This window comes from Phalacrocorax aristotelis, chromosome 9 (genome assembly GCF_949628215.1).
Source record: "Phalacrocorax aristotelis chromosome 9, bGulAri2.1, whole genome shotgun sequence".
Lineage (NCBI taxonomy): Eukaryota > Metazoa > Chordata > Aves > Suliformes > Phalacrocoracidae > Phalacrocorax > Phalacrocorax aristotelis.
Genome location: NC_134284.1, coordinates 18,151,020 through 18,223,108, shown reverse-complemented (window position 1 = coordinate 18,223,108; position 72,089 = coordinate 18,151,020). Strand labels below are relative to the sequence as shown.

Here is a 72,089-nt window from a genome sequence, read left to right as displayed (position 1 = left end):
TTAATGTTTTTAGGCACTGTCTGTGAGGAAACTTGAATTTGAATGCAGGCATTTCTCCTTGCCATTAGACATCTGGATTTTATAAACTTTTCTGTAAGGAATGTCCTTGCTCTCATAAGAGTTCCTGTGAATTTGAGCTTGTTTTTTGTCTGCAGAAGCATCAGGAATTCTAAGTTGAATATTCAATAACAATACACAGCATGGATTGGTGCCTGGATGAAAACATTTACTTTTCACTGTCAATTTTGCATAGTGAAAAATACCTCTCCTGTAACACTGCAATGTTAAAAAGAACATAGATGTTCACTTTCACACCACATACCAATGTAAGCTGGTCCAAGCTATGGCTTTCACGAACATTGGTGGAATATTAAAAAGCGTAAGATCTCAGGGCCAAATTTTGCGGAAATTAAGCTCTTTGCATAGGGTCAGGGCCCTAAGTTTACCAACAGAGTGTGCGGTCTCTTCTGCCTCCTTGGGGTTTGACTGCTTGTGTGGAGGCCAGTGCTGACATGGTGCAGCCGTGCCCAGCCTCGTACCTTGCTGATCCTGACCTTGCCTTCCTGACTTGGCTTCCCAGCTTGCCCTCAGACCAGACTCATTACTAGTGATTTGTCTGGTAATCACAGAGCTGTTGGCCAATGCTGGTTACCATCACTGGACCTGCTCTGTGTGCCTTGCTGGGGTGTCGTGGGACTGCTTGGCTTCTCAGTGAGGATGCTGCCCAGCCTGCCTCGCTGTCACCCTCAGCTCCTGGCTCCTTGTCCCTTGCACAGCAGCCAGCTCTCACTACTCCCTGAAGCACAAGTTAGATTTGACCCAGTTTCATTGCTTAGTTTTAGTTTTCATAATTCTTTATTCAAAATAACTTAAAAACCCCAGGAAAATCAACTTTCCAACATTTCTGGCATGTGAAAGGTCTAGAAATGAACCACTGACTTCTTCCTTCCATGAAGTTACAGTGAAGCTCAGTTCTGCTTTTATTCCAGTGCTGCAGGGAAATTTCACATTCTGTTGCAAAATACATAGGTCAGCACAGGAACAAATCTGTGGTGATGTAACTTGCACTGCTGCTTGCATACTTTTTCCTTCACAACATATAAGAAGGTATTACAGACACCCCCCTCCACCCCCCCCATCAAAACAAAGCAAAATCCAGCAAATGGAAACAAATAAGGGAAAGGAACATACTTTTTAGAGAGAAAGGCAACAGCCAGAATAGTTCATAGGTTCACAGGACAATTCTGGTTAGAAGGGACCTGAGGAAGTTTCTAATCCAACCTTCCGTTCACATGAAGGTCAGCTGTGAGGCCAGACCAGGTTGTTCAGGGCTTTGTTCAGTTGGGTCTTGAAAACCTGTCAAGATGGAGCACGCAGAACATCTTGGTGCAACCTGCTCCACTGCTTGGCAGTCCTCATAGTTCAAAAGTTTTTCCTTATATCAACTCTGACCCTTCTTGCTCCAAGTTACGCACATGATTTCTTGTTCTCCTGCTGTGCACTCTTGTGAAGAGCTTGGCTCCATCTTCTCAATACCCTCTTTGCAGGAATTGCCATTAGGTTCCCCAAAGCCTTCTCTTCTCCAGGTGGAACAAGCCCAGCCTCCTTAGCCTCCCAAGTTCCCCTCTCGGAATGTGAAATTAATGGAAAGTATAAACAGACACAAAGAGGAACTCATGTAAACAATGAAAGTGGATCTTTGTAATGGAGAATTTTGTAATTTACATGCAGAGGGATCTTCTCATAACAATTTCCATATTGCTTGTGACCACTGTATGCTCATCCTCCAAGTATGATGTCAAACCTAGAAGTCTGCTGAAAAAGTGCTGGTCAAAATCTTTCCACTACACAGACTTCATAGAGGGTTTTTTTTTTGATGGGAAAAAAAAAAAGTTTCTCCCTATGAAACTGGACAACCACTATTACCAAACACTCTTCCTGGCAACTGAACAAAAGTAAAAAGGTTGTGAGAAGAGACACAAAAGACTTTCCATGGTGCTTCAACTCTTTTCAGAGGGTCAAGTGCCCCCTGCTACCAGGGAACCACGCAGCTGTTGCAGGGCCCTACACAGGAACAGATCCCTGAATTAACAGCTGTACTTTTGATTTGTGCTAACTTCAACCCTTTCAAAATGTGGGTTCTTTTGCTGCCATTCTTATTGTTTGTTGGTACATTCATGTTCTTTTCTGGTTTGTCAGTATTGCTTGTTGGTTTGTTGTTTGATTTCTTTAAAACTGGCAGACTGAGAACCCTGGAACCTCTAGCTGAGGCCTCCAGGTGCCTCTAGGTTAAGTAAATGAATATAAACCTTCCACTATTGACTCTGTAAATGTAACCACACTCCAGATTTCAGTCATAATAAGCAAGGCTAAAGGTGGAGATATGAAACCTCTCCCTTCAATCCTTCCCTTTCCTCCCTGCATATATCAGGAAAAAGTTCATCTGAGTTAAACCACCGGTAGCTAGAATTTGGTTCTTTATAGGCACCTGAAATAATGATTCTCCAACTATCTGAAACCCAATATTGATATTGTAATGAAACTCCATTACATATGGTTATACATTAGAACATGTATTTCCCAAAGAAAACAAAAGCTGAAAAGCTTAAGAGCAGGTAAGTACCCATCCCCATGAGGTAAACAATTTTAAGTGGCTAATCTCAGGGGTATGGTGAAGGAGAACTCGAGTCATTACTGAAACACAGGAAACATCATAGCAGCATAAATTACACCATGAAATTAGAGAGAGGATTTACCACTGTCCCTCTGTCTGCTTCACTGTCAATCACTTGAATGATCTCCATGTGTGTGCATGCTTTATTCACTTCTATCACAGTACTGATTTTAAAAAAAATCCCTCTTGGGGCTCCTTCCCAGCTAAGCTTTATGTTTCTACTAAAACTGGAAAACAAATGACTAGGTTAAGAGTACTTCAGCCTTCCTCCAGCTGAGTACGTGTATGCCCAGCAGACGGGCTAGCTAGCAAGCTGCGACAGGAGGCAGTTCTGTGGTGATCCTCAGTACTTTTGTCAGCGTGTCATGGTCATCTTTCTTGACTGTGGTTTTGTTGATTGTCTTTGCTGACATTGATTTATGTACCATGCCTGATTTAAAGATATGTGTTGATGTTCCATTGATTTAATTGATGCTCTAACAAGTTCTTATTAGTTCCAGCTACTGGTTTCACTTAGTATCTGTGACTTTTGGGGTATTTCCTAGGTACAGACCGGGGAAGAATTTTTCCCTCTTTCCCCTTTAGGTTATCCAATTTTGCTTTGAATGTGCTTGGTCAGGCATTTTTGACAGTCTCCATTTCACAGGAAGTTCTGCAGGTGATGAGTGCACTGCTCTTTGTAGCACAGCTGCACAGAGCATGGTCTTTCACTTGGTCTCCTTCACTATTTTGTTGGCACAAGCAACACCTGAGCAAATTCAGTATGTCTGTTCGTGCAGTTTCACTCACAAAGCAGTAAAGAATGGGATCAGCAATGCAATTCAAACTTGTTAAGGCCTGTGTGATTCTGTAAACCTTATATATCAACTGCAAAATCTGTGGGTCAGTGGTGTAAGGTTCTTTGATGCTGCGAAAAAGCAATACAACATGATAAGGAGTGAAGCAAACAATGAAAGTAACTGTTATATTCAGAATGAGTTTCCTCACTTTTTTCTTTTCTTCTTCTACTGTAGCTTGATTATGCCTCACTACTTGGTAGATTTTATAGTAGCAAACCACAATGATTATCAAAGGGACCAGGTAACCTGAGCATATCCGGAGTAAATTTATCCGTGCCTGCCACAATTCCAGGGGGTATTTATCATAGCATAATGTATGATTTGTGATATTGCAAGGATCATTGAATACTTCTTTGTACACCAATATGACTGAATTCAAGATGCTTTCCAGAAGCCAAACAATTATGCTGACAATCAATGAAAATCTTCTTGTGCGCAAGTACTGGAGCTTCAAGGGATGAACTAATGCCAGGTACCTGTCAAGAGAGATGCAAGCAAGGAACGCAGTGCTGGTGTAGAAATTCATATACATAAGGAAGGCAGAAATCTGACAAAGCAAGGCAGAGAATCTCCAATTATCTCCATTCCAGGCATAATCAATCCAGAGAGGCAGAATCAGAGAGTACAAAAGGTCAGCCAGGGATAAGCTGAAGAGGTAGACTGCTAACTCATTCTTTTTCCTCACCTGAATGCAAGATGCATAGAGGGATATGCAGTTGATGGGAATACTGATCATCATCACAATACTGTACACAAATGGAAACAAATACTTATCCAGGGTGTGATCGTCATGGCACTTAGCAGTGTTGTTCATTGTCTACTCCAAGTAGTATCTTTGGGCTAATTCCAGCCTGGATGCAATAAAAGCCCCTCTGTAGTGTGATGGGTGGTCATCTGTTAGATCTTCAGGACCTGGATGGTAAGATTCCAGCCTTCTGCTACCAAAAAGGAAAAATGTCAGCTAAAACAACATTTTTGTTTCTTTTCTTTATGGGCTTCTTGGTGGGTGTCTTTTTTAGAATAAAGAAATTGTGTTTGTGGAGATCAAAGATTTTAAAGACTGCTGGAGTTAGGAGTGCCTAGGAAGAGGAATCCAAATGTCTAAGGTGGTCAAAGTCAGTCAGATGCAAGCTTCTACAGCACAAGCATGTTGTCGTGTTTAGTCCCAGTCAGCAACTAAGGACCACACAGCTGCTTACTCACTCCCCCCACCCCAGTGGGATGGGGGAGAGAATCAGAAGAGCACAAGTAAGAAAACTCATGGGTTGAGATAAGAACAGTTTAATAATGAAACTAAAATAGTAATAGTAATAACAGTAATGGTAGTATAATGAAAAGGAAAATAATGAAAGAGAGGTGAAACCCAGGAAACCAAGAGATGCAACCACTCACTACCCGCTGACCAACGCTGACAGTCCCTGAACTGCGTTCGCTGTCTTCCCATGTCAACTCTCCCCAGTTAATACATTGAGCATGACATCATGTGATATGGAATATCCCTTTGGCTCGTTTGGATCAGCTGTCTTGGCTGTGCCCCCTCCCCTCCTGGCTTCTTGTGCACCTGGCAGAGGTGGGAAGGTAGAGAAGTCCTTGACTAGTGTAAGCACTGCTTAGCAACAATGAAAACATCTGATCTAAGCTGGCCAAAGGGAAATTCCATATCATATGACATCATGCTCAGCACTATAAAAGCTGGGGGAAGAAGAAGGAAGGGGGGATGTTCAGAGTTATGGCGTTTGTCTTCCCAAGTAACCATTATGCATGATGGAACCCTGCTGTCCTGGAGATGGCTGAACACCTGCCTGCCCATGGGAAGGAGTGAATAAATTCCTTGTTTTGCTTTGCTTTGCTTGCATGTGTGGCTTTTGCTTTACCTGTTAAACAGTCTTTATCCTAACCCACAGGTTTCTCACTTTTATTCTTCTGATTTGCTCCCCCATCCCACCGGAGGGGAGTGAGCGAGTGGCTGGGTGGTGCTTAGTTGCTGACTGGGCCTAAACCACGACAGTAATTAAGACACTTCCAGAGGGGTAGGGTTCTGCAATCCCAGGTCTCTCTTGTGGGAGAGTCAAAGCAGATCAGAAAGTGCACTACAAATAACAGAAGCGCACTTTCTATTATTCTGGTGAGCAGAATAGGGTTTTGGCCATATGAATATGGCAGATTTCTTATGCCCAATAACCTCCTCCCAAGTCAACAAAGAGACAAAGATAGAAAGACAGGGATTCATGTACCGCTAGATCTTGGGATCTGCTCCAAAGAGGAGAATGTGTGCCTGGTATGTCTCTCTATTGCGAATCACTCTCTTGTTGCATCCTCACACTTCTGTGCTTCCACTCCCCTCCTTTGTATGTGTTCCCCAGCAAAGCTTACTGCACGTACCAGGAACCCTCATGTGAAACCTGGCAGGCTATTGGGTTCCTGCGTGCACAGGAGAATCTGCCAGGGTGTCACTTAGACTCATGTGAAGTGAAGACTCTCTGAGCACAATTTTTTGCTTACATGTCTTTCCTCTAAAAATTGCAATTGCTGTGCATGAATTTATAAAACCATTAGCAATTAAGCTTATCTTAGGCACTACCAAGGCTGTGGGTGTCAACAGCTTCAACATGAAAATACCAGTAAAACGGCAGCATTGACTAAAGCAGTGGGACTGGAGGAGTTGCATGCATGAGCCTTAGAAGCACTTAGAAGACCTGACCTTTAAATAAGAAAGGATGTACAACCGCCGCTATGAGACAGCTAGTACTCACTCACTGATTATATCACAGCTAGGACACTCAGTAGTTCTCTTCTTCAAATATCTAATTTTAAGTTCAGGAAATACGGGAATATTTGTTGTGGTCCAGTTCTACTGCCAAAATACAAACAGCTTCAGAGACTGCCTGTGATAATTCACCTGTGGTTTGAGCCTAGATTGCCAGCAGAGGAGGTAAAGAGGTTGTAGAATGAGTAGGTTGCAAGATAGCACCATCTACAACTGTTTCCACACAGGAAACAACTCAAAGTGAAGACAGCTTGGGTGCAGGTATTTTCCCATGCGATAGGCAAATTCATTCTGCCTTTTATGGGTCTGATGCATGTGTGTGTGTAGATTTGTGGGTTTATCAGAGGAACCCAAGTAGGTTTATTGCCTCTGTTGAGAGGTTATTATATGGATCTCTTTTCCATTTAAAAAAACGCTACCTTTCACGCATATTCAGAAAGAAAAGGCGCAAGGACAAAACTAGTCAGAAAGAACGTATTTAAATTTACCAGCCACTGCTTTATTTGATAAGGCTGGCTAACTTTTCACAGTTAGAGCAAAATTCATTCATAGGCTTGAAAAACAAGGAAAATTCTTGAGAAGGACTTGCCAATTTAGTCCATTGAGCAGCTTTACTTATATGATAACAAGAAACCCGCAGTGTCTATATTTAAGACAAATATAAGATGTCTGCTTTTCAGCATGGTTTCATAAAACCACACAGTAAATAGGGCATTGTAAGCTTACCAGTATAGATAAGTATCAAAAATTAAAAATCTAGCTCTAGAAATTGGAAACCAGGGTTTCGCTGACATACTTCTCGCCACAAGCAAAGCAAACATGCACTGACCAGATGAGTAAAAGATAAAATACCTACCTCTTCTAATTACATTTTAGCATCTTCATGTCTAACAGGGAAACATGCCCTTTCAGAAGCCTGTCTGTAATGTAGTGAGTGTATGAGGCAGTGTTTACTATTCACGTGACTGAGAAACTGGAATTCCTTCTCCCACCCCCACAAACTCTTTCTCCGTTGTTAGTTGACTTACTATATTAGACACATCATCCTTCCAAGCTCTGGACTTTTCTCCATGTTACTCACAACAGCTCCTCTCACTGTTACCTTTATCAGCTCTTTCATATCTACTCAGAGACCAACATGCCGATTTCTTCATGCCACCCACCTTTTTTTTCTTCAGCTTTCTCTTTTTAGCTCATTGTTTCTAAAAGTTTTGCTCTACCGATCTCACTGATCATAAGGTAAAACACTTGTCCTTACATTGCACTTGTCTGAATAAACAGCATGTTCTTTGGGGCAAGACCCTGCTTCGCTCTTCTGCCCTCCGCCTTAAGGAACTAGTATTTTAATATATAACTGGCTAATGGCAGGCTGGGAAACAGAAGATGGGATTGAAAGAAGAGAGTTGAGATCATATGAAATTTGCCAGCTCAGCAATATTTTCTGTCCTTCATGTTCACAGGTCACTGTACCTCATGGTTTCCTTTTATTTTTTAGATTGGATATTATTTATTTAATTTTACTTTTTAGTTGGATATTAGGAAAAATTTCTTTACTGAGGGAGTGGTCAGTCATTGGAACAGGCTGCCCAGAGAGGTGGTGGAGTCACCATCCCTGGAGGTATTTAAAAGATGTGTAGACGTGGCACTTCAGGGCATGATTTAGGAGACATGGTAGCGCTGGGTTGACAGTTGGACTTGATGATTCTAGAGGTTTTTTCCAACCTTAATGATTCTATGACCAGTATCACCAATAGCTTCTATGAATAAAGCCCCAGAGGCTGTCTAAAATTCCCCAGGTAATCCATGTCCCAGCTCTGATGAAACATTGATGCTACTTACACGAGGACATGCTTTCAAAGAGAATAATAACAAAAGGTGTGTCATTCTGGCATGTATCGATGACCTACACTGAAGTGTGTCAAAGAGCCTGCAAATGCACACTGCAGTTTCTTCCACAGAAACATAAAAGCTGAAAGAACTGGTTTGCCCTGATTACAATAGATTTCATTACAGTTACTTGGGGCCTTATCTCAGGGGAAGTGGTCCATACCATACTTCCCTTCCTTATGTTTTTCTGATGATTAGAACTACATAACGTGAAATTATTTGTCTTACCTGAATGCATGATCTGAAGCGTTCCCAGGTTTTCTCTCAGCTACTGAGGGTCCCTGCTGGTTTTGACCAGAAGGATGGTATTGGCTTACAGCTACCCTAAAACACAATGTTTGATCATTTTTCCCACTGATTGTTAACTTTTTTCTAAAAAACTATTGAGGAATTTCAGTTTAATGATCTTGTCTAATGGTTTGACTTCCATGGTCCAAACCCACTGTGTCTAATTCTGTAGACTTATGACTTATTTTATACACTTGTTTTGGTATCAGATGTGTTTCAAATGAAAAAAAAATCTCAACAGGATTTTTTTCTTTTAGTCCCATTATTCAATGATTAGCATTGTCCCTGTCTCTTTGTCATTCCACTACAGAAAACCTGCTGTACAAGAACTCTGAAAAGTCAGTCAGATGTAAAATGTAGAGAAACGGACTAGCACATGCTACGCTTCAAGTAATTTATGCAAACAAGCCTGTAAAGGAACCATGTGAAGATTTCTGGAGAACAGCACTCACTACATATTGTAGTTGTATTGATACATTCCTACAGTATCTTTTTCAGATTCAAAGAGAGCTTTATGCGGTGTCTCCATTTATGACATTTTGAAAGTAGTAAAGTGAGTATAAAGTTATACTTTCATAAACACAAATAATAAATGATATTCCGTACTCTTATCCATCAACAACTTTCTAAGGGAAGAATGGAAGAGTATTTTTTATTTTTCCAAGAAATTAATTCTGATATGGTCTGGGAAATTAGGGAAAATTAAGAAGACTGTAAGGATTTTGTACTATTAACAGAAAAGTTTAGTCAGTAATTAAAAAAAATTGTCTTCCATTAGCTAATAAACACCAGTTTAATTTTGGAAACATCTGCAACTGATACGTTTCACCCTTTATTTCAAATTCAAGTTCATAAAAGGGCAAGTTGCTATAAGTAATATTCATTATAATATGGTAAGTTTTTGCAAGTACTTCGCTTTTTTAGATAAGTTTCAGGGGAAGAAAACAATGTTGTGTGAGCTAGTACAGTAGCTGCTGTACTGGTGCTACTGTATATCAGCCATAAGATGGAAGGACAGATGGTTTTCTTGATTTCTTTTTTCTCTCAAAGCAGTTTCAACAAAGTAGATTGCTTTGTGTTCTCAAAATAACTTATAGTGCCAAGCTGATTTCCTCAAGTACAAGGACCTTCCATAGTTGGATCTTTATTCCTAATGAGCAGATCTCAAAACTTGATTCCGAAAACTTCACAGTTTACGAGGGTTGAAATATGCCTTTTCATAACACGGACATTTTTGTTTAAAATGAACAGCATTTTTCCTCATGCAACGCTAAATTTCATTCACAGGTCTCCATGAGATTCTGTAGAGAATCAAACAGGTCTAAAAAAACTCAGTCTTTTTAACTTGGAGATATACTTTACAGACTGTTTTATAGAGCATAAAAATTTTGTTAACAGGAGCAAACAGAAAAAAGGCATGTTTTTTAGAATGCAGGCCATACAGGGAAGTATTATTTTACTAGATACTTATGTGCATCTTGTTTTTGCATACAGAAGTATGCTGTACAAAATATTTTCATGTACATGGTACTTATTATTCTAAGAAACTACTTTTAGCACAGCTTATTTTTCTGCTAAGTTTTAAGCACTGTGTATAGTCATATAAATAGCGCCGAGTCCCTTGTTCCTGCCATAAAATATTAAAGAACAGTAACAGAAGAGCTACTGGAATCCCCTGTGAGGTCTGAGGCATTTTTTGCCGTGAAGACAGGACAGCTCAGAATCCTGAAAATTCACCCCTAAATACTGTTCTTCTCTATCCTTCCTCCCCCTCTCCTAAGCAACAGGCATTTTGATCATGGCAATACCATTACAACAATAAATCACACTGGTATATCTTTCCTAATCCAATCTTTTGCTGTCATTCGCCCGTTTGTCTCATGTTTCACTTGTGCTGGGAGTGAAATACTCCTTCTCCCAAAGCAACCTTTTCCAGCCCCTTTTGTGTCCCTTCTTCTTGTTGTATGTCAGCATCACCTTAAGGGAGAGCCAGGTGGAACTCTGTACCAGAACATAAGTTCTGTATCTGACTTCTTGGATTTTGAATACTTACCTAGGCAGCCATGTGTCCCAGCATAGCGGTTTCACTGTGATACCATCGCTAGTGTAACCCACGTCTGCTTCTGAGAAGAAAAACTGCTTCACAAGATAATGCAACAGGAAGCTGCTCTTGGATGCACCAATGAGGCAACAGCTCATGTCTCTCAATTTTTTTTGCCTTTTTTTTTTTAATATGTTGTTTATCTAAACTTATCCATGGGGAATAAAGGCAACATAGTTACACAGAAGTATGCACAAAGGATGGTACCAACCTTGGTAAATCTAGGAATACTTTTATTAAGTTTATAAAAGCTTTATGGAAAATATTGCCGAATTCCATGAGTGGAGGATATTATAAACCTCTTACCTAGGACACAATTCATTCTGCAGAGAAACCACTCCACAGAAAAAAAATACTGTGAAGTGTGTATGTATTTGTTTGTGTTTACTTGTATATGTTTGAAACATAGGGTCTTTTTTTGACTTTCCCAATGAATTTATCACAGGATCAAGTAAGAATCCACCCAAGAAGAGCCCATAAAAATATATCACAATGACTTTAGGAGTTTGTGCAAAAAGAATGAATTATTTTCAGAATTTTTATTACTGTTTTTTTCTGTTTGTTTACTGATGGAAGTTTGTGAACAGTTCTAGTTAACAAAGAATAACAGAATGTTATGCACTGCAACAGGTTAGGGTGCATATTTATATATTTTTCTATAAACTGAATCTGAGGTTGGATGCGGCTTTCACAGGAGCGATTCTTTTAACAGATAATTCAGTTGACAGGTGGAAGATTGTTACATGAGCACAGTTTCTTTTTTCCCTCTGTGATCAGAATAATTTATTGTGCACTCTTTTTTTTTCTTAAATTCTGTTTGGAATGTTTCAATCGGCTTCTAAGAAACTGGGTGCAATTTCACTTTAAATGTACATCTGTTTTTAACAGAAAAACTGGCCTCTCTGATGATTCAGACGCTAAGGAGAAATGAAACAGTTGAGCAAATTTAAAAGCTTTAAAATAGGATATACTAGACTTCCTTGAAAACAATACTAGGCAGCTCTATAATACTTAACCACTGGATGCAGAGATTTGGTTTCTCCTTTTTTCCAGCCAGAGCATGACATTTTCATCCCCAGTTTTTCTATTGATGGCTTGTTATATGAAGCCTAAATTATCAAATCATTCTATACTTGTGGTCATTCCTGAACTGGTGTCATAGCCCCCCTTCTGTTTGGTGAAAGGGAGGCTTTCCAGTCACTTGGTTAGATTAATTTCTAAAAGAAATTTCAGTCAAACTTTTATCTTCACTGAGAGAAAAGTCACTAGACAAAAGACCTGTTTTATTACTTTTCACCTGCCTTTTCCTAATATGGTACCTACTAAGAACAATGTCTGGTGAGCTGGTTCTGCTGTTCTGTTGAGGGTTCCTATACTTCACTGAAGAAAAATCAGTTCTTATCATTAGAAATAGAGAAACAGTTGATACACTTCTACAGTTCTTCACTGTAACAATTGATAATGGGACTAAAAGATCAAAGGAAGCAAGAGGGGAGATGATGCATTTTATACATTCCAGAAGTAAAGCTATATGCAAAAAGCAACTCTTGACTGTGTTGATTCCGAACAATTTAATTTCTGATGCAAGCAGCACAGTTTTCCAGTTTTTTTGGGGGATCTGGACATACACGGTGTTTCAAATCAGTCATCCTAGAACAACAGGTGCTCTTTGGGTTGGCTGAGATTAAAGTACTATCAAGAAAGAACTGAAATAGAAAAGCATTAACAGTGGAAAATTATTTTCTTTACAAAAGAAACAAAGAATAAGTCCTCAGTAACTTTATTTTTTATATTTGCCCTTACAAAGGGTCCAGAGCTCATGTCCTCAGGTCATGGGCAAAGGTGTAAAGAAAAAAACAGGTAAAAAGCAAGGTCGAGATTCCTAATGCAGAATAAAAGTCCCCAGACTCTCACCAAAATATCTTCTTCTTTCAACCAAAACAGATTCTAATGTTTTTCTACACCAACTGAAAGGGGAGGCACTCAGCACATCATAGGATGGAAATAGGAGTTTTGAAAGCTGACACTTTTAGGCTCTTGTGAGTGAATAAGAGACTGAATTCCACAGCTGACTCCTTCTACCTGGAATAAATTGAACATTAATTTAATAAATTACCAAAATTACCCAATTAATAATTCATGATGGTTTTGCAAACCTTTCAGGTGTGCAAAGCTGTACAGTCTGCTGGAATGAATGTGAATTAGGACCATGAACGTAATTCTACCTCCGCCACTGACTCACTGCAGCCTTGAGGAAGTCACTCTGTCCTTCTGCATGTAATGATGACATCGTATAGCTCATTTGGGTGTGAGCAGGTTCATTAGTTAATGCTTGATATTGCTGTAAAGTGCAAAATGTTTTGTGAGTGTTTGGTATTGTTATTAAAAAAGAAATAAACAGGAAACGACAGTCAGGTAATGTCATCACTGAGACATTAGATCCCTCGGTGACATGGACAAGAGAGGCAGTAGCTCGAGTAACAGCATTCTTTGCGGACATAAAACGTGCAAAACCAGGCCTTTCCCGCAGCCTCAACGCGCTGCCCGCGTGACGTCAGCCACTGCGCCTCCCGCCGCCGCGGTCGCCTTTCGGCACGCGGAGCGTCGCGGCGGCGCCCAGCAGAGAGGCGCTTCGCCCGAAGGGCTTCTGCAGGACCATCAAGCTGACCGCCGGGCTTCCGGTCGCTGTTCCTCCGGCCCGAATGCTTGCTCGAGCCGGGCTCTGAGGGCACAGCCTGGCTATGCTCACGGAACCTCCTCGCATACGACACAGCACCACCCCGCCTGGTCGTATTTGCACGCAGCTGCCCTGCAGTGTGCCCCGCGGAGGCTGTAAAACAAAAAGCTTGTTCAGCGACGCTGCTGGCGCAGGACAAAGCCCACTTTGGGGTCACTCCGTGGGGTCCTGCAGGCGCGGATCGCACCGGGGCCAGCACCTCCCCGGGGCAGGGCCGCTCCGGGCCTGGCCTGTGCCCCGGGCCGCTCCCAGCCACGAAGCAAAGGTCGTTCTCACGGCGTGCCGGTGTTTCCTCCTCCACGGTGCCGACTTTAGCCGACTTCACGAGGGATTTGCCGGCAGCCTGAGGGTGGGGCGAAGCCGGGAAACGGCTGCTGGGTGCGGGGGGTCGGCCTGCGAACGACAGATCCACTGGGAAACAATTTCTTTCCCAGGAAAGCTGTCGTGCCTTGCCGGAGGCCCCGAAAAAAAGGGTCTTTCTGGGGTAGCTCTCAGAGTCTGGCTGCACTAGACGCAAACCGCTGAGTGTTCCCAGAGAAATCCTGTCCAGCCGTGACGCCAGCACCCCGCCGCGCCTCACAGCCAGTCAGCTTTCCCACACCCAAGGTGGCTCCACAATAGCTTCACTCGCCATTGAGTGCCCAATTACAGCATGGCGGTACGCGTCCCACCAGCTGGAACTTGCCTTGCCCTTTCTCAAAATGGCAACCACTAGCTTCAACCGGAGGGAGGGGCGGGGGTTGCCCGTACGGGCTGAAAGCCTTCCCCTCTCGGCTTTCCCTTCAGCAAAAAGGCGGCGAAGGGGGCTCAAGCCCCGCCCCACTAGGTGATTGGCCGATTGTGGGGTCACGTGACAGACGGAGCCAGGTAGCGGCGAGTTGCTGTAGAGACGGCGGTGCCCAGCGGAGCGGGCGGGATGGGGTGTGCGGCTCTGCTGTGGGGCTGGCTCCTCCTTGGCTGTTGCTGGGGCCCGGGGCCCCCCGCCGTCGGTGCTGCTGCGCTCCGGACGGCCACATACGTGCTCGACGATGCCGGTGGGCTGGGCAGGCAGTTTGACGGGATCGGGGCTGTCAGCGGCGGCGGGGTGAGCGGCGCCGGCGGGCGCGGGGGGCTCCTCCGGGGCTGCCGTGCTAATGCCATCCTCGGAGCGGCGGCTGCAAGGGACGCTTAGGCGAGGGATTCCCTCGGTGGGCGTGTTGGGTGGCTTCGGTGCAGGGCTTGGGGCTCCGGTGGGGCCTGGGCCGGGGGGTGTCGCTGAGGGGGTCCGTAAGGGCCGGGGGAGGGAGGGGCTCTGAGGGGAGCTGTGTGGGGGGTGCGGAGGCGTGAGTGGGTCTCTGAGGGGCCGTCCTGGGGGCGCTGGGCGGGCAGTGGTCCCGGCGGCGAGGGGGGCTGGAGTCTTTGGGCTCTTTGCAATACATGGCAGATAACCGGAGTGCCAGGCAGTGCAGCCTGTGAAACCAGATATGCGCAATTGAAGGGTTAGAAAAGACTTTTTGTAAGGGCTTAGCTGAGTTCCTGGTGCTATAATTATCTTTTGCAGGTTTATTATCTATGTGAAAGCCCTAGACTGACAATCTGGGATGTACTTATATATCTGAAAGTTAGGTTTTCATATTTTCTTCTCTTCTATTTTAGGCCACATCTAGACTCCTGGTGAACTACCAAGAACCTTATCGCTCCCAGATTTTAGATTATCTCTTCAAGGTAAAGTGGGTTTCACTGCTACACTAATGTCTAATTTCATGCAGAGTTTCTTACTGTGTGATGCTGGAGCTCCTATAGTATATTCAATACTACTTGAAATTAGACAAAATTCCATCTTGTAAAGAATCTACTTTAATGTTGATTTTTATCAGAACCTTAAATTTTAGCTGTTGTTTTTGGTAACCAGCATGTTTTTTAGGAGCCTATTTCTTCAAATTATTATGAAAATTCCTTTTATGTTCTCACAGTATGCTTTTAAAAAATGTTTTCAACATATTTTGATCATCTATGCAGGCTTAATGAGGATTAAATCATTTTTGTGGCTGAAATGCAGGAAGTGGGTCTTTGAGACGATTTTGGGTTGTTGGTTTTTTTTGAGAACAGGTAGTTTCACATAATGTGGAAATGACTCTGCAGACTGAATCTTTTCAATAGCATATCTGTTCCAAACTAGTCTGCAGAAGGTGTGTGTGAAAGTTACTGGTTTGTAAACTGCTCTAGTTAGCAAGTGTAACCTGTGGAGTTACCCAACTTAATATATGGTAAGATTACTGCACTGGACAGTAATAATTTATTTTGCTTTTGGCACTGTAAATTACTCTGCGGGAAGAGGACGTCATGTCACTTTCAAGTAGTGTAATCCAGATGACTGGAGGGGTAAAGTCTACAGTGTAGTTTAAAGAATTGGTTTTAAAGAGTAGAATAAGGCATAATGTGTGACGGGGGATCAACACTTATATTTTTTGGAGGCCGAACCTGTGTGTTACAAATATGAGTTTTCTGAAGGAATCAATAGTCATGTGGGAAAAGAAAATCCACCTGAGAGATCGTGATTTTTCAAAGAATTTTTGACATGTTCTGTCACGAAAACCTCTTAGGCTGTCATGAGATACCTGGGAGGGGTATACCTTGCCTCATTCTCTTTGTCTTTAAATGTCAGTCAACTTTCAGAATGGGGATGGGAGAGCAAATGTGTTAGAAGTTTAAAATCAGAAATGTCAGGAAAAGAAATGGTGTATTAGGAATACTTGCTTCTTATTTAAAAACAAATTAAAATATCCAAAACTTGTAAGCCAAGCAAACGATTGTCTGTGCAGCCTATTTTTTTAATCAAACTGCATTCTCACATCTTAAAACTTTTTCTTGAATGCCAAAATTATACTTGGGTAATTCCATGGAGGAGGCCAGCTCATTAATGTTTATTAAAATAATAATTAGTTGTAAATTCTGGATTACACAACTCTTAAACCATTAAGGGCTGGAAGAACATACTAGGAGTAAGATCACTAGTATGAGCTTGAATTTTATGTTCTGCTCCACCAGTCAGATGCCAGTGGGAGAGGACAGTGGACTGGGCAGCCATTTCTTTTCCAGTGTGATGTTTTCTTTTCTCTTTTGTGTTTCTGCCTGTCATTAGCAGATTATTTCTGGCCCATAGGTATGCTCTCTCATAGAAGCAGTGTAATCCATTACACCAAAGAACAGATTATTTACAGAAATATTAACTTCAATAATTTGATTTTAAAAGAAAACAAACTTGGATTCTAATAATGTTAAAGATACTGTTCTGTTTCTCATATAGCCCATGTTCTACTTTTAGAGACCTTCAATATTTGCTTGAGCGTAACCAATTTAAAATCTGCACAGCTGGGGAGAAGTGTCCTTAATGGTGCAAGAGTCAGTGAAACTGACTACAGATAAGCGTGCTACCTATCTTGCTTGATTTCCTTTTGAAGCAGAATTTAGTATAATCTCTCATTGCATCTGTAATGGGTATTAAAAAAAAGTATTGAATTTTTAGCATCCTCAAAAATGTATACTTATTTATTGCATTCTTCTTAACAGCAGGATTGTGTTTGTTTTTCTGTCTATTTTTCTAGCCAAATTTTGGTGCTTCTTTACATATGCTCAAAGTAGAGATTGGAGGTGATGGACAATCAACAGGTATGGATTTTGCATGAACAGGGTTTAACTTCTCATTGCAGTGTTGCTGTAAGTAACATATCCTGCATGTGTCACTTTAGCTGAAGCATGGACATGCATTCTGTAGTTGTACTGAAGTTGCAGAAAAACATAAACCTTGTCTGCTAACTTGTAGAAGAGAAATTACACTAATGTTCTGGAGACAGTTCTCACTGTCATGATTAATAGGTTACACTCTAGAGCAAATGAGTTCTTTTTTACCTCTCCAAAATTAAGGAAGCTCTAATAACTTTCTAAGTTGCAGAGCATTTCTTAAACACCAGTTTTGCAATGCAAACTGTAGAACTTGTGTAGGGCTAGATAGTTTATGTCTTAAAAGCATGAAGATGCGAAGACAGCTGGTCAGAAGCAATTATGTTTCTTTGGTTTAATGAACTGGATTAACATTAATTAACACCACTGGAGTGGTGTTGTCTGACAGTAGGCACTACCTTTTTTTTCCTGGCTACAATTGCAAATGAAAATATCTTGGTGTAATTTCCCTAGCTTATTATATTTACTAGAGGAGAAACTTTAGTACCTGCTTGTGATTGAAAGCTGAGAAGCAGTAACTAGATGACAGTTCATATACATATATTTTTTCTTTTTTCTCTCCCCCTTCCCCCCCACCAAAGTAAATCATAGCCATGTCAAGAATAGTGTTAAAGCAGACTCAGTTAATAAATAGAAAGCATAGCATCTGTCTTTGTGGCATTATAACATATATATATTTAAAATTTTGTACATGTCTGTGTGTAGTTCGATATTATTTTTAAGTCTTTGGTTTATTTTCATTGAGAAAAATTAACATGGTGAAAAGTATTATACTGGGTTTAAGAGGTCGGTATTTGGTCGATAAATTGCTGGTTAGAGGAGCACATACCGTCTGTTCATGCGTGCGCACACCTTCTGTTCAAACGTTCTTGCTGCTGGCTAAGGAGAATGTTCTATACTTGTGTGATGGCTTTCTAGATTTTAGGAGGAGAACAATAAGATGCATATGTTTTAACGCACTAGACTGCAGCTCTTATTCTGACCTCAGAGGTGTGATCAGGAGTCTGAGTTTGGAATCTGATTGTTATTCTGTGTCTTTGACAATAGAACTTCCAAATAGTCAAGTGTTTTAAGATCAGAAAATAGGACTTTTTTTTAATGAAATGTGCTGTTTCAGCAGGCTTTTTTTCTTTAAAAAAAAAAAAAAAATAAGGCAAACCCCAAGCCCACCTCTCATCAGAAGAGATCTCTGGAACAATTAAGCATATAGTTTAGCATAAGTAATTGTTGCAGTTGCATTCACAAGTTAGTAATTGACTTTTGTGTGTAATGACTTCCCATGCAACACTAATTGTTTTGCACCTTTCTAGTTTGTCTACCTTTGCCTGAGGGAATTCAGTGCATAGCCTTCAGTTCCAAAAACTTCCTGCAGTCATAGAACACCTTTTAAATTACAAACTAGATCTTTTACTATAAAATTAAAAAAATCTGTTTCCTGTCACTGAAAAACTTCATGGCAGCTCTTTTCTTTTCTCTCCCTGGACTTGCCTTGCACAGAAGAAACAAACCATAACCTTCTTTTGTTTGCTTTTTGGTTTACCTAGAACCTGCTTCTACAACCTTTTTTTTTGTTTGTTTGTTTTTCCTCCTGATTGTAATGCTGTAACTTTCCCAGTAGTTGTTGCGACCAAGGTAATGATGAATACAGACTTAGTATTATCATAGCTAGGGATAGAAAATGCCCATTAGTTAATCACGTTCTGATGCTAAAAGCAGGCTTAGTCCCTTAAAAATAAAAAATAGTAAATTTATGCTAAGTTAATATGCTAAGAATGAAGGGTGGCAAGTCTTGCGTTTCTCCCACTACTCGTTTTGCTTTGAAATACATACCAAAGAACGTGTGAACCATGTTGGAGATATGTGCTTTCATACTATGGCAGTGAGCAATACAGAAGACTTTATAATGTGTAACAGCTTATGACACAGAAGATAATTGTGAGCTGCCTGCCTCTTTCCTTCCTAGATGGTACTGAACCCTCCCATATGCACTATGAAGATGACGAGAACTACTTCCGGGGCTATGAATGGTGGCTGATGAAAGAGGCTAAAAAGAGGAACCCCAAAATTAAACTAATTGGTAAATTGCTTCAAGCTTTAGGATTTAAATGCTTTTTTCCCCCCCTAACTAAATTACATATCTGACCCTTAATTAGCATATTAATTTTAGTGGGTAGATGTTTTGATGTTGCAGTAGGCAAAGTAGAATCTCTAATATCTGGTAAGCTTGCCTTGATGCTTCACTTAAATTTGCTGTGTTTTGCTTTGTTACAGTAGCACAACATTCTTACTTATCTTATTCTTATGTGGTACTGTAACAAGTAGCATAACAAGAATGTATGTAACAAGTAGCATAGGATAAGAAATGACTTTCCAATCGTTTGCTTGTATCAAGTAACATTAATGCTTAGGCTGTATCACAGCAATGAACATAGTTGATTTATTGTGAGACCTGAATTCCTGAGTAATAGAGTAAAAAAAATTGGGAGGGGTAAAGTAAACTTACACGAGATAAAGATCTGTAAATCTTATATGCACTAGATTCAATTATATGCTCTCATTACAAACCTGTCACCTTCTCCCCACTATAGTGGGTTCTTGTCTTCTGATTTGTCTTACGTATGTAGTTGAGTTGTAACAGGACTTTCCTGTCTCCTTGTTTTGATCGTGAGTTGCGTGTGTGCTGTGACAATACAAATGCGGAACCCTAGATTTTAACTGAAACACTTCACAAAATGTATTTTAAGTGAAATAAGGTAAGAAATCTATCAATTGCAAGGTATCTTATTCCCCCTCTTCCAGGGATCAGGCTTTGCCACATCCAGCCACAAGGCATGACTTGGTGCAGGATTTGCTAGTCAGGTTCTGTCAGACAGGCACTGTAACAAGCAGTAAGCTTACCATCTATGACTAATAGTGATTATTAATAACCTCCCTCTTCCCTCAGATCAAGCTCTCAACAAAGGAAAGAGGGTTTGCCTTTGAATTAGCCTGTGGTGTCTTATACAAAGGCAGTTGAAAACTTAGTAGGATCTGGTTAGGTTAATTTGTTTTTATTTACTACAAGATACAGTAAACAGCTGAGACTTGGAAATGCTTTTTAATGATCCTAATCTTTCTTCTTTCTCTGAAATTCTTATTTAGGAAATTAACAATTTTGGCGTTCAGTATTTATCCTTTGTCTACAACTTTGTAAACTTTTATCCTAAAATCTTTGGAATTTGAAACCTGTAAGAGCTAATACCACACAACTAAAAGATTGTATGTAGTCAGTTGTTCTCTAGAAATGAAGGTTTTCTAGCTTAAAAAAAAAAAAAGCATCTATGAACATGTTTGATCAGGATTTGTATTAGAGCATACTCTCCAGTTAAATAAGTTATGTTTCATTGTCTTCACTGGAACTATGTGAATTTGAAGTGCTTATCTGCTCCTTCATTTTAGGTAGATCAAATTACAGCTTGCTGTTGAAGCTTACTGAGTAATGTAGACCAACCAGTTATCTTATTCATTTGTTTTTCTTCTCTCTTTCCAGGATTACCTTGGACGTTTCCGTCATGGATAGGGAAGGGTGAAAACTGGCCCTATGACTACCCAGATGTCACGGCTTACTATATTGTTTCTTGGATATTAGGAGCTAAACAGTATCATGATTTGGACATCGATTATGTTGGGGTCAGTAAAGCAAAATGTCCTGTATATTTTATCTATTTGCATTTGTAAGATCTTGGTCTTGTCTCTATTTGTTCATTACTGGAGGAGGGGGATGGGAAGAGAAATTGTTTTGTAATTGCAGTTTTTGCTTTTTCTGTTGCAAGGAGAAAGGCAGAAGTTATGTTAGTTTATGGTCTTTCTGCAATAATGGCTGTTAAAGCAGAACCAGTGTAAATTGGCTAGTCTCCTGCCTTCCAGTTCTGGAACAAAGTTTCCAGAGTATCTGAGAATTCTGAAATCTGTTTGAGCCTTGGGCTTGTCATTTTTTGCCTTGCTTGTGCTGCTTGGGTTTCAGCAGTAACCAGCTAACAAAAAGCATTAGTTAAGACAGAGTTTGCGAAAGTCAGCTAACGTGAATTCTTGTCATAAAATATGCTTGCCGTTTTGCGGAATGGCAGTCCTTTACAACTTCTTCCAGATTGCCTGCATTATATATAGTAGGTAAAGGTGCACGTGTTTCTGTAGTTATAACGTACTGTATTGTGTTACAGTGCGATATATGGAAATAGTGAATGAATGTCGGAGAAAAATGTCATAATTTGGAGATGAGAAAGAGAAGCAGACAATCTGGAAAAAACACTTTTGAAGTTCATTATTTGACTGAGATTCAACTTTTTATTTTTTCTTCCAATTAAGAAAATGTGTGGATAGGATTCCTCTAAAATCAGTCCTTTACTTACTAAAACACTTATTTTGGACTTCTAAGTGTTTTGATATGAGGCAGTCATTTAACTGCAGAAAAGCTGAAAATCACTTCACCAGTCCAGATCAAAGCTTCTGAAACTATGGTTCCCATCCCAAAGGAAGTGTGACCTTTCTGCTGTAATGTGGGAAGGTATATCTGATGTATACCTCCTCTGGAATGCATCCCCCTTGATGTTACTGACTTATTTTAGCTGCGTCAGCCTTGCACTTTGGGTAACACGGTGGTGCTTCAGCAATTCAACTGGGGGGGGCAGGGAGGACAACTGCTGTTTAAACTTTCTCCTGGCTATGCTCTTAGAGTAGAAGGTAAGTTCTGTACTTGATGTATTTGAGTAATGTCTGGCTTCTGTGTTGTTACTTCAGTGATTGGCCTTCTGAATTCTGTACTTCTAAGTAAAGGGAATTTCCGCTTCTACAGGCAATGTGGTGACACTGCATATTGTCTGGTTTCTTTGTGGGTATAATCTGAAATACAGGAAAGCAGCGATCTCTGTGAAGGCTCAGAAACTGTCAAAACAATTTTAATCCTGTACTGCTTCTACATTGTTAGCCTTTACTGCTCTTTTCATTTATAGCATGTGTTATATATCATTATTTGCTTTATGATGAAATGAGCCTTTCAATAAGTAACTTTTTGATTGGCTCGTTTCTGAAGTCACATATTAGCACTTATGGAAAGATGTAGAAATACCAAAATCAAATGGGCATATCCCACCTGTAAGAAACCTTCTTGCAGTTGGGTAATCACCTACAGGGGGATACTTTTGCTGTTACTAGTGAATGTGAGTCACAGTGTTCATGTTGTGGTTAGAAAAAAAGAAAGTAAGAAGGTTTCTGACTAGGCATTTTATTGGCCAGGGTGTTTGGTAGAAAGGAAGACCAGCATTTCTGCTTTTGAATTTTGAGCTGTGTTTAGCTTAAACACTCTTTCCATAGAAGATGGAAAATCTAGAGCAACAGAAATGAGATAATTTTGTGTCTGTTTACTTCAACTATGCTGGATTTCTCTTGTGTTCAAGTATGGATATAGTCCTGTGTAAATTAGAAAGAACTGTAAGTGTCATTGAATAACCCCCTGAAACTGTAGGCAACTGTTCGATATGTAACTTACACTGACATAGGAGAGCCAGAGTATGGCAACAAGGCCTATTCGTTAGGACCACACCTTGAAGCCAGACTGTGTGTCTCAATGATTGCTAACAAACCGTAGACCCATTGGTAATAATGTCATGTGCAACATTGCTGCTATCGTAGAGCTCAAGGAGCTCTAGAGTTCTTTTCAGCAAGGCAATCAGCAGACCTTTGAGACAGATAAACAAGGAGCTATTTTGAACTTTCATACAGAATACTCCCCTGAAGAGCTCATAACAAAGCCAACCAGAGCACTTTAGCAAACTGAGACCATGGAGTTCCTTAATGGATTGTATAATCTTACATATACGTAAATAAAATCTTTAATTATGCATTGACATATCCTGACTTTTCTAAATGGCTTTTCGCTTTTCCTTTATAGGTATGGAATGAAAGGGCATTTAGTAGCAAATATATTAAGGTATGTATTTTTTCTTACTTCTCTAAAGTGAAATGTTTGTCTTTGTTATCATGTGTAAACAACGAATTTGCCTAGAAAAGGGACCTTAATCCTGCAACTACTTCACTTACTGAACTTTGTTTCTTGTAGTGGCAGGCATGGAATGCTAACAGGATCAGATTTCTAGATCTTTTTTGAGTGTCTGTCCAAAACTGTTATTCTGAACTTTAAGCGTGTCAGTGTATGCTGGATGTTTAGGACCTCTGCATTTTAATGGAAGCTCCAGTTGATGCTACTGAAATGATACAAATTCATCATCTTTGTCCTGGCTTGGATATAGTTATAAGTCCAAGATCTAGAATTACTTAAAACTCTGTAGCAAAGTTCAGTGGATATAATACCACTAAATTATTGCTATAAAACTCCAGGTTCTTATTTTATGGAAAATGTAATAAAGGCTCTATGTTTTTAGCTGTGCAAGATTCAGCTCCTCCTCTTCTAAAAGAGGTGGAGGAACACAATATTTCACATAACGAACCTTGAGATATTAATAATATCTCTCACTGCTCCCCACCCTTCTTTGACAACACTTCTGTTAGTTTAGTTATGTTGAAGTGGAACCTTAAGTACAAGCCTCTGCTGTTTTAATTTCCTTGTTACTACTTTGAGGCTAAGAAGCAATAGCAATACCTTTTCTTAAAAGCAAATGTGTAGAAAAACTGTTGGTTTTTTTTTTTTTAATTCAGCAGGGATTGATCCCATCTGCTTAAAATTATTCTAGCGACTAGAAATAGGCAAATAATACAAATCAACTCATGGTTACGTGGCTGGTGTCAACGTGAGGGTTTTGGCTTTTATGACAACGGGATGTTCATCAACAGCCGTAGGCTGTTAGGGAGGGATGGACTCCACCTGTCTGGAAGGGGCAAGGTATTTTTTGGTAGAAGACTGGCGAACTTGGTGAGGAGGGCTTTAAACTGAGGAACTTGAGAGGAGGATGACAAAATGGCAATGCTAATGCCATCACACACAATGGAGGAATAAGACAGGACAACCTGAGCAGTGATAAAGGTGCTGTAGTGGCCTCACACAATGGCAACCAGGAGACCAACCACCTCAAGGGTGTGCATGGCTGTAGCGGGTCCTCCTGCACCCCTCCAGGGAAACCTGTGTGCTCAAGCACCTTTCTGAAATGCCTGTACACCAATGCACGCAGCATGGGGAATAAACAGGAGGAACAAGAGATCTGTGTGCGGTCGCAGGGCCATGATCTCATTGCAGTCACAGAGACATGGTGGGATAGCTCACGTGACTGGAATGTGGTCGTGGATGGCTACAGGCTTTTCAGGAAAGACAGACCAGCAAGGCGAGGTGGGGGAGTTGCTCTTCACGTGAGGGAGCAACTGGAATGTATCGAGCTCTGCCTTGGAGTGGAAGGAGAACAGGTTGAGAGCTTGTGGGTAAAAATTAAGGGAGAGCCAAATATGGGCGACACTGTTGTGGGTGTTTACTACAGCCAACCTGATCAAGAAGAGGAAGTTGAGGAGGCCTTCTACAGACAGCTGGAAGTAGCCTTGCAGTTGCAGGCCCTGATCCTCATGGGGGACTTCAACCACCCTGATATTTGCTGGAAAAGCAACACTGCAAGCCATGCATGATCCAGAAGGTTCCTGCAGAGCATCAAGGACAACTTTTTGATGCAAGTGGTGGAGGAGCCAACGAGGGCAGATGTGCTGCTTGACCTTATCCTAACAAACAAGGGAAGGCTGGTTGAGGATGTGAGAGTTGAGGGTAGCCTTGGCTGCAGTGACCATGAGATGGTGGAGTTCAGGATCCTGCATGGTAGAAGCAGGGCTATGAGTCAGGTTATAACCTTGGACTTCAAGAGAGCCAACTTTGGCCTCTTCAGAGACCTGCTTGGAGGAATCCCATGGGCTGCTAGGGCTCTAGAAGGCAGGGGTGTCCAAGAGAGCTGGTCAGTATTCAAGGACCACTGTCCCCGAGCTCAAGATCGGTGCATGCCTAGGAGGAGGAAGTCAGGCAGAGGGGGCAGGAGACCTGCATGGATGATCAAAGAGCTTCTAGAGAAACTCAAATGGAAGAGGGGGGTTCACAGTATGTGGAAAAAGTGACTGGCCACTTGGGAGGAATCTAGGAATGTTGTCAGCTTATGCAGAGATGGGACAAGGGAGGCCAAGACCCACTTGTAACAGAATCTGGCAAGGGATGTGAAAGATAAAAAGAAGGGCTTCTTTAATTACATCAGTAGTAAAAGGAAGACGGGATACAGTGGGCCCATGGCTGAACAAGGAAGGGGCCCTGGTGATGTAGGATGCAGAGAAGGCAGATTTACTGAATGCCTTCTTTGCCTCGGTCTTTACTGCTAAGGCTGGCCCTCGGGCATCTCAGCCCCCAGAGAAGGGAGGACAAATCTGGAGAAAAAAAGGCTTCCCGTCGGTTGAGAAGGATTGGGTCAGAGATCACCTATGCAAACTGGATCCTCACAAATCCATGGGCCCTGATGGGATGTACCTGTGAGTGCTGAAGGACCTGGCAGATGTTCTTGCTGAGCCACTCTCCATCATCTTAGAAAGGTCGTGGAGGACAGAAGAGGTGCCCGAGGACTGGAGGACAGCAAATGTCGTTGCAGTCTTCAAAAAGGTCAAGAAGGAGGACCTGGGGAACTATAGGCCAGTCAGCCTCACATCTATCCTCAGAAAGGTGATGGAGCAGTTCATCCTGGAGGTCATCTCTAGGCATGTAGAGGAAAAGAAAGTTATGGTCAACATGGATTCACCAAGGGAAGATCATGCTTGACCAACCTGATAGCCTTCTATGATGGCGTGACTGTCTGGGTCGACAAAGGGAGAGGAGTGGATGTTGTTTACCTTGACTTCAGTAAGGCATTTGACCCTGTCTCCCATAGCGTCCTCACAGGCAAGCTATGGAAGTGTGGGTTGGATGAGTGGACAGAGAACTGGCTCATCAACAGAACTCAGAGGGTCATGATCAATGGGGCAGAGTCTGGATGGAGGCCTGTCAGTAGTGGTGTTTCCCAGGGGTCTGTGCTGGGTCCAGTCCTGTTCAACATTTTCACCATTGACCTGGACGAAGGGACAGAGTGTAACCTCAGCAAGTTTGCTGATGACACCAAGCTGGGAGGAGTGGCTGATACAGCAGAAGGCTGTGCTGCCATCCAAAGAGACCTGGACAGGCTGGAGAGCTGGGCCGAGGGGAACCTGATGAAATTGAACAAGAGCAAGTGTCAGGTCCTGCACCTGGGGAGGAACAACCCCATGCACTGGTACATGCTGGGGGCTGAACTACTGGGAAGCGGCTCTGTTGAAAAGGACCTGGGAGTGCTGGTGGGCAGCAAGTTGACCCTGAGTCAGCAATGGGCCCTTGTGGCCAGGAAGGCCAACAATATGCTGGGGTGCGTTAAGAGGAGTGTGGCCAGCAGGTCGAGGGAGGTTATCCTCTCCTCTGCTCTGCCCTAGTGAGACCACATCTGCAGTACTGTGTCCAGCTGTGGGCCCTGCTGTTTAGGAAGGGTGTGGAACTGCTTAGCAAGTCCAGCAGAGAGCTACCAAGATGATCAGGGGACTGCTTGAGCATCTCTCTTATGAGGAAAGGCTGAGAGACTTGGGTTTGTTCAGCCCAGAGAAGACTGAGGGGGGATTTCATCAACACTTATCTAAAGGGTGGGTGTGAGGACAATGGGACTAGACTCTTTTCAGTCTTTCCCTCTTTTCAATGACAGGACAAGGGGCAATGGGCACAAGTTGGAGCACAGGAAATTCCAGCTAAACATGAGAAAAAACTTCTTTCCTGTGAGGGTGCCAGAGCAGGGGCACAGGCTGCCCAGGGAGACTGTGGAGTCTCCTTCCCTGGAGACGTTCAAAACCCTCCTGGATGCATTCCTGTGCCCCCTGCTCTAGGGGTACCTGCTCATTTAGGGGGGTTGGATGAGATGATCTCCAGAGGCCCATTCCAACCCCTACCGTTCTGTGATTCTGTGAGGAAGTCTTGGCATCTATGTCAAGGTGTCTTGTTTCTTTGGGCATGTTAAGCAACAGATCTCCTTTGGGTTTGCAGATGCTTCAGATTTTGCTAGAGAAGCTATTGAAATCCCTGTATAAAGTTGTTCACTGGGTGTGCTTAGAATAGTCTTAAAATATCCTATCCCAATGTGTGCTCAGCACAAACCATACCCTAACTTTTATTAGATCTAGGAAATGAGTTCATAAGGTGCTCTCTTTATTTAAAAAAAAACTCTCAGGAACTAGTTTTCTGTTATATTTAGCCTTGGTTATGTGGCTTCCAGGTTTTTCTTTCTCAAAATGAAAAGTGGTTCACTAATCACGTTTAGGCTAATGGGGAAATCACTAAGGATACTAGTAGCCTCCTAAAGGATAATTCTAATTGTAGGTAAATTATGCTGGTAGGGGAGGAGGGGGAATGGGTGTGTGTGGGGGAATTAAAGTTGAAATCTCTAGTTGTTCAGTATATATGTTACAGAAGCAAACCCAAAGAGAATTGAAAATGCTCGTTTGCAGGCTGGAATAAAACAATGCAAGTAAGATGGAAGAGAAATAGTGAGAATTTGGTTTTTTGAGCTGCAATTTTTATTCCTTCACTGACTAGATGTTAAGTTGCTTGGAATGCCTATGAGACTGACCCTTTCTAAAAAGAATCATCAGAGAGAGAGAAGGCAGGTCTTACTACAAAGAAAACACTCATTTTATTTCCCTGTATCACTGATTGGCTCTGTTTTTAAAACTATTTTTCTGGCTTTCTATATGTTTTGTAAAATAGGACTGAGCATAGTAGAATGTTTCTGTGTGATGTCACCTGGAGGCTTTCTCATGTTTGTCTTGGCTTCCTAATGTGGAGAGTATGAATGTGGAGAATACTCTGTCGAGTGTAGGTGCAGCATTCTACTTGTTGGCTTTTTAAATGCTGTTGAATTGGGACTGAGCTTTTGGCTTCTAGATCTAAATGTTTAGTTTAAGATTTGCTCTTAACATTACCCAAATACTTGCTGAAAAGTGTCAGCCTTCCATCTGCTGGATATTAATTGATATAAGGCTTTTTCTTTAACACCTGTTTTACTGTTAATTCTTTTCACTCTGCGGTGTCACATAGCATCTATTCTCTAATCAGCATGATCGTTCTATTTGCAGTCCACCATTTCAAAAAAGGTCCATTTACAGAAGTATGCTGTTGCACACCAAACATTTTTTGTGATGTTTGACAAATACATGACATAGATAAGCTCTTAGTTATCTTGCTGGATTTCTACTTGTAAGAAAATATTTTTAGTTACTTCATCCACTCTAGCACTAGTTATGCTTCTTATTAAGTAGAAAAAAAGAAAAGAAGAAATGATGCTTGTATTGCTTATAAGTTCTTATTCAATAAGATCCTATTCTTCCAATTATATTTTTAAACACTGTCATCTTAAACTAACCCTAAAATTTACGGAGTGTCTTTCTATAAACATGAATACTAGGTGTGGGGGAACCATTCTGCATATGTTGTTATGGAGTGCGTTTGAGTGTCTGCAGTTCTGTGTCCTTGGTACTTATCTTTCAACATGGAAGTTCTGCAACCTTTTTAGTCATTTTGTTCTTCTGAACTGTCTGTATGGTTAGGCAGTTTTTCAGAATTTCTAGCTAGCTAGAAAGCTTTAAATTACAATTACTTTACTGTAAGTATTTCTACCATTATGAATTTTTCTTGTGGTAAACTTTATGCTTCAAAGGCTTCAAGCAGCTGAAAAGAACTTCATTGCTACTTTTCTTCTTCTTAATAAGTTTTATGTCCTTTAGATCTAAGCTTTCATTGTCACCACCACTTGGACTTTACTTTTGTGCCCTTATTTGATGACATGTCGAAAGAGAAATGCTCCTTATTCTCCTTCACATTATTGGAGGGCTATTACAAGAAATTATTTAAGGATTCATACCTACTGATCTTCAAATGGTTGGAAAAATCTTTCTTATGCAGGCATACATACAGCACAGAATACATCGTTCTTTTATATCCTAGATTGAAAAAAGTATTTTAGACTGTGGACTGATGTCCTTTTTCCGATGCAGCTGTGTGTGGAAGCTGCTGAAAATACTTTTTTTTTTTTTTTTTTTTGTTGAGTGTTCAGATAAAACATGCTTGTATAATACCAGCCCTGTATAAGCCTGGTTCATTCTTAACTGTTAGAGCTGGGTATGTGTTGCCTGGGTATATTTTGTCTAAGAAGTTCCATGGGCAGATGTGAGAGTTTTATCATCTTTGGCAGGGAAATAGTAAGGAGAAGCCGGAAAAACAGAGTAGAATTCTCTTCTGCTGGCATGTTTGAACTCAAAGTTGACTGCCCTCAGTTTGGTTGTAAATATTCAATTCCAATTTTATGCATTATGTCCCTGAGAATTAGTGAGACATGTAAGAGCCAAGTAATGGGTAAACTTAAATATCAGACACTTACAACATCAAGGATATTTTTGGTCAGTAAAACAGCCAGTGAAAAGAATGTTTAGGTGCTCTTCACTTGAAAAGGACAGATGTTTGGCAAAGATTTCTGTTCTTGTGGAGAACTGCATGGTTACAAGGTCATTTATATATTAAGACTTCAATCCCTGTTTTCTTAATATACTTTTTTTTGGATCAGGTTAACTTTCACTTCTGATCACTTGTGGAGGAGTGTCCACTTCCACATTCTAGCCAGTTATCATTTTTTTTTAGATTAATTGAATGTGACGACTTTATGATAAATCCATTACTCATATGTAATGAATTAAATGCATGCAATAGATGAGTCAGTATGTTGAGGGTGTCTGAGTAGAGTACGCATATGCACACGGGGTGTCAGAAGTAATCCAAGTGATGAGAAGCCCATTTTTGTGTAATGGCTATCTGATGCCATAGATTTCCCTTCAGTGTTAAAAATACTTTGTCTTAGTTGTCATTATGGGTCTCCTTTGAGATTTGAGAACTTTTCTTATCCATCTTGGTCTGAAGACCAATGCTTCCAGAGAAGACTCCTACAGTTCTAAAATTGTTTTCAGTCTTAAATTTTCATGTTGCCTGGCTGATGAAGGCTGATGAAATGGTGTTATCTGTTACTAAGGTACTTCGACAATCTTTGGACAGACTGGGTCTCAGGAACATTGGCATCATTGCTGCGGATGGAGATTGGAACATTTCAAAGGAGATGATAGTTGATCCCTATCTTAATGATGCTGTTGAGGTAGTCGGGTAAGTGTGGGAGAAGGGAGGAGTTTTACACATTGCTTATTGCTTCATTTCTGTAAGCCTTCATCTCCATTTTGAGAAGCCATATATTTTATACTTCCCAGCCATTCCCAGTTTTGTCATCATCATGTACAGTGGTGACAGATTACCCATGCCTGTCTTCCGCTCTTCTTTCAGTTTAGTACCTGTGTAAGGTAACCTTACCACTCTTCCATCATTTCTTTCAAGTGTTCTGTTAGGAGCCATGTTGTAAGCTTCTTATCTTAGCATTAGCTAATGACAGGAGACTTCTAGCTAACCTGCATGTGTATCTTCAAAGTCAGAAAAAAACCTTAGGACTGAATTCTTAGTCTGCAACAGTTTTAGTTTCAGGTGAATTTGAACTTTCACACTGGAACTGATCACCCTGGGACTTCCCATGCTTGCAGCATTCCCTGCTGCATGTTCTTTGCTTGAGATTTTTCTGGTCATGTCTGAAAGCTAGGAGTTTGGTTGTTGCTTTTATCTGATAACACTATTAGAAGTGCACACACAGACAGTAAAGTAGAAGTAAAAACAAGCATCCAAAGTTTGTTTTTAAAGTAATACAACCATCTCAATTCTAACAGCTAGGAATGCCCACTGCTGTAATTCTAGCAAATGGTAACTTGATTGTTTGCCTGCACTCTTACTCTATAATACACTTTTCTTACTGTCTTGTTTCTGTCAACCAGCTTGATACTTATTTTTCTACTCTTGCTTTCTTGGTAATTTCTGATTTCTAAAAGCTATAAATATGTTTTTAAAAATGATAGCATGTTTCCAGTGGAAATCACCTATACGTGTATAAACCGTTCACTTGTGTTACGTTCGGTAACTTGCTTACCTCTGATTTTAATCTTACTGTGATAAGAACATGCTTGTGGTCACTAGTGTACCGTTATCCTCATCTATACTTACAAGGGGTGTGATGTGCTTATAATTGTTTAAACTAATGCATGGTTAAAAGGTTACAGTAAGTCAGTTAAATGGACTTTATAAAGAAACTGCTTTCATATGTATTGACCTTCTAAACACTGATCACCTGAAGTGGCTGCCTGCAAAATACTGATTATAATGCCAGCAGTAACACATTCGGTTTAAAAATTTATAACTTTCTTACGTTAGGCAAGATTTGCACCTCAGTAAGTTATAGTGCATTAGGAAATGTTTAGTTACTATGTCGATGCCAATGAAACTTGCAGAATGAATGCACTGAGTGTGAATGGTTTTAAGTTCTTTAAGAGCTTGACAGAATCAAGGCTAGGAGTACCTGTTTTTGTTTATAGCCTCTAGGACCATGGGCATGTTTTAGTTGTTCTTTTAAAGATGAAAGTTCTTTTTGTCAGAGGTTTTAATTGAACGTTACACAGATTTTTCCCCAACTCCCCCCCACCCCATCACAAAAAATGAAGTTAAGAGAATATTTCCTGTGCAGTAAGTAGTGTTGTTATCTATCAAGAAATTCAGGTTAGTACAAAATGAGAACAGCATGTTTCTCAGCCGATGCTGACTTGATGGCACAGAGTTCTGCTGACCTAGAAAAAGATAATAGTATTTGGGCATCTGCGCTTCAAATGTTCAGGAAGTCACTAAAAGTACACTGTATCTGTATGTCTCTTAGATAACCATGTCTAGTTGTTTGCAAAATCTGCTAGTCAGTCTGTTTTCTTAAATAGTCTTAAATTATTTTCTCAGAAATCCTCTCCTGTACATTGTTCTGTAATCTTTTTTTAAGTATAACCCGCTCTGTGACTTTTTCTTAGTTCTTCTATTTTGGAATGGAAACCTGGGATTAAATTTATGTTGTTTTATTTAGAAATTATCAAGATAATTGAAATTATTGCTTTGGCATCCATCGACAAAGAGTAACTAACCTTTCCCTTTCTTTGTGTTTCCTTTCATTTTCTTTTTTCCTTTCCTTTCTTTTTTCACATCAGGTAATTCTTACCTTGATATCTCTGCTCCTTGTGGAGCTTTGTTCCCGCCTAAAATACCATTAGCAATCTGAATCATATCTAAAGTAGATTTCAGGTAAAGTTTGTCTTTTTTTCCCCCCTCCATATTTGCAGTCTGCTGGCTTGAAGGATAGAGAACTTAATATATTCTCACTAGGGCAAAGGCTATCAAGCTGTTACCATTCAGTGTGTTTCAGTTTCATTAGCTGAAGGAGCAGTCTTCCTGAACATATTTCTTGCCATCATTTCATACCAATGAGTTGTAGCACTTGCCATTGAAAACAGGAATTTTGTTACAAGAAGAAAAGAGAAAAGTCTTTATCTGCTACTAAGTCAGATTACTTACCCAGTATTCATAAAGTGCTTGAAAATGTAAAAAAAAGAAGCTCAAGTCTTAAACTGTGTTACGTTGTGTTTCCTTATTTTGTTTGCAAGACCATTTTCACTATTGCTTTCCTATATTATTTTGATGGGTGTTATTTCCATGTTTGTATAGTATATATTCATATTTCTTTTTTCCCAGGACGTATTATGGTTCAGTACTATGTCTTCTGTGTTAGGCATGGATTTTGTTTGCTGTGTTTAACAAAGCCTATAGAGCCCATAGCTCTATTTGGCAAGTCCTTTCTTAAAGGCCTATATGCCAATACACAATTAGACTTGCATATATTCCACAATATTTCTTTTTCTGATGTTTATCTAGAAGTACACAAATTGTAAATGTTTTTCCATAGTTCTCAATTGTTTAAGTTATATTTGACTTGTAAGTCATTATTAGTGGACAGTAATTGTATGTTAGGTGGCGGAAAAAACCTACCTTCGTCAGTTTTTATTTACCAGACAAAAAAATGTTATTTTACTTCTAGTTGATGTAGCATGAGTCTTTTCTAATACAATGATCAAATAGCAGAAACAATTGCTGCCATTTCAGTTTCTCTTTTTTTCCTGTGTCCTAGTATCTGTCACTTAAAAAAATTAAGAAATCACGGTAAGTCTTAATGAACAACAAAAATGGGTGACTTACTTAAGAGCTATTTGTAAGTGACTATGGCTTTTATGTAAGGGGTTCTTGTTCTGTTGATTTTCATAGTTAATATAGTTGCAACTTTAGAGGAATCATCAGTCTTAGGATCCAAGAATGCTTTCTCGGTTCGATGGAAAGAACAAGTTCAATTCACTGTTATTTGCTCTCTCTGAGGTAGAAAACATTTGCTGTAAGAGAGAATGATGAACTGTCTTCTCTAAGACTATGCTAAGGTTTTGGAAAAATAAAGATTAATTATAGAAAATACTGCCTTCTGGATTTATTTTATGATTTTGGGCCATGCTGCTTTTGCCATAATTTTAAACAGTTCAAAGCACAAGCTAGAAACTTAATTTTGGATTTATGTAATTGATCTTAAGACGTAGTGTTTTTTCTCAGTTAAAAAAAATAGATTTTATTGGTATAACAGCCTTGTATGTTTTTCATGTCTTATTTCTGGGATGTTATCTGTAATTAGAATTATTGACAAACTTAGTTTGCACAGTACCTCTGGAGGTCACCTGGTTGAAAAGCAAAAGCTGTGTGTGCAACCAAAGCAAAATGTGAGGTCCCTGAGTTTTATTAAAGACATCAAATGGTATTGGCCCTAATATCAGCCTATGGGGACATTGCTAGCAATCTGCACCCTGGCTGGACTTCTCTATCCACCTTGGTGGGAGACTACTAAAGTCAAGGTATATGACATCCACTGATTTCGCCTTGCCTGCACAGGTGGTCATCTTGTGGTAGAAAGCATTTGTGTTTGTCAGGCATGATTTGCCTTGGTAAATCCATGCTGCCATTCCCAGTCATCCTCCTATCCTTTTTGTGCTTGGAAGTGGCTTCTAGGAAGACTTGCTCTGTAACCTTCCTGGGGTCTGAGGCTGGAGTGACGGGCCTTCAGATTCTCCTTCTTGAAGATAGGCATTAAAACTGTTTTTCTCTAGTCATCAGAAACTTCCCCTAATCACTAAATACTTTAGCCTTTGTATGTATGTTAAGTCTACAGACCAAATACTACCTTATTCTAATACAAGATGTAGCAGGAAAATAGAATGCAGAAGTAATACTAATATTGTGTTCAGACAAAGTTCTTAAGACTTTGGGGCAGGAAATCTTGACATTTCAGACTACTGTCAGACTGCACATAAGCCAGTTCAGATTCTGGTCTGTAGAAAAAAAATCTTGCAGCACGGTTTCCTGCAGGTAGGGTTACCTGTTAGAGAAGGTTATATATGGTAGAAATATACAAAATGATTTGAAGGTAGGTAGGCATTTGACATTACCTGAATTTACAGGTACAGCAAATGCTGTTTAGGGGACCTCTGGACTTCAAGAAACTACATCCTTGGTCTTATGTGACATTTTACATTTGTTTCATTGACTTTCAAGGCCTTAATATCTCTAGGGATGTGTAAAGTGGTTGCAATTCTAAAACTTGAAATAAAATGCAGCTGAGTAATCAGGTGTGTGTGTCTGGGATTTTTCTCATTTCTTGTGTTGGTTGTGTTTAGGAAGAGTGATCTCATTTGCGTTGCTTCTCTGTTAAACTGAAATAGTTGATTAGCAGGGAGAATAGGGGGAATCAACTCTTCTTAATTAAATGTTTACTGTGCTTTCACAAGGTTTATAATTTAGTTGTCCTTGCCCTGTATGCAGTCCTTGTAGCCTAACCCTTAGCATTATAACATCTAAGTAGCTGATCTGCAAATAGAGTATCTTGCATGAAATGTGGTATGTTTTGTTGTTACCTTTATATGCAGTTTTGTGTGTGTAAGAAAATAACCAAATGTTTTTAATTTTTCCTTTTGTCCTGTACTTCGGGGTTTGGTGTGATGGAGGAAGAAGAAGGTGTCCTTCTTTGAAGGCACTTTGTGCTTGACAATCTATTACATTTTGTTCGGTGTAACTGTTGTTGTAAAAACAAGAATTGGATCATGATGTGTTTCTGAAATATGTTCAAACAGTGCTGAAGAAAGCGCTGCCTTTCCCAATATAAATTTTTGACAAATTGAAAACCCTTTTTTATTTGTCCTTTATCTCTGTTTTTTGCTGTCCTTTTTTTTTTTTCCCCCAAAGCTGTTGAGATACACATTGGATAAGCATGGTCTGCAGCAGGTGAGGATCGTAGCCAGCGATAGACTGTGGGAGCCCATTTCCTTTGTCTTGCTGCTTGACTCTGAGCTCCATGGAGTGGTCGATGTGATTGGGTAGGGGGTTCTCTCTGTTTTTCTTTCTTTGGTGGTTTGTTCACAGTTTGTCTTCATCTTGCTTATTTATAACTAGCAAGTCAAAGCTTTACCTCTCTATACTCTTATGTGCAATGAAAATGATACTCTAATCTTTCTTACTAACCCATCTCAAATCACACAGGCTGTTGTCCTGGTGACAGCCTCAACCCTTTAATTGAATCATGAGTTTCTTATCACAGGGAAGATTCCTACTGGCTGTGGTTGCACTTTTGTGGAATTAAAGGCTTTTTGGACAACCCTGTTTATTCTGAGGGTTCTTTTGGTTCTTGTATTTGGTATGCAAAAAGTGCTTTACCTTTACAGCTTTGTATGCAGCATTTAATTACTGACTTCCACTGGTCTGTTACAGAAATGGGTGTGCTCCAGTAATGAATTGGGGCTATAATACTTTTTAGTTAAAATAATGACTTGATTCTTAGTTCCTATTTTCTTTTGATAGAAAGGTTGTGTATGGAAAGCATGCAACCAGCTGCCTTGTTTTTCTGGTTCTGGGTTTCATCATATGATGCTAATGTTTTGCAAAAGTAGCAGAGTAAATTTGAGATTGGTTACTGATTTGCCTGCTGAATGGAAATGTGTGTAAGACATGCTTATTAACTTCTATTTTTATAGTAGCTCTAAATCTTAATTATTAGGCTCCATAAACTTGACTGACCCAACCACATGCTTGAATGTGGCTGTTCCTTGGTTCAACTTCAGTCTTCTTCATTCATCTTTTATATGTCTCATCCACAGGAGGTGTAGAAATGATGGCTTTCCCTCCAAATGCAGTTGGGCAGTCAGTGTTCCTTCCCAAATCAATCCCTCCCCCCATTCTGAACAACAGAAAGTATCCTGATAGTTTTTTTTTTTTTAATAAGTGGAGTCTTGGATCATGAGTGGACCAACAAGTGAAAGCAATTATGAACTCACTCTGACCAGATGCAACTCCACTGTAATTACCATGATCGCAATGTAGTGAGCATGCTTCCTTTCTGGTGTTTTGGCAGCTAGAAGTATGCACCCAGAGTCAGTTCCTGAAGCTCAACTGTTTTTACACTATCTCAGTAAGCTGTAGTTGCTTAACTCTCTTTGCGTGTATAAGTTTTATGTCACCACTCTGATTCAGTCTCAGTAGGGAGATGAAATACCCCTCTCTTGTGTAATGGATAGTTAGTTGGCTACTGGATATTTGCAGGTGCACATCTTATCATGGTATCTTTTAAAAGGAAAATTGTTGGCTTTCCTTTTTATTTGAAACTATAAAAAGTATTTCAGGTAGCCTGGACTTTACATGAATGTACATAAAATGAATTTGGACTTGGTAACGTTATTTGTGATCTGTGTGGTGTCACATCAGACAGACTGGATAGGAGATTAAAGCTGCTGCTTTTGATTTATTTTGCACTGTTTGCATCCAGGCTTCATCTGCAAGATATTGTAATGGCTAGAAATTAGATGGAGCCTTGAAGGCACATTGTAAAACTATTAATAGATGTTCATCTGCATAGGAATGACCCAGGTCACTAAAGCTCTTTATAAAGTGATATTTCCAAACAGCTTTTCAGAGCTATTATGGTTGCATCCATTTTACCAGTGAAATTAAGTATAATGAATTATAAACAAGTATTACTCATTTTGAACACATTTAAATTATATTGTAGGTCTTGAAAACAACGTTTTTCAAGGATGGGCTTGCAAATTCCACAGCCACTCATAGGAGTGCTTTAGATGTGCTACTTCTCTGTAACACAGTTAAACCAATTAGATTTTTTGCATGCTATATAGTTAGAGACCAAACTATTCTGACTCTACATGTTGAAAATTTTCCCTCCCTTCTTCCTGCTGTTAATTATAAGAAAATAGGAAATGTGTAGAAAGTGTCAGTGAGTTTAGGAGTAACAACTTCCATTTTCACCTAATATTAATTTAGTATGTCATTTAGTTAGAAGGATTAGTGTTCTTAAACACATCTGTTCTAAACACATATTTGGCTGAACGTAGCGTTGCAGAAAACCAAGCCTTTTAAAGAAATTTGTTAGACCAAGTTAACAACCTAAGAAAAACAAGCTGATGTCGTGACATTACTGCATGATGACGGAGTCATGACATGGTAGCAGTGGGAATTCCAACTGTCCCAGGCCTGTGTGCTGATACAGAATGAGAGGTAGGAAGGACAGTGTTGTTAGCTGACAGTTTCTATTTTCTAGAGACGTTTTTGAGCACTAGATTTTGAGGTTTTCACAGGTAGTGCTTTTCTGCAAAGTTTTATTGTAGTGATGGTGCTATATAGGCTGATCTTTTTCTAATTTGTACAGCCTTGTACTGATGCATGAGAGAAAAATGGTGGAAGCCCCTGCTATTCCTATTGTGATTTTCCCCTTCCTCCCTTCTGGGTCATTGCTATATGCAAAGCAAAAAATAACACAAAATTTTATGTTTTTTAGCTAAGTTATCCAAATGAAGTCACTGTGGGCAATTGTGCAAAGCAGCATTTGCCATCCATAAATAGAAGAGCTTTACTTAATGTTATTCTCCTAATATATCTGATTTAGTTTAGCTGCCCCACACAGGCAACTGTGGATTTTTTTTCCCCCATTGGTGTTATATTGGTTCATCATCTGCTGTATAAAACACACTTAATCTCATAACAGTTAACATTTTAAAAATACTTTGTTACCACTCTAGTAGGTAGAGGCCCTGATGATGAACTAACCGTCTGCTGGTTCCAGAGAGGTTGAAAGGAGGGAACAATGAAAATACTTGTAAAGTAAATGACAGCGGTTTAAAGAATGCAAACACTGTCCGTAGTAGCTGTTGGTAAATTATTCTTACATAACTTTAAACCTCTTATCACTGCATCACTTCAGTTGTAATTCTGTTCCTGCTAATCCTTTTGTTACCTTTTCTCCACTAAGATCCATTCTTTCCCCCATTTCATGATATACATCACTTTTTTCCTCTCGCTTTGCAATGGTCTTCTGTTATAGTGTGTCTGACTGCTCTTTTGAGCAGGGAATTCAAAATCCTACTGCTTCTGCTGAAGCATCACATCTATAAGGATGATGCATAAACTCACTCAATTTTTCAGGCAGCAGGAAGGGCATGTGTGTTAGAGTCTGGTTTTTGCTGCATTGTTAATCAGGGTACTTGAGCCTCTCCAGGTGGTTGTGGTCCTTGAGTGGACCAACTATTTTCTGAGAGTAATTGAGGTATAGTTGCTCCTTTGTAGGAGTTTTTATTTCCAGTGAAGTAAAAAGATTGTTTTTACTACCGAAGAAGCAGAGCATGCTGTTCTGGAAACAGCTAATCTCCTGTTCTTTGCTACACACCTTGTGGTATTTGTTGAGGCTGTAGAGTGGCACAAGATATCTAAAAGAGGGCTGTAGCACGATCTAGTGTTTTCTTTAAATATAAATCACATAGAGTTCAACAAATCCAGCACATACTGGGTGTGAAAGCCTTGTCTGTAATCTGATAGCAAATGTTTATTTTATGTGTTTGGGTGGGTCTTTTTAAAGTATATACTCTACAGTGCTATTAAAAAAAAGATTGATGTACTTTTTAAAAAAAAAGTTAGTTATCACATGGAATAGGAGTTACTCACTCCGTAGTCATGTCCTACTTTTAAGGACTAATTTAGATACTAATTTAAGTAAAACGAAACCTGTTAGTTAATAGCAGTGTAAGTGAAAAGGAAATACAGTGAAAATTGTGTTAATTAACAGTAATAGAAATTGCATTGAAGAGCTGAGAAAAATTATTCATTTATCAACTGGTGATGAAACTGTTTTACCTGATTACATACCAGTGGGACAAAACAAGATGTTCTAAGTGTGTGGGCTTTAAGTGAGGCAAAGCTGGCAATGAAGATACACTGAAGGAGTCTGCGTCTAGGACCTGTTTGTTCCCCCTGTAACTTTAATCCTGTTTACCATCCCTGTTTTTTTCCAATTTATTTCCATAGCTTTCATGTCTTTAACGTCTTGAATTATTTCTCTTCCCTCATATGCAACTAAAGGCGACCCTCTGTCTTAGTACAGTAAATCAGAGTTCTATAATCTTGTTCCTGGGTAATCTTATGTAAAGTTCTCTGTAACACCCCCTTGCTTCCCCTCTTCCTGCTTTTCTTTTTGTAAAGTACAGGTTGTATTCAGCATGGATGTTGACTCTTAAATATTTAAGAAACAGCTCTTCAGCATATGGAGCGTAGAAAGACAAATTATTCCTTCTTTGCCTTGTCTTTGCAAGCTACGCACTTTATGCCATTACAAAAACCTTTGCTTGGTATTAAGGCAGTACTCATATTTCCAAGGCAAAGGGGAAGTATACAGTAGTCTGTACAGCAGAGTACAGATTTTTAGCTATATCCTTCTATCTGTTTCATACATAGCTTCACTAATGTTAATGTAAGACTGCTACACTGGGAAATGTCCTGTTGTCCAGTGGTGGAAAAATAATTAAAAAAAAAAACCCCAATAGTCACCCTAGAAAAACTGATATTTCTTATCAGTTTTCCCTGTCACAAATTTATCTATTTACCAAGTTTCAGGCTAGTAGTAAAGGAAATATTTATGCTTGCCTTCCCAATGCTGACAGTTTCATTTTAGTGTGTCTATTTGGTATGTTCAGTGAGTGTGCTAAATGAGGGGAAAATCCAGACCCTGTTTTCTGCAAGTAATTTGACAGGTTTTATTTTTGTCAGACTAATTTGGCACAGTGAATCAATGTTGTGACTGAGTGCAGTCAGCAGTCTTCATTTGGGAGAAAGCATCTCCCTCATACTAAGGAAGACCTTGGAAATAAAATCAGCTTTCGTTATGTTTCAACTATTTTCAGTTTACAGCTCTGTGATTTTTGTAAGTCCAGCTAGCACGCCTTTTTGAAACCTGAGTTTATTAAAAAGGTGTGCAAAATTAGCCAAGTTCATGTTTAGGTCCTAAGACATTCATGCAGTTAAGTTTTTTAGAATAATGCCTAGTAATGTGTCTTACTGTTGATTTTATAGTTATTTATGGTTTAAGATAGTACAAGGTAGCATGTATTTTCTCTATTTAGCACGCTACAGCTACGAAAATCTTCAAGCTCAATTTCAGGATAAGGCTTTGCTTTAAGCTCTAGAGGTTAGGTTTAGAAATTGCATTATATATTTAAGGCTGTGTTTACTTATATGCTGGTATGTATCAGAAGAAATAATCTACTGATGCAAATACAGTAAGAAATGGAATATTATAGCACCCTCTTGTTCCATTTTATTCTATTCCATTAGTATTATTCCAAAGCAAGTTGTTATTAATTTTCAGTTTGGACGAGGTGAAGCATTGCTGCAGTATGTACTTCCAGGCTTTGATATTTCTTGTTGTGCTAAGTGCTCTTTCTTTTTAAAATATTGTGCAGGGCTCACTATCCTGGAACAAAAACAGTGCCAAATGCCTTATTAACTAAGAAGAAACTGTGGTCCTCAGAAGATTACAGTACTTTCAATGATGAAGTAGGTGCAGGCTGCTGGGCTCGAATCCTGAACCAAAACTATGTGAATGGAAACATGACCTCGTAAGTGTTGTGCACTGTTGCTTGCTTGCACAACTTCATATGTAAGAATTGTTTAAAGTACTATATAACACATCTGTAACACTGCTATGGTAAGATAGCAGGTAAACTGAAACTCTCTCCAATGTCAGTCTGAATTCAAGTGTAGTAAGGTATGAAGTCTAGTGTCCTTACCTCTTTCTGGGGTAGACGTCCCACAAGTTCTAAAGTATTATTGAGTTACTGTTCTACAGTATCTAGTGTTTTATGCATGAGTTTAGGTGCTTTTGAGACTCTGATAATATTTCTTAAAAAGTGAATGTTCTTAAGAAGGACTAACAACGTGAAAAACATTGGAGGAAAATAACAATAAAGCTAATTTATCTGTGTTTTTATTAAGGTCTTTATCACGTTGTTTGTCTTCAGTTAAAAGTAGTAGGTATGGGTGTAATTACCTAGTTTTTCCAAACAACTCCTTTTTCAGAGTCCATTCTAAAACATGCTGTAGTCTTTTGATATGCTAATTGTTTCCTGCACATTTTCTTTCCAAACTGAAATCTGGAAGAAAGCTGTTCTATTTACTGGGAAATTACATAACTCGCAGTTTTAGAAGAGAACAGAAAACATAATTTGATGTTTCCAGTGCAACAGCTACTAATCTGAAAGTGAAGAAGTAAAAAAATAAAAGTCTGATTAAAGAAAATGTAGGCATCAAGATGTAAGCAAAATTTTTCAAAGGTTTTAGTTTTTATGTAACTTCATTTTGGAACAATAAAGAGAAACCTTTTTGTCTGAAATGCTTGAAATGGAGCACAGCACAAAGCACTTAGATACTTGTAAAGGGAAATTTCTTGAGTCACCTGGTTGCCATGAATCTTCTGTCTCCTTCTCTGCAAGCTGAAATTTTCTAACAGATGAGTATTTCCTACATGAATTCCTGACCATTCTGGTTGCCTCTTGACTCTCATATGCTTTAATATCTTACTTTGGGGTCTTTATTTTCCAATTGTTCTTTTTGACAAGCCCTTTGTAATTATATATGCCCCATTTGTTTAGCAACCTGACAGCCAGACCTATGTATAGTATTTCAAAATTATTGTTTAATACTTCCAAGTCCATATATCCAATATTGAAATTACCTTGGCTTTTATATTGAAAACAGAGCCTTCCTGATGAAAGGCAGCTTATCTTTCTGCTAAGCTCATTTGCTTTGAACTTGAGTTCCCTACATTCCTTTTCTAAGTCTGAAACTCTACAGAAGAGGTTTTAACATGAGCAAGCTGAGTTTACAACTCAAGAGTTGCTCATAAAATAAACACCTTTTCATGGGATTTCAGGATATCTTCTGAAATGCATATATAGCGTGACAAATCTACGGCAACGGCCTTTGCACTCATCTATATGCAATAGCAGAACAGCATGCTGGCTTTTGCTTTCTACATAACTGCTTTATTATGCTGTAATTCCATACTTATGGCACACTGTCTTAAGTTTAAAGTTCTAGCAAAAGATTTCCAATGAAGACCAATCAAAAGATCTGAAGTAATTAACCTTGTCAGTATCCTGACAACTTCTTGAAATAGCAACAGCTACTGGAGGATGGCTGGTTAGAGTTTTCTGTTTATTATTTATAAGGATAAAGGAAATACCTTTTTTTTTTTTTTGTGGTACTTAACTACTTCCCCAAACCCCTACCCCCAAAACAACCTACCAGCAACAACCAACCAACCAAAAAAAAAAAACCAACACCCCAACAAAAAGCTATAAACCTTGACAACGTAATTCTTTCACCTCAAAACAGGAAAGAAACACACAAATAGTCTTTAACCGTCAGTACACATTTCCTTTAATGTACAACTATTTATGGTGATATAGCCAGAGAATGTGTCATCAGTTATGTAAGAAGTTCTCAACACTGGAAATGGATTTGTTTTATTTTCCTCTCCTGTGTCTTTTTTTTCCTTTGTCTGGAAAGATTTTTTTTTTGTTAACCTTAAAATTCTTTTCATTGTATGCTGGAGAGAAAAAGAAGAATACATTATTGTGCTAAATTAATCTAATATATGCATATGAATGGAGGAGACAAACCTGTTTTTCTTCCAGAACCATTGCGTGGAACTTGGTGGCTAGTTATTATGAAGAGTTGCCCTTTGGTCGATGTGGATTAATGACAGCGCAAGAGCCATGGAGTGGCCACTACAAAGTAGAAGCTCCTATCTGGATTACAGGTAAAAAGTTTGTGGTTAAAAGTTTGGTGATCTAATACAGAGCATAACTGTATTTTCTGAAGCCTTATTGGTTTAGTGTTTTTTATGTATATTATTTTTTGTACTGAATTAAAGTTGTTTTGTGCAAAGTTTTCTGAATACTTTAAAAAAGAAGGAAAAACCCTGATTTCAATAGAAAGCAAAAAGAGCTAATAGCAAGGGAAATATTAATAGTTGACCATTATGTACAGTGGAAATGAATAAACTACTGCCTTTTTTGTAGCTGTTACTATTAAAATATTTTGCTCTGAAGTGCCCATAAAGGTTAGTGTGCTTTCCTAGTTCCTTTCCCTCTTCTTTTTTAATCCTTAGGTAGACATTTGATACCTCACAATTTGAGAAAAATGAAACAAAGAACCGCTGTACTCTTGTCCTGGTTTATGTAAGTCAGCAGTTCCTTGTGCATGGTGAAAAGGGAATATCTTCACATAGTGTCTGCAGAGTAGCCAGTGAATCCATGTGTCCATAGTCCTGTAATATTTTACTGTACTTGTCCTAGTTCAGTAAAGGACAGTAGCAAGTAGCTTATTCAATGCCATAAAGGAAGAACAAGGTAAACGCCTTCATTTTTATTCTTCTGCTAGTTCCCTGTGTATGTAAAAGCATTAAAAAAATGGCCAAACTGTCATATAAACAGTTCAGAACAACTGGGCGGTTGTTCCAGTTTCCATGTTGCTCAGGATTTTAATGATCTAGGCCATATTCTTCTTTGGTACTCTTATATGCTGAAAACCTTACTTACTTTGTTATTCATCGTGGAGATGCCCATCTATCCTTTTCCTGGCTCAACTGTTTACTTATTAAAAAAAAAAAAAAGAGATATTTTGGAAAATCTAAACTGTGATGGATATTCATATTACATGTACATGATTGACTTATATAGTGGTGTAATAGTTTTTTCTTCCTGTCTAAATAATCGCTATCATTTTAACTGTTTTGTCTGCCACAGAGCTGATGTTTTTAATTGTGCCTTAGTATAATTCTTTAATCTTTCTTTTTGTGTAGGCAGAATTTATTTTGGAAGTTCCATTACTTCCATCTCGTAATGAAGTTTTTACTGTGTAAGCATGTATGAGGGAGAAACTTAATTCAGACTACAGATGATATTATTTTTATTAAGACTTAGTTCTTTTTTTTCCTGATTTTTTTTTTTTTTTTCTGTTTTGTCTCAGCGCACACAACGCAATTTACTCAACCAGGCTGGTCATACTTGCAAGTAGATGGACACTTAGAAGGAGGTGGCAGTTTTGTAGCTCTGACAGATGGCTTAGGAAACCTTACCATCATCATTGAAACTATGGTATGTGGATCAGCCATTCCAATGAACGAGAAAAGATAAACGAAATGTCTTGTAATGAAGAACCTGTTTTGATTTATGTAGTTCAATATCTGTGAATGTGTTCTCTGATGCTTGTATCTTTGTTATTGAGACCACTAGAGGTCTTCTTTCTATGTAAACTTTGAATGGCTAGTTGAATCTTTCTGGAGACTGATGTATATGTCATCTTTGTATCAGAAATTAGCTTTAATTTGATGACACTCTGGGAGGAAACTAAACCACGTCCTTTTTTTTAGCACTATTCAAAATAAAATTATTAAGCTAGTGTGATTGCAGTTATCATTAAGATAACAGTGAAATAGTTGCAAATTGATCGTATGTTGCTTTTTAAATTTCAATTTATACCTTACATTTTTCATTAAGATTGCCATGTGATGCATTCCAGTAATGTATGTTCCTTCTGTTTATTTTTTTTTTTTTTCCTTCAGACTCATAATCACTCTCAATGTATCAGGCCTCCACTGCTTCATTTCAGTGTGACACCTCAGAGAGCAACTTTCTACCTCAAAGGGTCATTTGTAAGTAGATCTTGAATACATTTTGTCAGTCCTGCAAAATGAATTGCTATCCATAATCAAATACATGCAAGACAATATCACAGGTTAGCAAGAATTATCGGAGTTCTTTACCTCCAGCACTAAAGGCTGTTACACAACTGGGAAGTTTAGTCGTTCTAGTTCTGCTTTTACTATGAGATGTAATGTCATAAATGAGTTCGTGGAATTACTATCTCCCAGCCTAATCTTCTGTATATTGAAAAAGAAATTCCCCAGAACCGAAATGCAATTGGATTTTTTTTCTTTAGGATTTATTCCAAGGCTGTGTGCTCTGACATGCTGACGTAGTTTGACCAGCCAGTATGGCCATGACCTTTCTAGTTGTCAGCTCCTTTCCAGGGGATTAACTGCAGCTGATTGCATATTGTAGGTTATGGTGTTCTATCCTGTGAAAAGATATTCTGAGAATCTCTCAGTTGTATGGTGGTGTTTTGTTTTGTTTTGTTTTGTTTTTTAAATCTTGCTAGACTGAATTTTCCTCTGAAATGTGAACAATACTTTCGTAGTGTAAACTGGAGCAAATCCTTGTTAACAGATTTGGATGATTGCTTCTCAGAAGCTGGAAATGTTTACTAATTTTGAATTTTATTTTTGGTGACATTAATTTCCTTTTATTTAGGAGAAGATATATTGGACAATACTTCTGGTAATAAGAAGGTTTGCTTAGGAAAAGTAGCTGAGCATCACTTCTGATATACAGCTCCCTTTGTGGGGAAGTATCAGATGGCTTATGCAAACCAAACTCTACGTTGCTTGCTTTGTTGTTCATCTCAGTAACTAAAAAAAATTGTAGAGGCTGGATATGATTAAAATCTGTAATGTGGCTGATATGCCATAGTATTACAGAAGTTTAGAGATCTGTAAGTGAAGTACTTTGCTCAAAAGTGAATATCAAAGAATGAGCAACTAAACTGAAGGTCTCATTAAAGCAAAATCAGCAGTAGCTTATTTTAGCCTGGTTGCTCCTAGACAGAGCGCTTGTATCAAAGGATACCGTTGTTGGTAATAGAGGAGCTAAAGGTTGCATGTGTGATTGCAAAGCTTTCTGTCTTTATAAGCAACATTACTGCATGTTAGGGCAATGGCTTATTGACATATAATCTATAAAAATGTAAGCCATGTGTAATGGCTAGCTGAATAGAGTGGTGGCCTCTAATGTGACCAACAGCTGTAGAATAACAGAAATTAGAGACCCTTAGAGGACTGATATTTCTCAAGGTGAAGATTCAAGGGGTTTTTTGATGTGTCTTTTGTTTTGGGTTTTTTGTTGTTGCTTTAATGATATATTGTGTTTCATTGTAGTATATGGTGGAAACACTTCAAGTGTGGCATTCTAGACTTGGTTTTGAATCTGGAAACTCTAGTCTTTTCCAGCAGCTCCATCCTGTAAAGGTAAGTCAATCAGTTTTAATTACAGTCTCTGCAATTTCAGGTGTTTCTTCCCCCTTTGCTGGAACTCAGGGTTCCAGCATAATTAGGGCACGTTTTATTAGCTCTGTTTGACTACAGTTTTAGTAGCTATATACAAGCTTGCCTGGACATAATGGAGAGTCTGGGGGAAAGTTTTCAAAGTGGCTTGGAGATATGAAATGTTGAGGCAAGAAGACAGGATTTTTTTTTCTTACATCAGGACTTCAGAGGATCCCTTTTAATTCAGGAACTTGGATATTTTGTGATTTAGTTGTTTGGTTTTTTTTTTAATGCAGCTTGAGCTTTCTTTAATTCCAGGTGTGGAAGGGAAGTTTTTCTTTAGATCTAAACGTGGATGAAGTCTACACTTTAACCACACTGAAGACAGGGCAGAAATGTGGTTGCCCAGAGCCCCCGCCACCTCAGCCCTTTCCTTCAAATTACAAAGATGATTTCAATATTCGTAAGTCAGAATTCTCTTATCCAAGAACTTTACACACAGATACAGCCTTAATATAGAAAGGCAATAACAATTATGTGAATCCTCTAATGTTTGCGACATGAAGTAGTCTGAATATGTGTTTTACTTTTTGTTCATACCTGCTCTCCAATAACTTACACCCCTATACTTCGCTTGCAATGAGGTGTATTTAATTGTATGTCTTAACTGGGTGGTTGCTAACAATTTTAAATTTCCTGATGAAAATGGTAATAGCACATAACTATAGTGAACTAATTTTTGGAAGGAAGATAGGGAAGAAGGTAATCCACTTTGTTGATGTGTTTGCAACTTCCAAAACTTCAGTTTTGGAGACTGCTTTGGTAGAGTAAGGCAAAATTCTGGAGAATGTTTTTAGAGGAAACCTCTGAAAAGAGGAGTACACAAAAGAAAAATAATGTTTTGGTTTTGACATGTGTTTTATTTTCTGGACAGGTAATCCACCTTTCAGTGAAGCCCCAAATTTTGCAGATCAGACAGGTGTATTTGAATACTTTGTAAATGCTTCTGACCCAGGAGATCACGTGTTCACACTCCGCCAGGTGGTGGTTCAGAGACCCATCACTTGGGCTTCTGATGCAGACCAGACCATCAGTCTCATAGGAAATTTTCAGTGGTATGTAAATACGCTTTTCTAGTGACAACTGGGGAAATGCTCTTACCAGCATGAGTTATGATCAGTTAATCTGTGTCAAGCCTCATTTTGCTTGGACAGAGGTCTTTTGCATTCATACTCTCTGTAAACATGTAGAAATGATGACTTAAAGAGAGTTCCAAAAGTCATTGAGGCTTGCTCAGGGCTACTGCCAATGCTTAAGAGATCAACTTGTCTAAATGAGTCTTAAAAACATCCAAGGATGGAGAGTGCACCACATCTCTTGGTTGCTTGGCCCACTGCTGCACTGTCTTGGAAATTTTTTTTTTCTTAATGTCCTGCTGAGCATACTTGTTCAAACTGAGTTTTCAGAATAAAGGACCTGGGTTGGTGTACTAGAAAGACCAAGTCAAAATTCTAATTCAGAATGTGCACTGACTTTCAATACGTTTTTTAAATGGGACAAAAAATTGATTCACTTTAAATTACTTAATTTTGAGTTGTCTTGCTTGGTTGTTAGTGATTTGATCAATCTTGTATCAATGAAATAGTCTGGGAGCTAATTCAGTTATATCTGTGGCAGACTGCCATCTTCTGAGCAGTTCCTAGAATTGTATAGGTTTCATTCAACTGCTACTTAAAACAGTTGTATTTCTGGGTAAAAGTAACTGAGATTTACTGGTTTGATAAGAGTATGCTTATGATGGCAATTCTTTCTAGGAGTTGCAATGATAATAATTTGGAAACAGGCAGCATGTTTTATCATAATGTTTATTTGGAATTAAAAAGTATTTGGGAAAGAGCCTGTTAACTAATTGGTTTAGTAATAATAAGTAATAATAAACTTTATGCTTAAAACTTTTTATTCTATTAGGAAGTCTAGCTTAAATTCTTTTGATATGTTCTTTAAAATAGCCATTCTGTCAGCTTTTTTTTCACTTTGGTTGGATCACTGATCCCCCAAATGCTTTTTCAGAACATTCTTCATGCTTCTAATTTTTGGCCTGGACAAGTGATTGAGTCACTTTGATCTGAAGCCTGGAAGAATACCACCATGTTGTAGCTGGAAGCTATTCTTCAGTTACCAGATGTTTTCTTCTGCAGCTCTCTGTTAAGCAAAGTCTTGTATTCCCCCTATAATCAACTTTCCCTCATTAAGTAGATCATATTCAGTGATTCCTATAACTGCTACACAGGATTTATTCTTAAATTATCGTACTGAGATTCCTAAAAACTTCCTATTATTTCATTCTGGTTCCATTTCTTTCTGAATTGTCACCTTGTTCTCAGAACCAAGCTTGCTTCCTGAATATTCAGCTGATAATTCAAGTTTTACTGATCTGTAACGTTTCATAATGATAATCTACAATTTCGGGCCCTCTGATTTCTTTGCTTCATCCTCAGTTTAAGGCTCATCTTGTCCTAGGTAGATGTTTTCGACCATTAATGCATGCTATTGAAATACTGAAGCAATCTTGCATTGAATTTCTCTGTGGAACAATGTTTGACTTCAGTTGTCAGTGAGTGGCAATTTATTATGATTAAATTTCAGGACTATTTAGTTGGTTTTAGTTTGGCTTTTAATCCTGTGTTTGAAAAAGCTTTTTGTTTCTACTCCTGAATTTGTTAGTGTTTTGCTCTGGTTTTATTGAACCTAGGTGTAACCCCAAAATAGTAATATTTAACTCATTTTACATTGCTTCCAATCTCCTTATAATGGCTTAAGCAAGCTGTGGGGATCTCTTGTTTAATACATAGGCAGGCAAGAAAGAAATCTTGTTTGCCTAGTAAGTATATATCCAATAATCTGATACTTCTAATAGTATTACATTAGAGTGAAATCTCAGGTTGTTCTTACTAGTATGTAAGAGGTGGGGAGAAGAGTTGCTAAAATAAATACTCTTTATGACTTAGGTATCAGCTGAGCTGATGTTGTAGGGAGTCTTTTCATGTTCTGTAAATAGTTATAGATCATTAGAAACTTCCTAAATATGCATTGTGGCTACAATCATAAAAATGCAATAATTGTGGCTGTATCCATACTGCAAGTCATTTCAGACGTGGGATGTAGATTTTTAATTTGAGTGTATGTTAATAGAGGTAAAGAATGCTTTCAGTTTTTATTGTTAAGAGGCTTGTAGCACAGATTTGGGGTGGGGGAAGTTTTGCAAATTTTCTAGGTGCCATTTAATTGTTATGGTATTCCTTTGCTTTATTTTCCTTCACAGATGTCATTGTATGTTATACCATGGTGCTTTACCGTTGAGCTGAAGTATCACTTCAGGAAAATGAAATAATTTCAAACTATGTGAACATTTTAAGAAGTCTGTTTTGGCTTTTGGGCAAGAGGTCTGGATTACTTAAGATTTGGCCTGTAATAAAAATCCTAGAGGTGTGAAGATCAAGTTTTAGCACATGTGGTGCTATGACCTTGAGTCTTGGATTTGATTTAATTATCTAAAAGCACTTCTTAATTTTACAAACCTGACAGCCTTTCTGTGGAGATGCAAACCTTCTGTTTGTGGTTTTTTAATCTTCTTTTTTAAATAATTAATTGACAGTTGCTGGCAATACACTTCATTATGTTGCTGGTTTCTGAGAAGAATTGCTTTTCCTAATAAAATCGATGGACTCTCAGGTGGGAAATAACCAGTCTAGACAGGTCCTGTGCATGTTGCACCTGTAGGTCACTATTAGGATTGCTAAATCTTTCCTCAAAAAAGTTGCTGTACTACATAGGGAATACTCTTCTACCTATGGCCTGCTTAAAAAAAAAACCCAAACCATTCCTTGCATGTTAAAACTCTAAACTTCTTTTATAGGGTAAACATGACGGTCACTTGTGACATCTACATAGAAAAACAACGTGATGGGGGCGTGTTTATTGCAGGAAGGGTTGACAATGGTGGGATATATGTTCGACGTACCAAAGGAGTTTTCTTCTGGGTTTTTGCAGATGGCACCTACAGAGTCACTGGTGACCTAGGTAAGCAGCTCTTTGCTGAAGTGGATGCTGGCATATGGACGTGTCATTTTGATAGCCTTGCTAAAAATATCTAACACTCAGATTTTGTAATTCAGTTGTCATCACTATGAATTTAACCTATTGTGCTCTAATGATGGCCACATTTTGTAAGTGAAGAGAATATCTGAAGGCTACTGGCTAGTTGACTTCTCAGTCTCAGCTGTCTGGATTCCCCCCCCCCCCACCCCCACCCCCCCCGACAAAACCTATTTTAGACTAGCAAGTGTAAATTATTTTCCTTTTCATAATACTCTGATATAATATTAATTACAGAAAGCTTTGATCTGTATTCTTATACTACACCTGAAAAGAAAATCCTGCTTGAAACGCAGTGGTCTGTCTTTTAGAGCAGTGGAAGTCAATGTACATACATCTGGCTTAGGTGATGATGATGAGTGGCCTATCTTTCCACAAATTATGCATTCTACTGTTAGTCTAGCTCAGTGGAGTGACAGCATGTTCTACTTGTAGTGCTAACATTCCTCTGTGTGTGTTTATAGAGCACTTGACAGGCACATGAGTCTATGTCATAATACTTAAACAGCTAAAAGTTCTTTTTAATTTGCTTTGAAATAGTGGCAGGTTTTGTTGTTTAAATGCCTCTGCTATCACTTCATGAGTATAAATCAAAATTTTCAATAGTTTCTGACGGGTCGTACACAACTTCTAAATCTGCAGTATATCTGATATGAAGACAGCCTATAATGGCCTGTTTCACACTGTACTGGACCTTAAAAATAGTCTTGTCTTTTATTTGGTAGCTGTAGTTTCTCATTTCTACTCTTTTTGTGGGGGGGGTGTGTGTTTTTTGTTTTCTTTCCTTTTTTTACCATGGATGGGTAGCATAAAGAAGGCTTTACATTAGCTTCCCTTAACATACCAGTGCTCCCTAGGAAAACTCTGCAATGTCTAACTTCATAACAGCTTAAGTTTCAGCTGTATATAAAAGCATACTCATGTTTAGGATCGACTCCAGTTTTTATTTTAATAAGACATAACAGCATTACCCAATTAGTTTCTCAAGCTGTCAAAAATAATTTTTTGTAGATGAAAGGAGAGGATTCTGATTAACCACCTCATTATTTCAGGCTGAGATACTTGTTACACAATATGATAATTTTTTTTCTCTACAGCTGTTTTCAGTGATCTTTCTATTTTTCTAGAAGGGAGCCTGAATGTTAAATTAACTTGCAGCTAAAACTGTCTACTGAATTTTTTTCAGATCTTCCATCCAGGTGTCAGTCACACCCAGTTTTTCCTTAGCTTAAATTTTGACTAGAACTAAGCAACATCACGATGTGGGAACTCAAAACCCTCTCATTTAAAAAAGTTCCAGTACATGCACAAGGAGATCTATACAACAAACAGAGCAATAACTACTGTCACACTTCATGGACCCATACTCTTAACAGAGGGAATCCTTATCGCAGGCCAAATTCCCAAGAGCGTTGGAAGTTTTGGTAGAAAAATAGCCCTGGCAAAACAGCAGAATGCACTGATATTGTGAAGTCCAGGTTTGTGTGTTAAGCCTTCTGTGCTCCAGTTGAAATTGGCCAGATGTCAGTCCTGAACACTTCTGAAAAATAGGTTTCTTGCTTTTGCTGGCTTGGTATTTATCAGTTTCAGCAAAGGGGTGAAGTAACACTTCGCTAACCTTAAGTGTGTTTTGCAGCTGGAGAAGAGATATTAATGAAAGGACTTTCTGGTGTCCGGGATAATGCGTGGCACACGCTTACTCTCAACATTCAGGTAAGGACACAGGCAAAAAGCTAGAAAACCAGTTATGAAACTTCCAGTCCTAAATGGTTTAGAAAAACCTATGCCATACATATTATGCCATACTATTGACTGTGTACTTACATTAGTTTGCCCTATCTAAAACATAAATAATATCTCTGTTATTTTAAATTAATATTAAAATACCGTACAGAGTTCAGCTGCCCATATTTTTAAAGAGATTGTGAGAAACTGGAGAGGGCATAGAAAATAGCTGGAAAGATGAGTTGAAAGCTGGAGATAGGAGGGTTAGGGAGGCAAATCTTTTGTTTAATAAAAAGATCACGACCTGACTGACTTTCTGAAGACTGTCAGTAAACTACTAAACTAGCCTGTTTTACAAATCTGGCTCCCACCAGTTCCCTTTGCATGCTAAGACCTTGTATGTGGAGCTGGTTAAGGACTGGGGAACTCAGATGAGCTGTCATCTTTCCTTCCTATACTGAAAAAGCATGGGTGTAATGTTGCTGTAAAAATGGGCTACAGTTAATGAGAAGCCTGTGCGCATTTTTTCCTTCCCCCCTGCTCCACCCCTTTTGGCCATAGTCACTTGGTGAGGAAAGTAGTCCCAAGCTCTACTCTAAATATACCTGTACACTTACTGGGTGTGACATTGGAGCAAGTAACTAAAAAGTTTTCAGGTCCTTTGAATACCTAATCCCTTTGCCTGATATAACCTTTGCAACTGCAATGTGGCCTGAAATGTGGGGAAGCTTTAATCCTAGCTGGGGAGGTCTTCTGCTGAAGCAAACTCTCTTTTAAAATTATGCACTGAGTCTTTCCCTCATCCTAAAATGTCAGTGAGTGTTAGAGGTGGTTTTTTGTGTGTTGTGCATTCACATGGGGAGACAGAGAGATGCTTGTACCTGAGGCATTCATTGAAAAGGATGTAGTTTAGTTTTTGGCTTTTATACACCCACAATTACAACAGTGATTGCCGTCTGTAAAATGGCCCAAGACATTTGCTAACCTGAATGGGGTGCTGAAGATGAACATAAATCATTTAAAACACAAAACAGTGGTGGTAATTTAAAAATGATGATGCTACAAACTTCCATCTGTGCTGTTAAAGTATTTTGTACCAAATATGCCTTAGATATGACAGAAGTGCAGAACCCTCTTTAAAGAATTCTCATGCTGACTCCTTCTTGAAAGGCATTCTTTGCTTTTACATGTGTCTTTAATTGTCTTTCAGATTAAGAAATACAAGAAAACTTACGTACTTTTTTTCTAAATACTGCTTAGAGGAACACTGGCAAGATAAATTGTAACTTTTCCTGAAACTGTTTTTAATTTTAATGGCAACATATGATACTTGAAAGTTCTGCTGTCCCTCTTCCTGTCAGTTTAATGACTAAAACGCATCTCTCTCTCCTTTTCACTTTTGCCTAATTCTGCAGAATCAGTGCCAGCTATATCATATCCCTGTAAGACAGCTGGGCTGTTTGAGGGAGCCTGACACAAGTGGAAGAGGAAATTCAGTTTACCTTTCAGATTCTGCACTGAGTTTGCAAAGCTGTGAGTTAGGGGAAGATGAGGCTTTTATATATTCACTGTAAAGGCATTAGATCTGTTTCACAGCGCTGATAGGCAGTGGAGGATTCTATGCAATATTTAGAAGCGCGTCTGTATGGAAAATATGTGAAATGGAGTTGAAAGTTGGCTTGACATCTTTCTGCCTCGTCTCCCATGTGAGTAGGCTCAGTGTCAACAGTCGCTGGATTTACAAAGCTAACTTTTTTTCTTTTTTTAACAGGGCACTTCTGCCTCAGGACTGTTAAATGGTTACCCGCTCTGGGAGAATGTCACCATTTCTGAACCAAGTAACGGCTGGGCTGCTATTGGAACTCGCTCGTTTGAGTTTGCACAGTTTGACAACTTTCACGTTGAAGCTAGCTGAGGTTGCTTCTGCATTTGGAGAACGCAGTTCTATTACTATGAATAATAGCTTTCAAACTTTGAGGGCAACTTAAAGCTATGCTGAGACTGATCTGTTGGCAAGGGATCTGAATTCTGTCATTGTTTATTAAAGGTTTACTTGAGTAGGTATCAACATGACTGTAACTTTATCCCCTGGTTGCTATGGGGTGTTTTACCCTTTGATTTTGGGGGATAAATTTTAGTTCAAGGTAATGATGAAAACAAAATAATGGATTCAAATCTCTTCTAATAACAACATCTTAACTTCCCAGCTCACTTTTAAGGTAACTTTAGAAGTTAACAGAAGACAGAGGCATCTCAAGCTGCATTTTTAACACTTACATGATTGTGTCCATTTTTTTCACTCTGAAAGAAAAAATTAAATGCCAGGAAGCCGTATGAGCCAGTGGCTTTTGTAGGTATGTCATTCTCAAACTTCATTTAGATGAAGTACCTAGCTTTTCTATAGTACCAAAAAAGATGTTTTGTCTGTTTTGCTGCTACAGTCTGAGGCTAGACATTACAGCACTCCAAATGCATTTGATTACTTCTTCCAACTTTCATTGCCAGCCTTAAAAATAGATCATACTTTCAGTGGAATGGAAATGTGCCTTATGGCTGATCAGGCAGTGTCTTACTTCTAAACTACCTCCTCTTTCCAATGAAAAGGTTGAAATGGATGAAAAGGTACCGTAACTTGCAGTTTGTTAATGATAGCTTTGTGGAGTTTTTTTTGCATGGTGCAAAGAATAAAAACTGCATCATGGATGCTGACAAGCAGAGTGCTTACTTTTGTGTCAGATCACATGTGGAAAAACTGGCCCTTTGTTCCTAGAAATTTGGGTAACCATCTCTCACTTTTGATGAATCTAAAGCTTAGAGCAGAAAATAATTAAAGCATAATAGTGTTATTTAGCTTATTATATTACTGTAGCACAGAGGAGATATGGATACCATCAAATTCTGGTATAAAATTAAAAAAAAAAAAGCCTTTGCCCTTGACAGCTTGCAATCTATTAATAAGGTAAGTAGATAAGTGACAGCAGGAGAATGCAGACATAATTTAGTGTCCTAGGCTGTGTTACTGACACAATAGTGTCTGTTTTTAAACTTTTCCTAGGCTTCACGGAGTAAAGTTCAGAGGGGAACTTCAGATCCTTGGGAAAGGAGGGATTCCGTTCTGCTGTTGTGTCATTGTTTTGTTTTGGGTGTTTGTTTTTTTTTTTTCCCTGAAGTTACTGTGCTACAGAAAAACAGATTCATTGAGAATATAAGGATGTACTGGATTGGATTTTCATCAGATACATTCCAAATTCAGTTGGCTTCTGAATTTTTCTTGCTTGCTGTTGATCAATTTGAGTGAAGATGATGTCTATTGCTGTAGTGAAACATGACTCCTGTGTCCGTCTACTTTTCACATTCACAACCTATTTAATCGACAAGCAGTTCCACAAGACTTGATAGGGCAGTAGGAGCTGTATGAGGCTGTCTAGCAGGCACTGTCCTGTCCTGAGAAACAGATTTGGAGTATACTTGGATTTATACAGATTATTATTCTGATCCACTTTATTTTGAAGGCTGATTCCAGTAAGTGTTAACTTCAGCCTCCAAAGTTGTCATCTAACAGAGTTAATGTAATACGAATCATTACTGGAAAAACTTTATAAAGGTTATTTTCCAAATTAGCTTTTGGAGAAGAGATCTCAAAATTCAATCTCTAATAAGTTAAAAATGTTTTATCTTTTGGCTATTATACTGATACTGCTATTGGTTCGTTATAAATCATTCATTCATGCAAGTTTCATACATGCTAGCAACCTTGAAAAATGGTCCAAACCACTAAACTTTAAAATTCTTGTAGAAGACTCCCAAAGATTAAGTAACTATTTCCTTAACTGGGTGAAAATGAAAGCCACTTTTCCACTTCAGTTGCATTTGATGGCTGAAGTATGAATGCAAATCTGTTCATTATTTGCTTGACTTCAGAAGGGATGTCACAGGTAACTCCCAGATGTGAAGGAATCTAATTTTACGTCCTCATATTAAAGTAATATAAGTATAGGAAAAGTAGTTCTCAGAGTAAACTTATTTTAGCTGTGATGTATTTTTCCTAGTAGGATACCTCTTAGAGACCTCCTGGTAGCTCATGTGGCTGCAAGCAGTTTTGTGTAAGAGCGAGATCAGCAACGATGCAGTTAATCCAAAGGAGCTGTCCATTTTTTTTAACCTTTTAATGCACTAGTGTAATAAACTGTACTGTTACTTATGTACTAAACACAATGTATTTTATCACTGAAAGTCCTGATTTTTTTTCCTAATCTTAATTTATAATGTTAGAGGATTAAACTGATATGAACAGAGTAAGTGATTTAATGGTGACATAATGTTATTCATCTTTAAGTCTGTAATTCTTCACCCTTCAGCAGGCTGTAATATGTTTGGCAATAACAAGCTGTCAGGTCTTTCACTGAGGGGTGGATTTATGTTGTTGATTATAAATACTAATCATTCCAAATGGACAAATAAAACACTTAAAAACCCATTATTTGTGCAGAATGCTTCTGTAAACAGGTCTTGGTTTTCTCCAATAAGAAAGCTGACAGTTTTTCTGTTGTGAGTCCTGATAAATATGCTTGGCATTAGCTTAATTGGGTTGGAAGAGTTTTTCTGACACTCTGAATAACCAAAGAGTCCTCATTAACAAATATCTCAAAATCCATATGAATTAGGACTTGTGCTGTTGATAAAACAATATTTTTTTTTTCTATCAGTAAACATTTTGCTTCTTTCTGGGTTCTTTTTGCATTTAGTTAGGGGAATTAAATTGTATTTGAGGGCCAGTCATGCAGAACTGCTGGGTGCTAGGGTGCTTTCTAGGTATGGAAACAGTGCTGTACAGGTGTACTTTTAAAGTCTAAATGAGGCTTCTTTACTTTGAATGTCCTTTTGAATCTAGCTTTAAACATGTTTCCCTCCCCCCAAGACTTAAGGGTTCTGCTTTAAAGGGGGGGTTGGAGGGACGGGGAGAAATTCTACAGAGCTAGTCATGTTTTCCAGGCTGTCATGCCAGTAGATACAAATTACCTGGGAAATGCTGTCTTCCAATAGCCAGGAATGTGCTACCACCCTCACAAACACTGCATCAAAATAAATTCTCCCCCTTCTCTGCCACCTCACCTTTGAGGTTAGGCACCATGAGCAGTTCTCGGGATTTTCAAATTCCTGCAAAACATCAGGACTACTTTGCTTTAAAATTACAGGAGACTCTGTTACTTCAGGCTACTGAGGCTGGTTCCTTTTGCAGCCACCTCGTGCTTTCACTGTATCAAAAGTAAATTTCTAGTTCAGGATTTGATTTGGAGTGGTACTGGTTTGCTTTTTCCTTACTGAATCAGTTTTCTTGCATTGTAGCAGCAGGTTGGTTGTTTTCACTTAATCATTTTTAATTGGCTTACCTGAAGTTTCTATCCAGAGTTCATTTTCTGGAGCAGTGTGCAAAGTACAAAAATAGCCACCATAACTATTCCTGTCTTTGACAATTTCAGCAACATGGTCAGAGAGGGACAGTGCTTGGAGACCTTATCCTCATTTTGATGTGGTGGGTGGGTGGTTTGTTTGTTGTTTTTTAAATCTCTTGTAAGTACTTACAAGCCTAGCACAGGCTGGGAGTTGGGGGGAGGGGGGCGGGAAGGTTGTTTTAAAAAAAAAAAAAGAAAAAAGAAAAAAACCAAACCCAAACCACACAATTTTAAAGGACTTGCTAGGTCTGTAGCAGAATCATCAGGTAGCTATTTTAAAGTTTTGAGCGTATTATACTTTGGTACTTGATGAGAAGAAATATCATGCCAGTCAATATCAGAACTTGCTGAAACAGAAATAAAACACAAATGATTATCCATTTTCTTAACAAAGATAGCTTAGGTAATGGTTAAATGCTTTTTGTGTGTGGCTGGAACCTTAGCAATCATCCTGCCCATATTGGCAATGCTTATAAAGTTAGCATGAGCAAGTTCCTCTTGCCACTAGAGACGTTCCTTTCATTTATGTTCAAGTGTCACTGAAACAATAAAGGTGTTTCTAGAACTTGTGTTTTAAGAAACCCCAAAAGACCCACTAGCAATTGAGCAGTGGAAATTGTGTGTTGCAGCAGTGTTGCCAAGCTTTCACTGTCTTAGCCTCTATGAAAACCACACAGAAGTATCTTGGCAGACAAACAACTGTAGAACGGTATTTTTCTCCTCAAGGAATTATATTTTGATAAAGTTAGAAATGGATACAGAAACCAAACATCAGTTTTGTCAGGGGGCTCCAAGTAACTTTGCAACTAGTGGATTAAACCTGTCCTTTACTTTTGTACACCCTAGGTTAAACCTGGGCATGTCTCTGGAAAGTGGAGATGAAAGTAACACAAAAGTGTGTTGACTTTTTTATTTTAAATGCCTTTTCTGTTGGTTCCAAGTGTACCTGACTGAGAATTAAAACTTCATTTAGAGCAGGAAAACAGTGATTTTGGTTTCACTGTACTATGGATGGGTTTCAAAATACAGTTCTGTAGTAGAGGATGGCTCAGTACAGTACTAACTCAAGGGTTTGCAAGAGAAAACAGAACCTAGTAAACTAGGGTAATGTTGCGCAGCCATGGTCGGGGTACCCTTGATGGTCTAAGACAGAGAAGGTAACAGCAAAATTACTATAAACAAAAAACCCCCAAAACCAAACAAATGAAAAAACAATAACAGCAACAAAACAAGCAAACAAAAAACAAAAAAAAACCCCCAGACCCCCCCGAACCCCCTCTGTGCATGTGTACCCAAATACTACAGGGAAAAGCAAAGAACACTCCACGTTTAGCTTGACTTCCTTTGCTCAGATCTTGCTGGGAAATGCAGTCATCTTCCTTGCTCTTTTCCATGAACAATAATTTAATTAAAATGCCTGTAGAGAATACAAGACTTCGTTGGTGCTAAAAAGCAAATGTTGTTTATCTAATTATAGATACTGCCATTTTCCAAGAACACCAGGACTAGAGAAGGTTAGAAAACATGACTACAGGTTATGTGGCTGAAAGGCAAGTCTGTGATGTGTGAATCATTTCTGCTGCTGGTGGCAGGTGGTTTCTTCTCTGCTAGCATAGTAACAGAGCTCTAAGAAAAGGGAGAATGTTCTTCTGTTACTGCTACCCTGCTTCCCAGCTTTTGGGAAGTTTCATGTACATCAGCCAACCTGAGATTGCACAGGAGCAGCTCTGTAGCCTCTTAGACTGATTATACAGAGTTAACTGAGTCATTTGAAAGAGCACATGGTGATGACTAACAGCAAATCCTATTAAGGATGTCCGTTTTCCCTTCTGATGTGATTGCTCTTGTACTGGGAGCAATGAATGGTAGAGTTTGCTGGCAAGAGATTAGACAGATTTTGTGCTGAGCCGACGTGCACGCTAATGTCTTGCTGCAGAGATCTATAAAGCTTCACTGGGATGCACAATGTCTCTGGCATAAGCTGCCTGTTTCCTATTCACTCTAAGATTGCTGCTTAATAGTTCAACTTCCTTTTTTTTTTTTTTTTTTTGCTGCTCAGCTGTTAGTTTATTCAAAAAAATATGTTTTGTTAGCATTAAAGGAAATTTGTTCAACACAGCAGAAGCAGCCTGTACCAGAAGGAGGAGGCTGAGAATAGCCTGTTCATCATTCAGCCCATCTCCTTGTCAAATAAGAATTTTTTCCTGTTGTGCATTTTTGGGGCCTGCCTTAGTTGAGTGCTGAGACAAAAGAGTGGGAGGGTGTCACGGTTTAGCCCCATTTGGCAACCAAGCACCATACAGCTGTTCGCTCCTTGTGGGATGGGGGAGAGGATTGGAAGGGCAAAATAAGAAAACTCATGTGTTGAGATAAGAACAATTTAATAATTGAAATAAAATAATAATAAATTGCAATGAAAAGAAAAAAAAACCCAACAAACAAGAGAAGAACAAAACCTAGGAAAAAAAAAGTGATGCAACTGTTTACCATCTGCTGACAGATGCCCAGCCAGTCCCTAAGCAGTGCTCCCTGCCCCCCGGCCACCTCTCTCCAGTTTATATCACAGAATCCTAGGTTGGAAGGGACCTCAGGGATCATCTAATCCAACCTTTCTAGGAAGAGCACAGTCTAGACAAGATGGCCCAGCACCCTGTCCAGGTGACTCTTGAAGGTGTCCAACGTGGCACCAGCAAGGCATCAGCAGCACCCTGTAGGCATCTAAACTTTTGTCTGGTGTTTTAGCTGCCAAGCCACAAGTCATCTTACCCGTATTTTTATTTCCCTACCTTTATCTCCCCCAACACTCCCCAGTGCCATACAGGGTGGCTACCACGGTAACATCCTCAACGGTAGTATTAAGGATTGAAGGTGAGTGTTTTTCTTGTGTGTTACATGGTGAAATGGGAATGGTAGATGCCAATCTTCTGTACCTTCTTTGTAGAACACAACCTCCTAGAAGTCAGGCAGGTTTTTGATCACTTTTCTTATACAGTCAGGCATTGGAGTGTTAATAGTCTGAAGGGGTTATTTTCTTTCCTTTTGCACCATGTTTCTATTTATCATTCCTCCTTGTACCACCAATATGTTGACATTTGACTTTCCCCCCACCCCCAAGAAGCCTGATGCAGAAAGGGTGCTGGCTTGCTTCTATTACATCGAGACCTGATTACAGCAATTCTGTGTATAGCAATCTCCCTGATGAGCATATACTGCATCCTCAGATGCCTTTGAAGACTTCTGCTTCAAGTTATCCATACTAGGTCATTTCAGAAGGTGGTTTCTCTGAAAAAGTTGCTAGCTTCTGCTAATGTAATGTCCTGATTATAAGCATGGCGATGATTATATTCTGCCCTGTGAGGTATTAGCCTTGCATTGCCTAACTGAAAAGTCTTTTTTCCTCTGTCCCTGCTTGTTTCAAAAGATTGTGGACCATATCCCACTTCTTTAATCCTGCAAGCAGCTCAGTACCATGTAAATATTACCAGTGCCCTCTACTGCACATAAAAGAGAAGTGCATGGGGCATGCTGTGCATTTCTGATCATCTAAAGATTCTTTATATTTATCTCTGTTGGGGATAGTGCTCTGAAAGCAGTATATAATGAATTTACCTATGAAGCTATATTGACGTTTCAGAATGTACTGTTCTGTTTTTAAGTGTGCAGTCTTGGATAGTCCTGGATTTTTTATAACATTTAAATTCACTACACTTACCAGAGCTTTAACTGAGTGGTGGATGGAGATTTGGAGTGCAAAAATGGATAGAAAACGTCAACTGTTATTCAAAGAGCCTATGCAACCCGGAATGAATATGAGCAATTCGAAGATTTAAGCAAGTCTTGGATGTCCTAGTAGGGTATTTATTCCTAACATGGTATCCTGGGTTCACTCCATGCCTCAGTTTCCTCATCAGGAAATGGATGCAACACAGGCATATAGTGGCACTGAGCACTCTTGCTTAGTAGATCTGGAGTAGAGCTGCTGCTTTAACTTCCTACAAAGACTAAAAGCATTAGCAGGGGAAAGCACTGATTAAAAGCTCAGTGTCACCTCCTATCAAAAGTTTAAGTGGGAAAATGGCAGTACTCTGAAAGCAAGCCACTGCGGATGCGCTTCTGCTTGGCAGTTGTCAGCTCCGTGTTAATGATGGTGGGGGACTGGGAGTGGTGACTTTATTTTCCTTTGAATCTGCTACTGAACATGCCACCTTTTTTATTCTTCATGTCAGACAGCTACAGTGCATAGGACAGTGATGATACTTTACCTGTAATGATAGTCACCCTATGAGTGTGGGTCTTTTCACAGAGTTTTGGAAGGTACTCCCTTGACTCCATGTACCAGCAGTACATTGGTGTCCTGTGGTTTCTCTGTCCAACAGTCTTACAGTAGGGGAAAAAACAGGGGAAAAATGATGGAGTCAGTGAGCTGAAACATACGCACACCACCAACAGCTGCCACTGCCTGCAAGGAAAACTTCTGGAGAAGGTAAGACAATATGCTGTGCTTCACGGAGCTGCCCTTCTAGTGGAACCAGTAGAATGAAGATGAGTAGGATAGGTTGGAAATGGCCTTGTTTGGTATAGAAACACATAGGGGAGTGATGTAAAGCTTACACAGTGTCTCCCTGGAGTTGTACCCGTCCCTGTGTACTTATTGTGACTTAACAAGGGTAGGAGGAGTTGTGTTAATGCATCTATAAAAAGCGTGAGTCCATAATATGCCCTCAGAAATGCTCATACCCAGGCTCTCTCCCTTTTTTCCTTGAAAAAAAATGATGTAAGTTGTACCTAGGAAAACAGCAGAACGGTACGAGAGGAAAACAAGGCCAAGTTCGCTTGTTATATCTGCAGTCACCTTTTCTCAATGTCGTATTACTGAAGCTAATGAACACAGTTCACATTATTGCTTAGTGTGACCTAATTCCCTGTGAAAAGTCTCTTTGTTCTAGCCAAAACCCAGATAAACAGCAATGCTATTCCAGTTCACTGAGTGTGACTGACACGGTGTTTGAAACCACCACTCAGCCCAGACAGTCAGGAAGGGCAGCTCATACTTCAGGCTACCAAAAAAAAAACCCCAACTAAAAAACAAACCTCATTACAGCAAGTCTGATCTGTACTCAGAAAAAAATCTATAGCGGTATCACAAAGATTGGTTTCCGAATGAGAAATTGAGGTTTGACATCAACCTTAGGACTTTTATCTTTTGTGACAAGTTCGTAAAGAGGACCTTGTCGTCTGTGCCAGAGGCACTAGATGGCAGTGGAAGTATGACTAAGAAAATAGCTGTCTTGCTAGGTTTGGGGCCAGCCTCTCTGAGCCATGAAAACAAGGAGTGAAGGCAGCTTTACTTGAGAAGAAAGATAAGGTTGAGACTACGAACGGCCTTCTGTGCACAAAACCCAAGGCTTCCCTTACAAGGAATACTAATTCATCTTTTAATAATTTTTCATCTGCTTTAAGCAGATTAACCTATAAAAACCCAAATGCTTTGTAATGCATCTATTACCTACAGTGGTTTGTCCGGATCAGAGTCATTAAAACAAGAAAAAGCTCCAAATGTCCAATTACTTCCAGTGGCATAGCTTTTGTGTGAGTCTTGGTAATCTTTAACTCATGTGTTCAAGCTATGAAAGGATCTGCAATGATTATTTTTAGTGTACAATGAGTTTGCACTTCACTGATAATTGTGCTGCTACAGCCCGTATCCTAAAAGCGTTTTACATGCCACAGCCCTGATAGTGGGAGGTCTCCCTACAAACATGTGTACTGCTGCATGCAGCCTTATGTGCTCTACCGACACCGTACAGGAGGGCTGTGCACATGCACGGATGTGGTCACAGCACAAAACCCCAGATTAGATGTGATAGTGAATGAGAAAAGCATAGAAGAGCTTTTTACAGTGTACAGCTGCAAGATTGTTATGTCCCATCACTCTGAGGTGTGGGGTTCATATTTGCTGCTTTAGTTTTAAAATATCAAATCGGTAGCTTGGGCAGCTGCATGGGACAGAAACACTTTGTGAGAAAGAAGCAGCATGGTTGCACTGGTAGAGGAATTGTCATCCAGCTTACCCTTGAATAAGGCAGTTCTTTGCTCAAAGAGGTCTAGATGCAAGGAGAGGCAGCAGCCCTGTAAACACAGGTGAAGGGAGGACATAAAGGTCATGTTAGCAACTGGAACAGGCTGACTTTAGGGTGATTGAGAAACTTATAAAAACAAAGGGGTCAGCAGTGTGAAAGAAGAAAGGGAGGATGGGTTTGGCCATTATCAAGTGTCTCAGAACAGCATAATCAGAAATATGGGAGAGGTAAATGAGCAGTGATTACTGGGAAAGCAATTCACTCCCTCATGCCAGGTTTTCAAAAGCTTTATGTGCAGTAGGTTAATTGCCAGCTATTTGCTTTCACTCTGGATTAAGCCCCAGACTTCTAAAGTGATGTCCTTCCCTGTCCCTTGCAGACCACCAATGCCAGGTAGCTCAACGCTGGTCATAAGCATGGATTGTCGCAGGTGAGCCTCTCTGGTAACACCTCGGACAAGGAAATCCTTACTTATGGATTCACAGGGGTTTTTTTTGTTTGTTTGTTTGGTTTTTTTTCCTGTGTCCTTTGCGTTGCCCCAGAAAAGGTCTACACAGATGAGTGTAGGGACTGGCAAGCAGAAAGACTTTGTGGAATTTAAAACAAAGGTACAAGATCCTGCCATGAAAATGTGTTGCTGTGCCTTGCCTCCTGGAAAACAAAGTGAGAAATGTTTCTGATTTTGGGAGAGATTATAGCAATACCCAGAGGACATGTGAAACTGAAGTGGGAACTGTTCTTTAGTCCTGCATTTATGTAAGGCATCCATGGGGTTTACTTGTCTAAAGGGTGGATATGTCATTTATGTGGTGGGGAGAAGGAACAAGGCAGAGAACTTGGTGTTTATTTGTCTTAAGTGGCTCTTATCACCAGCATTTCATATTAGTTTCTGTGGAGGAGGAAGATAATGTTTTCTGTGGGAGTGTCATGTCTCTCTGTCTAATGAGAGGGAATGTCTTCTTTGAAGAACTACAGAAATTTTGCTTATTCGTTTATAACCTTAGTACTGTCCGTGTATTTTTTTGTCCATTTTCTTCATTAAATTCATCCGAGTGTTGCTGGTCATCTTTACAGGTCCTTATGTGCTCTATGCTGTCTGGGTCACAGCTCTTTTCCTTGTAGCCTGTTCTGACAGAACGTGATCTTCAGGAACATTTCAGATTTTAATTTTGCCTTTCCTTGCTATAACTTTAACTTCTTGTGCAAAAGTGAGGAAGAAACCTTTCCATAAGGTACTAAGGGATTGAAATGTCATCATTAAACCTTGATAGGTTTTTCTTTTCACCCATAGTATTTTGAAGGCAAATTGCTTATCAAAGAATGTGCTTGGATAAGTGAAGGATATACAGGAGAGTGGAAGAGAGATCCCAAGATATCATATGGCCTGTAGAGGACAGTGGTTATTTACAAGTATCTTTGGAGCAGGGGAGTTATATGTCCCTGTCTCAGCCAGCAAGATAACACCAGGACAACTGTGTTTTGTGTAGTCAGCGCAGGGATGCAGCTTGGCAGACTGTTAGCGAGTCATTTTGAAAAGTTCCTTGTGGATTATTTAGTGAGTGAATTTATTTAAGACAGAGCACTTAGCTCCCAAGAGAGAAGGAAGAGCCTGGATGAGCTGCTGTTGTAAATCTGCACTTACCAGTCGCTGCCAAAAGCTCCTGTTTCTGGCTTCCCTGTCCATAATAACAAACCACCTGTTTGGCCCCAGTGCTGCAGCACTGGTGGGCACTTGGGCTGCTTCGTGCTATAATACGTAGCACAGAGCAGTAAAGTTAATAAGAAGCTCTAGTAACAGAGCTGGGCTATAATCTGCTGCCTCAGAGAGCTGTACATAGTGCTCGGCAGAGCAGTCTTCTCCTGAAAGCTGTAATGTAGAAAATGCCACATCAAACAGAGGGCTTGTGCCAGTCTCTAGACCAAAGGTGTAAGGCAGGGTGCCTAGGAATAGCTGGCTGAGGAGCAACCTTCTGCTACTTAGAAGATGTTTTAAGTGGAGGAGTGGACCTAACTCCCAGAGGAAGTGAAGAAGTAGAACTTGGCGACCTTCAGCTGGAGCTGTGGGTAGTTAGCCCTTCTACAGATCAGCTCCATGAAGGTTGCTGGTTAGTCGTCATTTGAGCAGCCTGTCCTTACAACTCACTTAGTGAAACCACAGGAAGGCTACTCAGACGATTGAGGAAGTTTAGGTGGTAGGACTTCATCTTCAGACCAAGGGGACAGAATGCCACAATTGTTATCTTCTAGTGGCTTTTAGTACTGCTGATAGAGTGATAGGCCGAAAACAGAAGTGTTGTCAGCCCATTGGTAGAGTTCTAATAACAGAGAAAAGAAACTCTTGTGTGCCTGAAATTGGGATATTTGCAAATTACTGAAGAATTATGTGGTCTTGACACCAGTCCTGGAGTCAAGGTTTTGTAGAGTCTTTTGCCACTGATGTGAGTTTCTTGTATCTGAGATTCCCTGTCTGTAAAATGGTGTGCCAGTGACATTATTCCATTCTTCTAGCCTTGAAATCTTTTAAAAAAAGTTTCTATATCACAATTGAAAAAGTATGATTGTAACTCAGACAACAAATACAAGAATTACAGCTCTTGCCTTTAAAATTCCCTTTTTTTCCCTTGTGGAAATAATAGATCACATTGTAGGAAGTCAGCATCATGTAATGGAATTTATCCTGGAGAGCTGGAATACTAAAACTGGGACTGTAGTTAGATAATGGCAGTGCAACAACGAAATGAAATATCAGTTGCTATGCATACAAAAATGGCTTAAGCCTATCTCTGGACACTGGGACCTGCTTCAAGCAGAGAATTGTAGCCAAGACCTAAGAGGCATTTGTTATGTAAAGTATACCTAAATATTTAACTTCATTTGGATGAGTACAATGATAAGGCTTCTTTTTCATATTTCATTTATTCACCTTTTTATAACTGTATTGGAAAAATGGAATTTCCATCCTGTGGCAAAAGGTGTCTTTGATATGGGAAAAAAATCTTGGAGAACTCCGGGGAAAAATTCCACTTGGAAAGAACAATGACAACATGGTTCTGATTTCTTCTTAGCTTTTGTCAAGGTTAATCTCTGGAAAAAATAAGGAGGCCAAGGGAAACAGAATCAGCTTCTCACAAATAAATGATGGTGTTTAACAAGTACCTGGTGGGGTAGCAAAGGGACAGCAATATATTCCTTGTGGTTTCAGAATTACTTCTGCAAGAGCAGAGAAGGACCCACCAATGGTCAACTTTGAAAGCCATCTCATTGCTGCAGCACTCTCTTGAGCATAATACAAGGTACCTGTCACCTGTGCCTGTGGTTGGAATGGGAGAGGAAAGGAGATCAGGGCAGTGACATTTTTCATCATGATTATAAGAAAAAGTGAAATGGTAGCTTCAGTGGCCTCTTTCTTTGAACATCCATTGATTGCATCCAGATCAGGATTTTAACTCTAGAGGCGTTCAGATTGAGAGGCCACACTAGATCCATTATGTTCACAAAAAAATTGCAAAAGTGAGATAAGAGGTCTAATAACTTTCCTGTATTTGTTGCTTGAGGAGCACAAGAACTTCAGAAGAGTCTTTTTCAACATGGTCCTTTCTTGAATTTGCTTGATCCATCTGGCATGTCTCCTTGTCTTGGATTCAGTTGAAAACATTGAAACAAGTTACTTCAGGCTTGACTTCGGTGCTTCCTGTGCAGCCGTTCCTAATGCTGATTTTAAAAGTATATATTACCATTCCAGAGCAGATATGATTTTCCAGATAGAAGAAAGAAGAGTTCACAATTCAAAGCAATGCACAGCCTGGCAGCCAGTTTGGTAGGTCTAGATTTGGAATAAAAAGATTCAGACCCTTGTTCTCTCTGATTTAGTCCTGAAAATTAAACTGGCAATCCATTTTTCCCTAATGTTGAGGTTATTTGCTATTTTGGGGGAGTACATGAGGGTTCACTCTGGACTCAGCCTCATCTTACAGTGGTTTACAATTGCTGTCAGATGAGTTATGGTATTTAAGATGAGCTGTTGTAAAAACATATGTGTATTCTTAGCTTGCAACAAATTTTAGTAATTTAATGATGCTTAAGACAGCTCCAGCATAGAGAAGACAACCTATTAAAAACAGTAAATGAAGTTCTGCAAGCACGATAGCTGAATTGGAGTTTGAACAATTCCATTGTCTTTACATTCTGCTTCTTTCCTGATATGTACGCACACAGACATATAAACTAACTGCATTTATAGTTTTGCAATTCAGTGTGTTGCTTACAGCCACAATACATTTTAACCTAACAGCACAAATTTTGAGATATTCACAACATTGGACCACCTATCACCAGTAATGCTAGTTTCGCTTCATGAAATCCTCCTCAGCACATTCCTTCTTGTCCAAACTAAGTATCTTCATAAACCACATTTTGAAGCTTCTTGTAGGAAGGCTAAGTACCAGAATACTGACAAAATTTGTTTTCCATTACCACTGCTTGAAGCGGGGGAAGTAGTTAGGAGGAAGAGCTAATTTTTCTGGTTATGCACTGAAATGTTCTAATAGTATCCATATCCCAATGCAGTGGACAAAGGGGGAAATCTCAGCAAAGGGACACTGTGGCATAAAAGGGCATCTTGAATTGTGTTCAACCCTAAATTCTAGTTTCTTTTATAGAATACGAATGTTAAACACTAATCCCAGCTCACTCTGACAGATCAGGTTTAACTGATAGGGTCTCCGGATGAGAGACTGATACTGCTATTATCTCTGGCTTCAGACCATGCTCAGTAGCTACTTCCTCTCCTCCCACCTTTGGCATCTTGTGTTCACTTTGCATCTCAGACTATGGGTACACAAAGCCCTTACGGCTTTTGCCTTTCAGCTACAAGGCATCACTGCTTAAAATTCCAGAAGGCTGCCTTTCGTATGCCATGAGCCCCTGGGAAGTCAATAAATGTCAAAGAAATGTTGGGTTATTTATGTATTTATTAGGTCTATGCTACGTTTCTGAGAAGGCCTTGTGGCATTTGGTCATCACATCCTTAGAAGACATAACACAGGGTAACAGCACTGTAAATATATCAAAAGAATTTCAATGTTTCCCACAGTGTGATAGATCTGTATTGTTCTTGAGATGTTATTGTGTTGAAAAAGTACTTCCCTCTTCACCATTTTCTTTGCCAAATGACTTGCTCAGCTCTCTTTTTTTAATGCTTTTTTAAGGATCCATAAGCAAATGTCTAGTGCAAGAAGGAACCAGTCTGATATTAAACTTTGTGTATTTCACATACTAATTTTTCTCTGAATCTGTTCCAAGTTGTGAGTGCTCTCTCATAACATGCAAAGAGAATAACCTCATTAGGAGGATGCTTAAGCCCTTTGGTAGGATTCAGGTAAAGATTTGTGGCTGTAGCATTGGTGATAGTGTCTTTCTAGCTGCCCAGTTGGTACCCTGTAATGAATTGCGCTCCCCACTGAAGCTGTTTGACCAGGCATACTCTGTCAGTCAGCTTTGGCTCGTTATGGGTAGGGTCAGTACCATCTACCTCATTGTGCTTGAATCAAATGGTGCAGACAACAGCTTTCTCTTAAATCTAGATGTCCCACCCATGGATGTGACAAGCACTCTATTGTCATGCCCTGCTGTGTTCTCTCTGGAAATCACACAGCTTCAACAGCCTTTGAAATGGAAATTATTTGCAGGGACTAGAGAACCCATTCCTGGTGTTAGGGGGTCCTAGGGACTCCCCTCTCCCACTTCCCTCTTCTTCCTCCCTATCCCCGTCCTCCTCCCCTCCCTTCCCACAACTTCTCTGTGCCCCTTGCTTTGACTGTGGCCTTTATTTTAGAGTTCAGCTAAATTTGGCTTATGGGTTGTCTTTCAGTTTGCATGGGAAAGACAAACTAACACTTTCTCTATTAATGGAGCTAATTATGGTCTAGTCTGCTAAATGAAATGAAAAGACAGAACCTGTAGCTTTCATGGTCTGCACTAAACTTCCAGATCAGTATGAGAAGGCAAGGGACCGTGCAGAAACAGAAATATATTGTATGCATAAAGTAAAAAGCTACTATCCACGGCTTTGCAATGAACAGACAGATAGGAGTCATGCATAACATGCTCATGCCAGACTTGAGAAGACTGGTCAAGGACATCATTAACTAATTCTTTTCCTTTAATGAAAAGCTAATATGTGACTTTTATTAGCCTGGCAGGGAAGACTGATTTCTGAGTCTTATCTGCATTCAGTAAACACCCCAAAATGTGGCCTATCATCCATAAAGGGTCAGAAGGTTGTGCTGATGCCTGTATTCAAACCAGTAGTTCATGGGCATTCAAATACTTAAAAAATGCTGTGCTCAGATTACTGGGGCATGTCTTCTGAAATCTGGTGTCTGCTGTGGTGTGATAGTTACAGCTGGTAAACCGGTAATACTTATTTAATGAATTCTAATAACTTCTTTTTATGACTAATCTGTCAATAGGCCCTGTTTTCTTTATGCATTTGTCCATTGATCTGTTTATGTGAACAGCTTTCACTCTGTTATTTACAAATTATTCTCTAATTGTGTTCTTCTTTTGGAAAGTGCTGACAGCTGAGTGGACAAGATGTTGGTTTTGATCAGGTAATCGATGAGCAGATCATTTATGCCTAAAAAGAAGTAAATCAAAAGCCTTTCAAAGTGGTCCCATGGACATTACTGGGCATTGGCATTTGTGGTGGCATGTTTATTCTCCATAATCACTTGTATGCACAAATACATCATTCGTGGCTACTCATTAAAGTAATAGGAAAAGCTGACATAGTGCTAGAAGTGAACAACATCCACTAATGCTTTATTATCATTCTGTATTATTTTTAAGGCTTCTGGATGTGTGTTGGTTGCTTTGCAGGCCAGAAAGGGACATAAGAACAGATTGCCCAGAAAATTCTGTAATAAGACAATAGTGTTATAAGTAACATCTGGGGCAGCAAGGAAGAGAACTGTAAAGGGGAATAAAGGTTACCTCTATGATATTAGATTCAGGTAGGTCCACAGCTTGATGGCTTACTCACTTGGATGTAAACATATCCACCTAAGTGTGCATAAAGTCTTATTACTCTTTAGGACTCAACCCAAGAATTCTAAGGTCAATTATTTGTATTTTTCATTACAGTAGATAATAAATAAAATGGCTGCCAATATCATTGGGGTACCATTTTACTGAGTATGGAGGTGGAGTGCTATAGGATCTGCAAGGGGGTGATAATTTTTGGCAACATAGGTCTGCAGTCAACTGGGAAAGGATTTTATTACTGACAGAATTTTTATTATGCTGGTTGTAAGTTTATTAAGCACTATACTGCATAATTTCTGTCAGCATATTGTATAATTTTCTAAGCCATATAATAATATTGCTTTGAACTTCTACAGTGCCTTCCATTTTGGTAGCTTCTTAAAAAGTTATACCCATGTTAATGGCCATGGTATCTCAGAGAGGCAAAGAAATATTCTCCTCCTCTTGGGATAATCATTACTACTTTTAGCAGTGAAAGTGAAATGAGATGAAAAGCTCAAAATCAATCTGAAATTTTAAGTCAGGGCTGGGCTTAGAATGGGAGGAAGAAAAGTAATGTCCTCTTCTGCATCTTTCTTATCCTGTTGCCATAGCAGCTGCAAGCAAGGCTTCTGCAGAGGAGGACTAGGTCTTTCCATCCCAGAGCAGCAGATCTGTTAGTCACTCCCTTGACTCTCCTACGTGAGTGCTCCAGCTCCCTGCCTGGGATACACAAATACAGCCGAGGGCTCTCAGCTTTGTTGCCTGCCTCTCCTAAGAAAGCATTTCTGCTGCCTGCGGAGCCTTCCACTCCTGCTACAGAGGCAAGAAATAAAAGGATTAGAGTTTGACTTCTCTTTACCATAGGATTCTTTAAACCACCGCTCCCCTGTAGACATAAATCCCAGAAAACATGTATTCCTTTCTTCCTTCATCTAAACCCCTTCTGCCTTTGTAATGGGCTTAGAGCTGTAAACATGTAGTGGGACCAGTTCTATGCAGGCACAACTGTAAGCAGGTCAGCAGATAACCAACTTATGAGAAGGTCACTGACACCCTAGTGCCTGTTATTTAGTCAGGACTGTAAGGGTGTCCTGGAGAATCAGATTTCT

General features: G+C 39.4%; 2 protein-coding genes across 3 annotated transcripts; one reads left to right on the top strand and one right to left on the bottom strand.

Moving 5' to 3' along the window:
* Positions 1–852: 852 nt before the first annotated feature.
* Positions 853–4,449, bottom strand: GPR65 (G protein-coupled receptor 65). Its single transcript, XM_075103660.1, has one exon. It carries the CDS (start codon positions 4,325–4,327, stop codon positions 3,290–3,292), a length of 1,038 nt encoding a protein of 345 aa, XP_074959761.1. The 5' UTR covers positions 4,328–4,449; the 3' UTR covers positions 853–3,289.
* A 9,680-nt stretch (positions 4,450–14,129) lies between these two features.
* On the top strand, positions 14,130–56,898 carry GALC (galactosylceramidase). Of its 2 annotated transcripts, none has more exons than XM_075103661.1 (17): positions 14,130–14,377; positions 14,929–14,997; positions 16,878–16,941; positions 18,977–19,090; positions 20,543–20,682; positions 22,940–22,978; positions 35,288–35,418; positions 40,837–40,992; positions 43,072–43,196; positions 44,408–44,535; positions 45,003–45,092; positions 46,434–46,523; positions 46,860–47,004; positions 47,476–47,656; positions 50,458–50,621; positions 52,333–52,409; positions 54,193–56,898. In XM_075103661.1, exons 1-17 carry the CDS (start codon positions 14,210–14,212, stop codon positions 54,334–54,336), a joined length of 2,025 nt encoding a protein of 674 aa, XP_074959762.1. In that variant the 5' UTR covers positions 14,130–14,209; the 3' UTR covers positions 54,337–56,898. The 2 variants fall into 2 exon arrangements, with proteins under 2 accessions (XP_074959762.1, XP_074959763.1); XM_075103662.1 differs by lacking the exon at positions 35,288–35,418 and adding an exon at positions 30,084–30,211.
* Positions 56,899–72,089: the final 15,191 nt, after the last annotated feature.

Excerpts from the sequence above, each read along its gene's own strand:
- GPR65 (XM_075103660.1), bottom strand. The coding sequence starts at position 4,327 with ATGAACAACACTGCTAAGTGCCATGACGATCACACCCTGGATAAGTAT.
- GALC (XM_075103661.1), top strand. The coding sequence starts at position 14,210 with ATGGGGTGTGCGGCTCTGCTGTGGGGCTGGCTCCTCCTTGGCTGTTGC. Across the intron at positions 14,998-16,877 it reads TTTTAGATTATCTCTTCAAG|CCAAATTTTGGTGCTTCTTT; the intron begins GTAAAGTGGGTT and ends CTATTTTTCTAG. Across the intron at positions 40,993-43,071 it reads GTGAATGGAAACATGACCTC|AACCATTGCGTGGAACTTGG; the intron begins GTAAGTGTTGTG and ends TTTTTCTTCCAG.